General features: G+C 39.5%; 1 protein-coding gene across 1 annotated transcript; it reads right to left on the reverse strand.

The window, feature by feature from the left end:
- Window positions 1-12,937: 12,937 nt before the first annotated feature.
- Window positions 12,938-55,008, reverse strand: LOC126251897 (mitochondrial ornithine transporter 1-like). Its single transcript, XM_049952612.1, has 6 exons — window positions 54,893-55,008; window positions 54,550-54,794; window positions 31,245-31,391; window positions 23,705-23,885; window positions 22,526-22,675; window positions 12,938-13,813 (listed from the first exon to the last, which is right to left on the reverse strand). Exons 1-6 carry the CDS (start codon window positions 54,981-54,983, stop codon window positions 13,695-13,697), a joined length of 933 nt encoding a protein of 310 aa, XP_049808569.1. The 5' UTR covers window positions 54,984-55,008; the 3' UTR covers window positions 12,938-13,694.
- Window positions 55,009-72,089: the final 17,081 nt, after the last annotated feature.

Consider the following 72,089-nt stretch of genomic DNA (forward strand, 5'->3'; position numbering starts at 1 on the left):
GCACAGATGGTCCATCGGTGCTCTTTATGGTCTTCTATTAGGTAGCAAGGAACACAGTGGGCATGCACTTTTGAATAGCCCAAATGTTGGACAGTAGTGTCAAATCACCAACAGAGAAATCTAGCTGAGCAGTGAGGTGTTTGTGATCTACCAATCACCTCAAATGAATGTCTCTCCACATCCAACACTTCAGGAGTCACAGATGTGCAAGGCCAGATGGCATGCAGGAGATAGGAAAGGTTTCTGCCACCTGGTTGCCACGACAGATGCCTCGCCCGAAGATTTACCGTGCTTTTGTCCACTTCCAGGTCTTCATAGACATTCTGCAAGTGCCTATGAATATCTGTGACACTCTGGTTTTTCACCAAATGAAACTCAACAATAGCTCTCTGCTTGGAACGCACCGCTGTCACAGATGCCATTTTGAAGGCTATGTAAAGCACCATCACCAATCAAAACTCCACAAAACTATAGGGACTGAAGTCAGAATATTCAACGATTCCTCATTACAAATTCCACATTTTTTCAACAAAATGTCCGAGAAAAGAAATGTGTTGTATTACTTACTGAACACCTCTTGTACAAGGTGATTATAATTAAACTTTCGCTACTAGAGAGGGCCCCCATGAAAAATGAGTGATCATAGGACAATGAAACTTTGTGGAAATATTTGTAAGGACATGCAGGAGAGAAATGCTGACTAAACCATTAAAGAAGTACATTTTAAGTTTCACATTTGGGGCAACATCTGTTAATTGCACACCATATTACATTTCAGGTTACAAATGTTGCTCAGTTTGATGACCATCTACATCCACGACAGCCTGGAATCACACTAGAGATACCATGTCACAATTGTTTGCAGAACTTTTTGAATGGAGGACCATGGAATGTTCAGCTGTCATGACACAGCTCATGAACATTGTGTCCTGCTTTCTCAGCCATAGCAACATCAACTTCAACAATTTGTTGCACAATTGGCAGTCAGCATCTTCCAAGATGAATTCTCAAATCATCAGTTAATTCAAACTTTGAAATCCTGTTCTTCAACCTCTGTGCAGAAAGAGGATTTCTTTTATGAAGAGCAGCAACACAGCAGATATTTTATCACAATAGCTTTTTTGAGTAAAAGTCCTGCTCACCTTGTCCAGACTCATGTTGACTGTCCGCAGCTGTAATGCAAACTGGATGTGTGTTTTTCAATCCTACATTGCCATACCAGTACCAATGCCTAATGGCAAATCATGGCACTAACACCATTAGCAACACACATCCTGCAACACATTGCTGAACATCATTCCTAAATAGTTGGATACCTATATGGTAAGTAGTTTTCCATCTACACTGGCTCAAATAGCAAAAGTTTAATTAAACCACCCTGTATATTCCTGTAAATATTATTGGTAAGAGATGAATAGCAGCAATTTAATATAACTGAGGAAGTATCAACTTTTGTCATAATAGTGGCTGTCTCGCTAATTAATTAGGATACATTTAAATGACGTCAGAACAAATAATACGAAATAGTGTGGTTAATTTATTGCTAATACAATTTATAGATTGAGTTTCTAAGAATTGTTTCTCTTTGATGATGTGCACCTAGACTCTGCACGATACTAAGGGTTGTTCCTTCTCACTGAAGAGTACCTATATGGTTAATGCATCTACTCACCAAAGCCTAAATTAGATCTGTAAATAAACACAGCCTTGTATGTATACAACCAACTTTATTTATCCATAACATTAATATCTTTATACCACTTTTTACAAAAACAATGTAAGTTGAACATCAAACAGCAATGACTAGAAATTATTTAATAGATTTCCAAGATAAAATAATTAATTATATAGTATCATGCTTTGGTCAGGCATATGGGCATTAAATAAAAACAGATACCTCTTAATTATATTAAATGAATGTGAATTATCTGACAATGGACATAACTACAAGCTCATACATTTCCAAAGACAAACAAAACAACACATACAGCAGAATAAAATCCAAAGAAGTTTCCATTAATCACAAATGGAGGGAAGACTGACACAACCAACAGATTTTGATTTGATTTTAGATGGCCATGTAAGTTTCTTCCAGTCACACACACTAAAAGTTACAGACATAAGTTTTAATTCACATGGAAATGATTAATACTGGATGGAATGCAAATAGCGGTGTGACTGCAGCCACCCACTTACTATAACAAAGTGCGATGCCACAGAATGGCACACAAACGAGAAGCTGCAGACTATAATTCCAACTTTCAGTGATAAGGGATCATATCTGATTATTGGACTACAAGACATTGCTAGTAAATTGATTGAAACAACATATTCCTAGCCTTGAGTTGATTACTGTAATACTATTTCTATTAGGGAATCAGTATAAATAACCTAGGGAAGAACAATCCTATACAAGTTTAAAGGAAACTCTGGGCTACAAAAGAAAATGCATATAGTTTTTAAGTGTTTAGATATACATTATTTCCAATAAGTATGAAGCTTAGAATGTGTCAAGTGAGATGGGTAAAGGGTATCAAAAAGAGGGATGGAGGGTGGGTGGCTATTGGCTTGGAGGGAGGCAGCTGCTTTGCCAGCTATATATGCAGGAAGGAGAGATTACAGGTACACAGGCTAGACATGTTACACACGGTTGTCACAGCCAGTGACGAGTGGTGCACAGTGAAAGTGACACTTGAGACTTGAATTTGGAAGAGGTGACAGAGGAAGGGGAAGGTGCTGGGTGGAGGATGTGGCAACAGAGGGTTACAGGAGATTGAGGCCAGGACAATTATGTGTGCAAAGGATGTGTTGCAAGGATAACTCCCATCTGCATAGTTCAGACAATCTGAGAATTATCCTTGGAACACATCCTTCGGTCTCATAATTGTCCTGGCCTAAGTCTCCAGTAACTGTTTATTCTCAAACCCTCCACTCAACAGTCTCCCCTTCCTCCATCCTGTTACCTCCTCCCAATTCACATCACATTCAGTGTGTGCTGATCCCCACAGACTCCAACAACCATGCATCACATATGTAGCCTGTGTACCTGCCTACATTCCTAGCTGGCAAACCAGCTGCCTCCCTCCAAGCCACTAGCCACCCACTCCCAAAACCTCTCTCCCTGCCTCCAGCCTCTCTCTCCCTCTACTAACCCCGCCCCACCCGACACAACCTCCGCTACATCCTAGTCTGTCTGCCAAAATGCAACACTGACACTGTTCATCTATATAGCACCACGTAGGGGCATAGGTTTGTGTGCATGTTCAGTATATTTTACTCTGGATCAAAAAAGGATTGCTTCAAAACTTAGCAAGTTTTCTTCCTTTTTGTGTGCCTACAGATGACTCAACACTTCTGCTTTTAATATAGTATAATAAATTCTGAGAGCTGCAATGTAGCTACATTGTAAATGTTTGAAAACCAAGGAAAAGCATAATATTTTGAAATCAACTGCTAACAACCGTCTACAGAAATTTTGATTATCAAAGCAAAATAAGAACTACCTCCACAAACCAGAAACCTTGACTCAATGGCATGGTACAGCCAGAGAGCTGTACTGTAGTTCAAAATGCATCTGTGAGAGATCAAACCAACATTTAATTCCTCAGTAGGGGCAGCAATCACTTTGTTCATTGCACAGGCAACAGTATGAATGGCTGACTGCTGGCCTTGTAACATTATCCAACATAACCTTGCTGTATTGGTTTGATGAGGACGGCATCCCTTTAGGCAAAATTTTCCTGAGGTAATATAATTCCCCCACTCATATCTCCAGGTGGGTTTTATTCAGGAAGATGAAGTAAACATCACAAAAAAAGCAAATTGTGCATTCTATGCATCATATTGTGTAATGTTAGATCCCGTAACATGATGGGTAGGATAGAAAATTTGAAAAGAGAAATGGATAGGCTGAAATTAGATATAGTGGGAAATTGTGAAGTGCTGGTGGGATGAGCAGGAATTCAGGTCAGGTAAGTACAAGCTCATCAACATTAAATGAAAATGGGTAATGCAGAAGTAGCCCCCAATAATGAATATGAAAATAAGTGTAATTACTTTGAACAACATAGTAAACACATTATCAGAGCCAAGACCCACTATAGTACAATATGTAAACTAACTCCTTGTATGAAGCCGGAGAGCCGGCCGAAGTGGCCGTGCGGTTAAAGGCGCTGCAGTCTGGAACCGCAAGACCGCTGCGGTCGCAGGTTCGAATCCTGCCTCGGACATGGATGTTTGTGATGTCCTTAGGTTAGTTAGGTTTAACTAGTTCTAAGTTCTAGGGGACTAATGACCTCAGCAGTTGAGTCCCATAGTGCTCAGAGCCATTTGAACCATGAAGCCGGAGCCAAAATCAAAAAACAACTGTGACTGCAAGAAGGTTCAATACACAGAAAGGTGGGAAGATGTTTCTCAGATGCATGAGACCAACAAAATTTGGAAAAGTTCTCTGACATTTTCAGCTATTATTTTGAAAAAGTGTTTCCTCTCAATCATAGGTGGTAAAGGGGATGAGTCCAACAGCAAAGACTTGGATAACAAAAGGCATAAAAATCTCAAGCAACATAAAAAGAGAATCGCTCAAATACAGAAATAGCCACAACATGTCCCCTGTCCATAAGTTATATTACAAAATACATTCAGACAGATAGGAAACTCACATGTCAGGCAAAAATAATGGCTAATGATAAGTTATATCAGAGTCAGAAAATAAAAGTAAAGGAAGAAAATAATAAAATGGAAAATATCACCCTGAACTGTGACAACAGAGAGCTATTAACCCCTGGCAGACTGCAAATATCTTCAGGCATACTATGCAGCCATTACAGAAAAAAATAATAATCAATAATAAGAGAGACAGCCCAAACAGCCAGTAAATTCCTTCCTCCACACAATCCATGTCTATAAAACAATCCAAAATTAAATCATACACACAACAAAAATATTTTAAAAAGTGTCCTAGGGAATTGGCAGTATTCCAGACTTCATCATAAAGGAATGTATTATAAATATTGCAGTTGTTTTACAATTGCCAAAGCGATCCTTATTCATAAAAAAGTGACAAAGCAAATTTAGAAAACTACAGACCAATCTCTTTATTATCAGATTTTGCCAGAATCACTGAAAGAATAATGTATAGCAGATTCATGAAATTTCCAAATTTTTTACAAAACGATCTAGATGCAATGGACAAAAACAAAATGCTGCTGGTGTTTTCTTAGATCTAAGTAAAGCTTTTGACACCTTAGATCACAAAATCCTGTTGGAAAAGCTCTGAAAGTATGTCACTAGAGGCACTGCACTAAAATGGTTCTCCCCATACTTAATAAATCAGAAACAGAAGGCAGCAAAAATATATGAACTAAATGATAGCAAAGTAACATATTTTTCCAGATGCAGGAAAAATAAAAGATGGAGTCCCTCAACAATCCATTTTTAGGCCTACTTTTTCTTCTGTACATAAATGACCTGGATCTATGCATTGAATCACGAATAAATACTTTGTTTGCAGGTGACACTTGCAATCCTTCTTACAAGGAATACACCCACGAAAACTACAACAAAATATGAATGTTTTGAAGGAAATAAGCTAATACACTTATGTCCATAAAAAACAGGACGCTTTGAATGACTAGAGATAGGATGTTCATATTCACAGAACATATACATTAATATGCATTAGTATGTCCTGTAGAAATGATTAGCATTTGAACCATTTTGGCCTGCGGGTTCGAGGTCAACACTGATATCATGGCACAGTACCACCAACTGTAAAATGTGCCTGCAACTCTCATTGTCACTACAAAATGAAGGCAATGGATCAGTGTGACTTAAGCAGATGTGCAGGATACCTCACAGATGTGTGTGTGAACCTTACCATCAAATCAGTGACTTTGAAAGAGGGCGCATTGTTGGCATGAGAAAATGTGATGCATCCGTCTGGGAAATTGCTGCTCATGTGGGACAAAGTGTTTCAGCGGTGCAATGGGTGTGTGCTGAATGGTTCATGGAAGGCCACAGAACACGAGGAGATTGGTCAGGTCCTAGCATCCTAGCATCCAGACGACTCCCCCCTCCCTCCCAAGAAGATTGACACCTCATCCAAATAGCATTTCAGGATAGACCTGCGTCCTCCTTAGTTCTGGAGCAACAGTGGAACAATTTAACACATCATACACTATCAGGGGTGACAGACCATTGCCTTTTATTATGGCATGGGTTACATGTGCATCATCCACTTCTCTGCCTACCTTTGACAAATGTGCAAAAACATGCTAGATAGGGCAATGGTGTATGGAACAACATCACTCAGGACATGAATGGCATCAGATAGTGTTTTTGAATGAATCCACATACTGTTTGTCTGAAAATGATCGCTGCATTTTGGTTCACTGCAGGCAGGAGGAGTGACATCATAGTGACTGCCTTTGAACATCTTACAGTGCTAACTGAAGGTCTTATGGTGTAGGGTGCTATTGGATTAAAATGGCTCTAAGCTCTATGGGACTTAGCATCTGAGGTCATCAGTCCCCTAGACTTAGAACTACTTAAACCTAACCAACCTAAGGACATCACACACATCCATGCCCGAGGCAGGATTCGAACCTGCGACTGCAGCAGCTGCGTGGTTCCGGACTGAAGTGCCTAGAACCGCTGGGCTACCGCGGCCGGCTGCTATTGGGTACAACCACAAAACACAGTTGGTAAATGACAAGGGCACTCTGACCAGTGTGATCTATGTGAATGAAATCCTGCAACCGATAGCCATACACTTTCTGCACAACACCCCAGACGCCACATGTTGCTGCGCGAACATGTACCTTCTTGATGTCACAGGATGACACCTTTTGCCCTGGCCCGCCAGATCACCAAACTTGTCGCCAATCGAAAATGTGTTGATATAGTGAAATGACAGTTGCAGCACGGTGATCCAATGCCAACAACCACAGATGAACTTCGGAACCAGGTGACTGCAACACTGATGGATATACCACAGGATGCCATTTGCGCCTTATACACTTTGATGCTATCATGCATGGAACAAGATATCGGGGCCAATGGCCTACTAGGCAACAGGACATATGCTGAAACGAGGTGACTGAAATGCTAATCATTTATGCAGAACATACTAATGTACATGTCCTGTGAATATGAACAGCGTATCTCTAGTCATTCGAGGCATTCTTTTTCTTCACAACATGAGTGTAAAAAATCCATCAAAAACAACTTTTCCAAACTCTGTTTAAAGGAAGAATCTTCCAACACCTCTGTGACAATAAACTACAGCAGAATTACACCCTCACTGGAAGCAAAAATTTTAGGCATGTCACTTCAACATGATTTTAAATGGTATACACGCATGCCCAACAAAAACAAATGTGACAATGAATAAAGTATGCATACATCTACTGGCACACAAAGCAAGCTTCCACACGGCTCCACTTGCATACTTTGCCCAGTTCTACACCATTCTACAGTTTGGGATTATATTCTGAGCTAGTTCAGTCTTCTTCTTGAACCAAATACAGACCTATAAGAGCAATCCATCATGCATGACAGATTCCTGCAGACTACTCTTTCAAAAGTCTTCAATCCTCCCTCTTCCTTGTATTTTTATTCTATAAAAATGTAAATACGTAAAACAGACAAATAAAGCTTTAGTATATATGAACTTGATACCAGGCAAAAAGACAAACTGCATGTCTAGTCACTAAGGACATCAGGCTTTAAAACCTCCACAATGAATAGTGCCATAAAAATGAACAATGTTGCACCATAAAATAAAAGTTATTACCACATTCTCTCTATTTGATTAATCCTTAAGGGCATTCTTATTAGATCATTGCTTCTTTTCAGTCACACAAGTTTTAAACCATGTGGAGTACAGCAGACTTGAATCAAGATGTGCACAAGCTGCTACTGCTCCCAAAGCAAGAGCTAACAGCATTAATTTATTGCGTTATTACAATATATTTTGATGTTATATGTAACTCACTTTTGTGTGAGTGCGCATGTGAGCTTATCCGCAGATGACATCCCACAATCTGTACAGGTTTTCTGGATCAATAAAGAATTTGAATTAAAAAAAAAAGTATGATGTGAGAAAAGAAATTATTCAGTGTATTAAAGGAGGTGAAAATTTAACTGTGGTGAGAGGACTGGAATTCAGTAGTAGGAAAAGATGAAGAAACAGTAGGGGAACAAGGACTGGGAAAAAGGAATGAATGGGGAACCTGTCTCACAGAATTTTGTGTAGGGCACAATTTAATCATTGTAGACATTTGCTTTTAGAATCATGAAAGAAGGTTGTATACATGGAAGAGATCCAGAGACACTGGATGGTTTCAAATAGACTATATAATGGAAAGACAGAAATTTCAAAGCCAGATTTTAAACTGTGAAACATTTTCTTGAGCAAATGCAGACTTGGGTCATAATTTATTGGTTATGAACTGCAGAAACATAGGAAACTAAGGAGATGGCACCTGGATAAATTAAATGAACCATATATTGTTGAGATACAGCAATGAAAAAATCAATTACTGATAAAATTATTTAATTGGATAGATATAAAATCTACTCACTAAGAGTACTCACTAAGCGGCATCAAAACACACACATAAAAGACTACTGTGACTGGCAAGCTTTCGGAGCCAGTGGCTCCTTCTTCGGGCATAAGGGTTGAAGGGGAAGGAAGAAGGGTGAAGGTCAAGGACTGGAGAGGTCAAGGAAAGGGGGCAGATTTTGGGAAAGTCACCCAGAACCACTGGTCAGGGAAGACTTACCGTATGGAATGAGAAGAAAAGACTGATTGTTGGGGACTGTGTCAGATGAGATTTGAACACCTTAGAGCTTCAAAGTGGAAGACGGCAATATTACCCTGTCTATTTGAAATCTGGGAGCTTACAGGCGGAAGACAGAGTAATATTATCCTGTTGTTGAGAGTTTCAAAGGGAGCATTAAGCAACTAATAACTGGAATGGGGAAAAGAATACAACAGAGGATGGGTGGGCTGCTTTGAGATATGAAATATTTAAGGCAGCAGGAGGAGCACTTAAGTAAAAATACAAGGTGTAATATAAATTGTTGGTAACAAAAGAGATATTGAGTTTAATGGGTGAAAGGAGAAAATGTAATAATGCAGTAAACATAAAAGGGAACACACATCTCAATTATGAGATTGACAGAAAGTACAAAACTGTAAAGTAGGAATGACTAGAAGAGAAATGCAAAGCTGTTTCTAAGCAAGCATGACTAAGGGAAAGATAGGTGTCGCATATGGAAAAATTAATGGAACCTTTGAAGAAAATAAATAGCCACATGAGCTAAGATGGCAAGTCGATACAAAGAAAAGATGGAAGTAACACAGAAGAGCTACACAAAGAAAATGGCCTTGAAGATAATATAATAAAAGGGATAAAGAAGCACATTCAAATGAAATGGGAAATAAAATATTGTGAGAGTAATTTGATGCAGCAACATTCCCTGCAAATTATTAAGAACACTGGGAGAACTAACCATAGTAAAACACCTGTTGTGCGCACTATATCAGTCAGGTGAAACAGACTTCAACAAGAACGTAATAATCCCAACCTGGAAAAAAAAGGCTGATGTCAAAAGGAGTGAATATAACTAATCTGTCAGTTTAAAACATCATCACTTTGAAATACTACCATGAGTTATTTACAAAAGAACACACAGATTACTAGAATCGAACCTTGGGGAAAAATCAGTTTGAATCCTAGAGATGCACATGCAAGGGAATATTAACACTAAGACTTATTTTAGAATGTAGACTGAAAAAAAGCGAACCTACATTTATAGTTTTTGTAGATTTAGTGAAATATTTTGATAATGTTGATTTTAATACACTATGAAATTCTGAAGGTTGCAGGGATAAAATACAGAAGTTGTAAGGTTATCAATAACTTGTGCAGACACTGTTCTGTGGGTATAAATGTCAAAGGATATGAAAAAGAGGCAATAGTAGAGAGAGGAATGAGACTGGGTGGCAGCCTTTCCTTCATGTTATTCAATTTTCATACTGAGTAAACAAAAGAGAAACCACAGATAAATGTGGAATGGCTGGAATACAGAAGACACATTCAAACAAGTGTAGGTTGCAATGACTATGCATAAACAATGAGATGTGCACAGGACAGGCTAGCCTAACGGATAGCTACAACAAACCAGTCTTCAGAGTGAAGACCAAAATAACAACGAATTGGAGGATGTAAGAATAATCTCCAACAACAATACAAACCATTGATATAAAAAAGCTTGTCCCATATCTCACTTGAAAAATGGAACAATGAATCACAGTTCAAGATGCAGCAAACAACTGCAACAAAATACTTGAAGGAAGTGATAAAAGGAATAAACTAATCTAAAATTAAACTTGCAGTGACACAGTACACAATATACATGGAAAACACTGATCTCAGGAAATTGGTAAAAAGGTACATCCTCCAGAAAATGCACATAACACCGAATCGCATTACAGTGATGAAAGAATGTCTACCATGATACACACATTCTAAAGTACTACCTATGAACAAAGAGAAACAAGAATTTTCCGTTACTGAAGAGAAATATATGCCACATTTAGTATCCCAACACCATATCACAGCACCTTGTAGACATGTCATCTGATGGCAATGGTACAGCCTGAGTTACCACTGGTGCACTTACAGTGTTAACAATGAGACTGTTGATGTCTGCCACAAGGACTTTCCTACTATTGTTGCACATGGGCACCAGTCACTTTCGTCTTACCATGCCCCTCATTCCTCTGACAGTGGATATCTCATGGTGTAACCATAGTATTAGTATATGGCAATTTGTTTACTTTGAAATTCATTCCTACACAGTGACAAGTTTCATCCACACTGTGGCACTGGACATGCAGTTTATCTGGGCAATATTCTAACACTCCAACTTAAAACATTATGTACAAGGTCCAACACAAAACAAACAAGACTAATATTAAAATCTGTACACTGCTTGTTTGGCTAGTGGGGGTTGCCGAGAAAATAAGATCTAATGATGCCCAAATATGACAGCATTCTTTCCTTCCATTGCTAAAAGCACTTCTGCATATTATGTTTCATGTTGCACTGTGACATTTTATTGACTTCCGGCACAGTGCAATTACATATCTGTAGTGAACATTCAATCACAACCAGTGTGTTTATTGGTTTTAATTAAACTTGTAACAGAATATAGATCAAGATTGGTCAAGCACTAATACATCATGAAAAATAGTTACTTAATAATGCAAGCATTTTCATGTCTTTTGTGTCTCAGAAACATACCACTGAGGCCTAAGTGTATTGAAGTCCTACATAAATGAAAACACCTAAAGTGATGGGACAACTTTAGTATTTGCTCACAGATGCCACACTCCAAGGCATTTACATCATTATTTTACTCATGATTAGCACTATATAACTGCTGGAAAACATGTTAACACCCTGTGGAACAACTAGAAAATAACTTGAACAAAATGGCTTTGACACTTTATCCATATACAACATTGGTCAGCTTTTCATTCTTTCATTTTCTGATAGAGTATTTTTTGATTCAATGAGAAGGTAAGACTACTTTAAATACTGAAATATGTCACTAAATGCTGTTGGTGTAACAATCCTTATTCATGCAAGAGTTCAACATAAGGAAGACATAAAAGTGGTGAAAAAAAGTATGCCATTGTGCCAGAACACACTCACTAAATAGAATAAATATTATAAATTTCTGTTAATTGTGTATATATATGTGGTGTAGATATCAAACAGTGGCATATGTCTGAATAGTTATGCAGTCAACCAGGCCTCTCAAAAATTGGTACTTAAATTTCAAGCCAGAACTTCTGCTCACAGAAAATTACATTAACAGTCAATATGGATGTGTTGGTGCCACACAGACAACCTATAACAAGAAACAATAGCCAAACAGAAATAACCCTTATAAACATATGCCCACTGAATAGTTATGCAGTTGCAAATAAGTAGACAGAAAAATTTTTGAGTTCACATGCAATGAAAATCAACAATATAGCATAACATTGTAGTATTGTTCACTGTGACAGAAAACAAATCTGCATTGTTCTTTTTTTTCCTCCATTTGCACAGACTCATTCAAGGTTACTTACTATCTAGTTAATATGGTATCACACATACCTCACTCAGCATGCTTATTGTCACAATTGCGTATCAACACTGATAACCTTACAATCTTCATTTGAATCAAGCACTCAATAACAACTGAAATTTTTCATAAAATTTCCATTTTAACATTTATGCACTTTTTAAGCATTTAATTGAAACTATAAATTTACTTGTGAAAAAGAGTTTAATACACGAAAACATCCTTGGAAACTGAAGATTATACCATGATCTAGTATTTCTCTTTCAAACATGTCACGAATAAATGCTCTTTATAAACCTCATCTACTTTCCTGCACGTACATATCTTAAAAATTAATGCCCATATATTTATGAAGATGCAGGTGACACTAATCACTAATAGTTACATTTGGGTAACATGTTTCACACACACACACAGTTTTCCCAGATACAAGTGTTGTATACAGGCATTGTGTACTTGTCCATCAGTGACAGATACATATTATTTTTAAAATACATATGATGATGTGCAAACTTATGGTAAGAAAACAAAACAAACAAAAAATGGAACACAACTGCTAAATCATCATTTTTGTTCTTCACTATATAACAACTCCTGACATAAAGCTGCTTACAAACTAAAAGCGGAAAGATATGCACCTGAAATTAAAGAGTGGGACAATAAATACAGAAACTTATAATTAATTAGGCAATCCAATAAATGATAGCTTAGATAAACATGCTTCATGTTTTGACAATATATTTTCAGTAAATGATTGGCAATTTAAATGATAACAGACTACTTATGATTATATCTAGTTTCTTTTTGATTTGTAATTAATACTTAATAAACATACACAAAGGATGGAAAAATACCTTGTATTAGCATATTGTTACAAGATTTATTTCTGTCAAGTACTGAGTAAAGTATTGGTCCAGTCATATGACCAAACTGTATCAATAACCCCTGTGTTACAATATTTACCCTTATCTCCACATAAACAGTGAAAATTTACCAGTCTTCCAGTGTTCACATGAATACTTATATGCATGCTTAATTTTATTGCATTTATAAACAAAATTTTTAAGTTTTGTACTTGAATTAAGTCTCTTGTAATTAGCAATATTATGAAAAGGACTGACTGCTACTCACCATGTAGACAGGATGTTGAGTCACAGACAGGCACAACAAAAACTGTTAAACATGTGAGCTTTCAGCCAAAAGGCCTTCTTCTTTTGGCTAAAAGCTCACACGTTTAGCAGCCTTTTTGTTGTGCCTGTCTACAACTCAGCATCTCCTCTGTACAGTAAGTAGCAGTCTATCCTCTTCATAATACTGTCATTATTCCATGTTGGATTTTCTCTTGTGGTTTACATTTTAAAAACCTGTTATGTTTGCACTGTCAGTATCAAAAGATTAAGAGCTCCACTGCAACCAATATTCAGTATTACTGCTCCAAACTATCCTCTAAGCAGTTTTCCATTGGCAACTTATATAATTATGAGGACAAAATCTGTGGCAGTGATTTTGCCATTATGCGATAAAAACATTCAAATATACCGTACTGTTCATTCTAAAAGTTTAAGCAACATCTTTTTACTATTTTCATACACTAGAAATAAAGTAGCACAGGCTGGTATTGTTCTCACAAGAGATGGTTGCAAGCCGTTGTACAAGGCAGAAATTCCTGAAAAATAGCAAAAGACACATGGAACATACCTTAAATTTATATAAATACCAGTAGGTTCATTTTGGTCTATTTTACTAGTAATAAGTACTTCAATATACAATGCCATACAAATTAGCAAAAATGAGACTAAACTCAAGAATTTAGTGACTCACAAATTTATTTTACATAACATGAAGATAGAAATCTACTACCACATCTATACACTCAAATAAGGCTTGGCAGAGGGTCTTTCGCATTGTACAGTATCTTATGTTTCCTTCCTGTTCTGTTCACAAGTGGTACACAAGAAGAATGACTACTTAAATGTCTCTATGTGCATAATAATTAATCTACTCTTGTCTTTGCAGTGCCTAGGGAGCAGTACACAGAGGAAAGTAGTATATTCCTAGATTCCTCTTGCAATACTGGTTCATTAAATTTTGTAAGTAGGCTTTTGTGAATTAGATGAGTGATATAAAAGACAAATATAAGAGACAAAAAGAAGCAACACCAATAGTTGCTCTCTGCTCTTCTGGTACTGCTAAAATTTCTATCTTGTAGACTTAGTTGAAGAAAACAGTTATTTATACTTTTGAGGTCATGGGCAGAAAATAAACATATTGCTGGAAAGTCTATATCTGATCACTAGAACCTGTATGGCAGTTCAAGAAAGTGCAATAGTTAGGATGCTCAACTCATACTCAGAGATTGTCTTCTTAGAGTGGTGAAGAAGTTTGCGAGATTTGTTATGACTCTGGAGCTCTGCAGGACCATCCACGTCTGCCAGGCCAATGGACATTAACTAGAAAAAGAACAGTCCATATGAAAGGCCAGGAGGAGCAGAGGTAGAAGGAACTCATTAGGTATTGTGAAACCACTTCCTCTAAAAGAATGAATTTTGAAATGAAACAGAGATAGAGATGTTTGTCAGCCATGCCAAAGATAGCTCCTGTAGGTATAAAAAGCCCTGAAATGAAATCCTCAGTCCTCCTGGTTGGGGGTTTTGTCGCAGGTGGGTATTAAACTACACTTGTCTTGACCTTCCAGTTTCATTACACCCACTTCGGATGTTGCAGTTTATTTGTCAGCTGTTCTTGAGGCTCAGTCTTGTAAAGAATGTAACCACCTTATACTGACTGCTATTATTCAAGTCTTTCTCTAAGTCTGCAAATGCTAAGAGAGTATCCTTGCTCATCTTCAAACTACCCTCCATTAACAAATGCATTGTGAGAATTGTTGCTCTGGTACCTTTTCATTCCTTGGAGCCAAAAAGTCTTTTGCAGCACAGCTTTAATTTTTTTCCTTCATATTATCCTGGTTACCAATTTACGAGTATGACTTGTCAGACTAATCATCCCACAGTTTTCACATTAATCCACATGTGCCTGTTTTGGTAATGTGATGATAAGACTTCACAGGAAATTCAATGGTAAGTCACTTATTCCATAGATTACCGACATTAACTCAAATAATAATCTAATGTCTACACATCCCACACAATTCAATAACGCCGAAGGTATATCATCGATTCCTGATGACTTGTGTGCTTGTTCATCACCATCTTGAAATACAAATTCGTACATGAATTGAAGATGAACAGATAGAGAAAGTGTATGAGGATATTGAAAGGGTAATGCAGTATGTAAAGGGGGACGAAAATCTAATAGTCATGGGCGACTGGAATGCAGTTGTAGGGGAAGGAGTAGAAGAAAAGGTTACAGGAGAATATGGGCTTGGGACAAGGAATGAAAGAGGAGAAAGACTAACTGAGTTCTGTAACAAGTTTCAGCTAGTAACAGCGAATACCCTGTCCAAGAATCACAAGAGGAGGAGGTATACTTGGAAAAGGCCGGGAGATACGGGAAGATTTCAATTAGATTACATCATGGTCAGACAAGAGATTCCAAAATCAGATACTGGATTGTAAGGCATGCCCAGGAGCAGATATAGACTCAGATCACAATATAGTAGTGATGAAGAGTAGGCTGAAGTTCAAGACATTAGTCAGGAAGAATCAATACGCAAAGAAGTGGGATACGGAAGTACTAAGGAATGACGAGATACATTTGAAGTTCTCTAACGCTATAGATACAGCAACAAGGAATAGCGCAGTAGGCAGTACAGTTGAAGAGGAATGGACATCTCTAAAAAGGGCCATCACAGAAGTTGGGAAGGAAAACATAGGTACAAAGAATGTAGCTGCGAAGAAACCATGGGTAACAGAAGAAATACTTCAGTTGATTGATGAAAGGAGGAAGTACAAACATGTTCCGGGAAAATCAGGAATACAGAAATACAAGTCACTGAGGAATGAAATAAATAGGAAGTGCAGGGAAGCTAAGACGAAATGGCTGCAGGAAAAATGTGAAGACATTGAAAAAGATATGATTGTCGGAAGGACAGACTCAGCATACAGGAAAGTCAAAACACCCTTTGGTGACATTAAAAGCAACGGTGGTAACATTAAGAGTGCAACGGGAATTCCACTGTTAAATGCAGAGGAGAGAGCAGATAGGTGGAAAGAATACATTGAAAGCCTCTATGAGGGTGAAGAATTGTCTGATGTGATAGAAGGAGAAACAGGAGTCGATTTAGAAGAGATAGGGGATCCAGTATTAGAATCGGAATTTAAAAGAGCTTTGGAGGACTTACGGTCAAATAAGGCAGAAGGGATAGATAACATTCCATCAGAATTTCTAAAATCACTGGGGGAAGTGTCAACAAAACAACTATTCACGTTGGTGTGTAGAATATATGAGTCTGACAACATACCATCTGACTTTCGGAAAAGCATCATCCACACAATTCCGAAGACGACAAGAGCTGACAAGTGTGAGAATTATCGCACAATCAGCTTAACAGCTCATGCATCAAAGCTGCTTACAAGAATAATATACAGAAGAATGGAAAAGAAAACTGAGAATGTGCTAGGTGACGATCAGTTTGGCTTTAGGAAAAGTAAAGGGACGGGAGAGGCAATTCTGACATTACGGCTAATAATGGAAGCAAGGCTAAAGAAAAATCAAGACACTTTCATAGGATTTGTCGACCTGGAAAAAGCGTTCGACAATATAAAATGGTGCAAGCTGTTTGAGATTCTGAAAAAAGTAGGGGTAAGCTATAGGGAGAGACGGGTCATATACAATATGTACAACAACCAAGAGGGAATAATAAGAGTGGACGATCAAGAACGAAGTGCTCGTATTAAGAAGGGGGTAAGACAAGGCTGTAGCCTTTTGCCCTACTCTTCAATTTGTACATCGAGGAAGCAATGATCGAAATAAAAGAAAGGTTCAGGAGTGGAATTAAAATACAAGGTGAAAGGATATCAATGATACGATTCGCTGATGACATTGCTATCCTGAGTGAAAGTGAAGAAGAATTAAATGATCTGCTGAACGGAATGAACAGTCTAATGAGTACACAGTATGGTTTGAGAGTAAATCGGAGAAAAACGAAGGTAATGAGAAGTAGTAGAAATGAGAACAGCGAGAAACTTAACATCAGGATTGATGGTCACGAAGTCAATGAAGTTAAGGAATTCTGCTACCTAGGCAGTAAAATAACCAATGACGGACGGAGCAAGGAGGACATCAAAAGCAGACTCGCTATGGCAAAAAAGGCATTTCTGGCCAAGAGAAGTCTACTAATATCAAATACCGGCCTTAATTTGAGGAAGAAATTTCTGAGGATGTACGTCTGGAGTACAGCATTGTATGGTAGTGAAACATGGACTGTGGGAAAACCAGAACAGAAGAGAATCGAAGCATTTGAGGTGTGGTGCTATAGACGAATGTTGAAAATTAGGTGGACTGATAAGGTAAGGTATGAGGAGGTTCTGCGCAGAATCGGAGAGGAAAGGAATATGTGGAAAACACTGATAAGGAGAAGGGACAGGATGATAGGACATCTGCTAAGACATGAGGGAATGACTTCCATGGTACTAGAGGGAGCTGTAGAGGGCAAAAACTGTAGAGGAAGACAGAGATTGGAATACGTCAAGCAAATAATTGAGGACGTAGGTTGCAAGTGCTACTCTGAGATGAAGAGGTTAGCACAGGAAAGGAATTCGTGGCGGGCCGCATCAAACCAGTCAGTAGACTGATGACCAAAAAAACATGACACACTGATTCTAAGGCTAGAAAATGGGTCAAAGGATTCTGTCCTGATACTGCACAGTCCTCAAGTTACCATCTGTGATACCAGCACAAAACAAGACTCCTAAATCCATGGTGCTGCATACACCTGAGACACGTGTAGGTACATGCCCTTCTCCACAACCTTCAATACTCTTTAGCCACAAGGCAAATCCTGGACTCTGTGAGGAGAGCCCAATGCCACTGATTCAGATTCCATTCCAGATGTTCCTCTGGTCATCATCTTAATGTACCATAGTGAATGAGGGTTTAAACTGTTGAGCATAATGGTAGTCTTGAGAGCAAACTGATGGTATAGAGATGAAGGATTATTGATTGGGTGAACACTACCCTTCTAATTGGTGCAAAACTATTTTTGTGCAATTTATGTCAATGTCTCCAGATCCATTCAGCAAAGGCAGTTCAGTTATCTTCACTCACTGTTGTGTAACTTAGAGGAATCTGATCTATGGTGTAATCTTCACATGTGCTAGTTTTCCCAAACAGATGTTTGGTGTCTATATCACATTCTAAGTAAATAAGCCATATACATGGACAAGCAGGCAACATCAATTTATCAGTGCCAAATAACCTAAGTCCTTCTTAGGGAACATAAATTGTTATAGTCATTCCAGTTTTGCACCACCTTCATGACTTGAGTGATTTCCCAATACTGTTTCAACTACACGAAATTGCTACATACAGTCAGCTGTTTAATAATGGAACTAAAAGTAAAACTGCACTCTCAGCACAGTTCAGTATGTCTTCAATCATTAACAGGACAGTTTGGCTTGAATACACTGGTCAATCTGGCAACTTGCCTTGAAGAGTCACACTGGTGTGCACTGTCACTTTATGGCAAGAAGAGTTTTGTGCATGTGAAGTTGCCCATTAAATTGGTGAACACCACAGTGATGTCATTCAGAAATTCTGTCACTACTGTGAGACACCAAAACTTCAAAGATCTGCCTCATCATGGTCACCTGTGGTCAACACCAGCTGATGATTTCTAACTCGAAATTAAGGCTCATAGGAACCTCAAAGATAATGCTACTGAACTGCATGTTGCCTGGGAGAGCTGTGTCAATGCAGACCATATGGAACTGTCTCAACACAATCAGTTTGACCTCTAGGTGCCCCTTACGAACAACGTTACAAACATCCCAGCACCATGTTGCGTGATGGCGGAAGGTGGACAAGGGAACACATGGAATGGAAGTGGGATCAATGGCATCAGTTTCTCTTCAGCAACAAGTGCAGGATCTGTCTGATGCCTAATTATCATCACAGAAGTGTGTGGAGGCAGTCACAGACTAGTGCATGTCTGGAGGGTCAGTCCCACAAGTTCTGTAAGGAAATGAGTTGGTCACATTTTAGAACAGTATCGTGTACGGATGTTGGATGCCTCTCATTGCTGTTGAGGCTCATTTGAAGGCTGCGCTGTACTGAAACAGGGTTCCCAAGCCTCCTTTTTAACCCTGCAGTCAACATTTTGAATATGTTCATTTTCTAGACAATGTGTGAGTACCCCATGCCCACCTTGTGAACACTTTCCTCCAGGAGGCAGGAATCAATCAATTCAATGGTATCTGCTGACATGAACTCAATTGAGCCTGCTTGAACCAGAAGAAACTTGCAGCATATCATTGCAGGAACCCTCTTCACACACGGGATGATCTCTGGATGGCTGCCACTGAGGAGTGGGGCAGGCTTGAGCATCAACATCTTCATCAGCTTGTGAACAACATGCGATGGAGGATCCGGCTTGCTACAATGTATACAGCAGAGTGACACAGTATCAAATGCTACCCAGCAGCACATTTTTATTTCATACATGTGTCACAACTTTCTTTCTGATTTTCTTGATTAAATTTAGCTGGCAAAGGATTAATAGCACAATGCAGTATAATGATAGTCAACTGTTAGAATGGTATACAGGTTAAAGATTCTACAATTTCCATATCTTTCATTAATGTATGCCTTGGCTCATTCCACAGCTCTTGATGGGATCCTAGGAACATGAAAAATGATGCAATCAGTCAGTAAAGCAATCAGTCAATGAAAATGAAGGAATGAATGCACTTTTGAACAGGTTTCCTTTATTTTGATTAATGATTTGTTTTTATTTCACAATAACATTACTTTTTTAAGCTTCCTTTAATCTAAGTCCACACATTTTTGGAGACTTTTTGCAGACATGAAAGCAGTGCAAAACTTTTTTGAGCAGTTTACATGCTCAACATATGCCCAGTTCGGTAGATGGTGCTTCTCAGTATGAAGTCAAAGGAGTTTTATGACAATGAAATCTCAATGCCTCCAAACACCTATAGATTAAACCAAGATGAAGCAGATCTCATGTACTGAAGGACAGGAACTATCGAGCATTTAATATTGACCAAGAAAAATTAATACCGGACAGAAAGAGATACATACACACATCTTTGTGATCTGTGGTTTCACTTGTAATGTAATGGAAACTGCTGGTCATTTTTGGACATGCTGCAATATACACAATAAAATTTCACGATACTTTCAATGATGGGCATTATATCGCAGCATCTGAATCTACAAGATTCACTTCAAATTAATCACCGACACCCAAACAATGAAGCTTTGTCGTGATTCCCCATGGACCTTGGCTCTCTATTCAAGCAGTCTATGAAATTTGTGATTAAAGATATATCACTTTTTCAAACCAACAGCTCAGTTCATGGAATCACAAGAATTTAAAGTCACTTACTCTTGTACAAAAAGGTGTACATTATTCAGAAACACACATTTTCAGCCATAAAAAGCATAAAACCAATTAAATTCCATTTAGGAGAAGCCTAAAGGATTTATTGGTGGCCAACTCCTTCTACTCCATTGATGAATTTCTTAGTAGAACCAACTGATATCTTATCTCTTTTTTTCCTTTCTCTCTCTCTCTCTCTCTCTCTCTCTCTCTCTCTCTCTCTCTGTGTGTGTGTGTGTGTGTGTGTGTGTGTGTGTGTGTGTAAGTACAATCTAACTTCTGCATCATTTCAGTGCAGTAATGTGTTCATTGTAAATAAGTACTGTAGTACTTCTATTATATGTTTATTGCCTAATAAATAAAAAAGAAATTTAATTTTAAATTCAGTACATTAATGCGATCTTAGTAAATGAGTGTTGTAAAATGATCCTTTCATGTGGTGTTAAAAAGGAAAAAAAAAGATGGTCATTCCACTTGGGACCTGTGGAAGGTACATTCGCTTATTTGTTTTAGTTGTAAATATTTGTCATGTATTATTGTTTTTCTGACATGGTCTACATCCTGGAGGATCTCCTCATTACGGATCAATTGGAATGAAAGTAAATCTAGTCTAATCTCAAGTCTATCACATAGTATCATCTTGCTCCACACAGAAGAGTACTGTGTGGTCGATTAAAAGTTGTGTTTCCTACACTACAGCCATCGATAGAAGGCTGACATGAAGAACCTAGCCCCACAACATGAGTATTAACCACTATATTAGCACTGAACAGACGATTCATATTTGTGGGAGGAGTGCAAAATATCAGGCACAACTGCACACTTCTGCCACCTGGCTTATGCCGGACATATTGAGAGATAGGGTCCATACTGGCTTTGAGAGCTTAATCTTTAAGTGCATGTTGGCGGTGGTGATAGATCCAATATCCAAACACCCCAACTTATGGGTATGCCATTCACCTGAACTGTAGCCACTTTCTGGGCACTAACATTCTCTTGACCATTGGAATCCAACCAAAAACCATTATGTGAGAAAACAGCCTTCAGTTCTCATCACAGATATTGATGCAGCACTAAGATCAAAGCTGTTTACAACATCTAATGATGACACATTCAAGCAGATGACTAAGATTTTCAAGCAATATATGCGGTAGACCACAGGAGAGATATACACTGAGGCTAGGCTGACCCTCCTTGTGTACTCTCAACAGCCACAGTCTCACTGGCCACCTACATGTCAGGAAACCTCTCTCTCTCTCTCTCTCTCTCTCTCTCATACACACACACACACACACACACACACAGAGCCATACATGTTGTATCCAACATCAGCTGCAACCATCTCCCTGCAGATACATGAAAGGAATTCTAGTCTGCACAACTTTGAACGGTGTCTGGGTTGACTTAAGTTATAGTGCTGAAGGCAACCACATTTTCACTGTTTCATTTAAGGCATCAAAAGACTCCAAAAACATACTTCAATAATTATAAATGCCCCACTTCTCCACAGTGGTTCTTGCATTCCATAAAATGATTTCTCCTAACAAGTGGACATCTGTTCACATCGTGTTCCCCACTTTTCCAAGTCTACATGAATTACTTCATTCTCAAAATGTGCATAAAGCAATGACACCTATTTTCAGAGCCTCCAACTGTAATGCATTAAATAATTGTTGATTCTGATATGATGCCTTTCTCATTTTTTTTAACATTTAACTAAACTTCAGTACTTTACTCACTGCATTTTCATCCATTTTTAAACTTCACACAACAATTTGTTCACTTCAAATACCTTTTGAACTGTCAATGAACATATGTAATTTGTACTGCATACTAAAATAATAAAACTTCAAAACAAACCTTCTTGACGGGCCACCCTTAAGGCAACAGATATCATGGGTTCTTTCAGACCGCCAACCTGTATTCTTGATTTTACAGCATCCACAGGAAACACAACAAGCCAAAAAACAAAACCACCTGTAGCACCAGCAACCATTGTACGTACAGCTCCTGTAACACAAATTTCACATTAATAAGTTCTATCATGTGTGACATAAAATACACATAATGCATGTAGATGTACAAGGTCTGTTCAAAAAATTCCAGAAAATTCATAATTCCGCGCCAATGGTGTGTTGGAGCAAAATGCGACTGGCATCCCTGCACATGCTTGTGTTTAATGTGTAACTGCTGGAAGTTTCACTGTGGTATGTTTGTTAGTTATTGTTCAGTGCTGTGTTGAGTAGAACATTATGTCACACAGCTGGTGAAATTCGAGATGGCAGAGTTCGAGGAGCAGCATTTTACATGAAACTCAAGAAAACCTTTACAGACACAAACCTACAGGAAGCCTATTGTTATGATTGCTTAAGCTGTACTTGGTGTTACGAATGGTTCACACGGTTTAAAAATGACCAGATGGAGGTTAAAGATGACCCTTTCCAGGACGCCCTCCGGTGTCTATCAAGGACACTCATGTCAGGAACGTCAAGAAAATTGGGTGTGCCAATCAAAGACTGACTCTCCGAGAGATTGCAGAAGAGTGTAACATTTCAGTAGGATCATATCATGCAATCTTGACACAGCATCTTGGAATGCATCATACTGCTGCCAAGTTCATCCCATTGCTCACGAGTAAAGACCAGAAAGACCTTTGCCTCATAATCAGTGAAGAGCACAAAAAATTAAACCACTGTGCTGCCTCATCTTCTGTACTCCTCAGACTTGGCCTCTGCGGACTTTTTTTCTTTTTCTCTTTAAGTTGAAAACCCCATTGAAAGGACGAAGATTTGCAACAATACACTTGATAAAAAAAATTTGCAGACAGTGCTTTGCTTGATCCAGCAAGAGGGATACCAAGATTGTTTCAGGAAGTGGAAATGGCATTGGGAGCCGTGTATCAATTGTGGAGGAGAGCATTTCAAAGGAGACCATGCACAGTAAGTAAAAGGTAAGCATAGAAAAACTTTGTGGACGAAGTTCAGGAATGTTCTGAACAAACCTCATATATTTGAAAGAAAATTATTTCAAACATCTTACCAATTTCATCCTTTGACTTCCCTGGAGGTGTGAGCAACTGACGAGCACCTTCATATCCTCCAAAAAAGAAGCAGTTGCCAAACATTTCTCGAGCCATAGTTGAAGTCAGACCTCTAAACAGACCCATTGCTCCTTCATTTTTTATTATGTATTTCGTCATTTTTATGGGCCCATAGTTTTGCTTCAATGCAGACAGTAAATAATTAATTGGGTGGCACTAATTTAGAGCTCAATATTTTTACATGTACATCAATACAATATTTGTGTCAGAAATTTTTAATTTTTTTTTTTTCATAATGGTTCATAATGGTAAAAAGAAAGATCAATGTAGATAGAGAATCAATACAGATACTGGCAACAACTCTTTCCAACTACAAATATAAACAAATAGGTCTTGTTTCGCACTGACTCCCCATACTCTCCTCATATCTAGTTCATATATGTGTATGAAGTGTCATAGCTTTTATAATGATTCTCTCAAATTTTTTTCCCCCAAACATTAGAGCAACTTTCACAACTGCCCTCCACGTTATGGATACTGCTAGAAGTTCCTTTATTTCTTGGAAGTTTAATAAGTCAGTGGCCTTTATACAAGCTCATGCCTTAATCACATTTCATTTTGCCTCAGATACGGGGCATATTTGCATACACCCAAAGAAATTCAGTTGGATCTGTACATAAAAATTTCTTAGTGAACATCAGAAAGCAAATCAACTGAATCTGATATAGCAGTCAACGAAATTGCACCAAACTTATAAAGTAGGATGGAAGGAATATTAGGGTTTAGCACCCCATAACCATCAAGGTCAAATGAGATGGATCACATGCTCACAATACTGCAAGAACGGGGAAGGAAATTGACCATGCCCTTCTAAAGGAACCATCCTGGCATTTGCCTGGAGCAATTTAGTGAAATCATGGAAAATCTAAACCTGGATGGCTGGACATGGATTTGAACCATCATCCTCCTGAGTCGGAGCCCGTGTGCTAATCACTGCGTCATCTTGCTCAGTAAAAGCCTTTAAGTATTGTGGGGCTCTGCACTGCCACACAGCAGAGACAACAAATTACATTTTGAATTATGTTATGTTCATGCTTTTTTTAATGATGCCAAAAAGCATCTGGAACTTCCTGTGGAGGACACATCTAAAGATGGGATCAATGAAAGTTGCAATTCTGTGTTACAACCAGAAAGTGAAGACCAATGTGAGAGAATGTCTCTGCAACTGGATAAATGTGATAACCTCAGTGCTATATACATTATATTTTCTTTAACAGATGATGCTGTTACTTACAGAAAGGTTATCACCCATGAGAATTGTACTTGTGAGGTTATATTACATGACAGCACTTTGTAGAGCAACTAGTAACTGACAATAAGCATGTACAAAGTAAAACACACAAGTAGAGAAGTTCCCTACAATGTATCGGTATAGTATCAACTACATATCACTAAGGTCAGTGACATTGCTAGCATTTTCTGATTACTGTAAAAGGGAAAGCCATGGTTCTTGTACTGTGGGAATGGCAAACACCAGACTACAATTTTCTGAGATACTTCTGAGTAGATGCAGCATCTCTAAAAGGCCATTTGCATGATCCACTTTCAAGTACTGTTTACCTGTCTGGGCCATATGATTGAAGGGTCCACAAGAACTGAAACAAGAGCTATGTAATTTGCAGAATGTTTGTTTGGCCACTTTGAGTGTTATATAAAAATGCTTGAGTAATTACAATGTCATACTCTATTTGAAATAGCAGGTCAGCAACTGGAAGCAGTCAATTCTATAAATTATCTGGGAGTACGCATTAGGAGTGATTTAAAATGGAATGATCATATAAAGTTGATCGTCGGTAAAGCAGATGCCAGACTGAGATTCATTGGAAGAATCCTAAGGAAATGCAATCCGAAAACAAAGGAAGTAGGTTACAGTACGCTTGTTCGCCCACTGCTTGAATACTGCTCAGCAGTGTGGGATCCGTACCAGATAGGGTTGATAGAAGAGATAGAGAAGATCCAACGGAGAGCAGCGCGCTTCGTTACAGGGTCATTTAGTAATCGCGAAAGTGTTACGGAGATGATAGATAAACTCCAGTGGACGACTCTGCAGGAGAGACGCTCAGTAGCTCGGTATGGACTTTTGTTAAAGTTTCGAGAACATACCTTCACCGAAGAGTCAAGCAGTATATTGCTCCCTCCTACGTATATGTCGCGAAGAGACCATGAGGATAAAATCAGAGAGATCAGAGCCCACACAGAAGCATACCGACAATCCTTCTTTCCACGAACAATACGAGACTGGAATAGAAGGGAGAACCAATAGAGGTACTCAGGGTACCCTCCACCACACACCGTCAGGTGGCTTCCAGAGTATGGATGTAGATGTAGATGTAGAAAGGTGTTTATAGTCTGTCGGTAAACTTATGAAGGAGTAGCCACATGAGAGAGCAGCCAGATCCCAACTCTGCCTACTCAGTTACATCACAAGGTACTTCTAAAAGCTGTTTCACAACTCTGTACTGCCCCTTCCAAGGCATATGCTTTAAATCAGGGACAATAGAGTGAGCAGATATGTCTGAGCAGTGTTTATCTTTTGCTATATGAGCAAACACTATATGGAATACAAAAGATGATTGCCTTCATCTGAAACATGATATAGCACAGATTTCATTAACATAGGAATGAAAGTCATAAATCAGGGTTCATACATATACTACAAATACAGAACAGAATCCATGTTCATCTGCACGCATGTTTGTCTACGATCTCCTCCTAAACCGATGCACATGTTCCAACATGATTTTCAACGCAACATGGTTCAATTATTCTGTAAAATTGAAGTATTATTCCTTCATTGTGGTTCTACAGAAGTGACAGTTTTCTTTGACGGGCTGCACTGAAATACAATTCTTATGAGGAGTGCTCAAAAAGTAGCAGGGAAATGGTAACTTTGCATGCTGTATTAGTAAAATTCATGCAACTTTTTCGTCATTATGTTGGTAAACACATCTGAAAAGTATCTGTACAATGATAGGCATATTGAGTATTTAGTCTATTGTCAGCTGTCAACAAGGTAACATGTATTTTGGTGGTAATGGTGATTATTTACTTTGTATAAAAATGGATCAGAGAATTTGCGTTAAATTTCGCTATTAGAATGAAATAAAGTGCATCACAGTTTCAGAAATGTTAAATATTATTATGGTGACATTGCTGTGAGTAAAACAAGGGTTTATGAGTGGTACAAGCATTTCAAAGGAAGTTGTGAAGACATTGAGGATGACAAGTGCCCTGGACGCCCCAGCATATCAACCAGTCATATACTGTGGAAAAAGTGAAAGAGACAACTATGACTGATCGCCCAAACATTATCAGAGTAATCATTGATGATGCTGGCTTGTCAACAAAAACGGTGGTGAATTCATCATGTTCAGGAGTCACCAGGTGAAATCAACATCAATGCAGACCTACTGAAACAGGTCGTAGCAGGTGATGAAATATGTGTTTACTAATATAACATTGAAAATAACACTCAGTCGTCCCAGGTGGAAGCATTCTGGATTGCCAAGGCCAAAAGAAGTCGACAAATACAGTCAAATATGAAGGTTATGCTCACAGTGTTCTTCGATTTGAACAGTGCAGTGTACCATAAGTTCTTGCCACAAGGTAAAATGATCCACCCAAGTTTCAGCAATACAAAAGAACTTTCTGCCTCGCTCTTTTAATTTCCTTACTTGTATCAACTATTTGCATTGCTAGTCAATTACATCAGTTGTGTCTACCAGAATCTTTTCTTCACTTACAGATCTCTTCCAGATAAATCCCATTTCACAGTGTCTTGTGTAAACATCTATCTGCCCAGAAAAACGGCGTTTTTATTTTACAGCAATAAATAATTTGCGAAGTGTCAGCACTATTTTTTGATTTATGTAGAAGTACTGATTTTGTAAAACTGTCATTTAATGGTGTTTCATGGTAATTCCAGTAAACACTGCGATTAATTTCCACATTCTTTTCTAATGTGTCCTATTGTGCCAGTCCTAACTTCTGCATTCATTGTAGTCCTTTGACTGGGACTGGTAGTATTAGCCAACAGTTCTTTTTGTGACAACTCTTTAATACAAGATGTAATTACATTAGAGGTGACCAAACACACTTTACTCAAACAGCTCTTCTTTGCATTGCGCATTATTTTCTTGCATTGTAGTATCTTTCTCCACCAGTTCTGAATAAATAAAAATATCACTAAAAAAAATCTACTCACCAAGTGGCAGCAGGAGAGCACACACATATAAAGATTAAGAAAATTTGCTAGCTTTTGGAGCCAGTAGCTTTTCCTCCTGGCAGAAGTCTTGACGGGGAAGGAACACGGATGAAGAAAAAGTACTGGGGAGATTTAGGAAATGGAGAGGGTTTGGAAAAGTCACCCAGAACTCTAGGTCAGGGGTGTATCGTATTATATTTAACTGGGGGCCTAGAAATAACGGAGGCTCTGTCCCCACCGCAGCCGCAGTGGTCCACAACCCCACAACGACTAGCACAGTCCACTTCACCGCTCCGCTGCCCCACACCGAACCACTCTGTCCGGGTTACTGTGCAGTTCGGTCTCCAGTGGACACTCCCCCCCTCCCCCCCCCCCTCCCCCCCTCCCCCCCTGGGAACGTCTCACACACCAGACGAGTGTAACGCCCATGTTTGCATGGTAGCACCGGACCTCGACACAAGTCCGAAGGATGGAGTCATGCCGCGGACCAGGCGCTCCTTCCCAATCTGGAAAGCCATGCATTAGACTGCACAGCTAACCGGGCGGGCCCAGGTCAGCAGCCACTGGATGGAATGAAAAGGAAAGACTGATTGATGGGGACTGCATCAGATGAGATTTGAAAACCTGTGAGCTTACAGATGGAAGGCAGGGCAATAAACAAGACAGAGATTACTGGAAAACTTCCTGTAAGAGTTGATATGACTAGAACTCTTACACAATGGTTTGTCAGTAATTTCTGTCTTGCTTATTACCCTGTCTTCAGGATTTCAAATTTCATCAGGTGCAGTCCCCAAGAATCAGTCTTTCCTTCTCATCCCATGCAGTAAGCTTCCCCTGACCCATGCTTCTGGGTGGCTTTTCTGAACTCTCCCCATTTCCTAAACCTCAGCAGTCCTCTTCTTCATCCCTCTTCCTTTCCCTTCAGCACTTCTGCCAGACAAAGGAGCTACTGGCTCCAAAAGCTTGCAAACTTCCTTAACCTTTATACATGTGCATTCTCCCATTGCCACTTTATGAATAGGTTTTTTATCTATACAGTTACATTACATTTTCAAAAATTGAAAACTGATTAATTTTTTAAGTATATCACCAAATATACAAACTGATCTGTGTGATGCTGTAACTAAAATCACATGAATAGTATCGACGTAAATCACCTAATGTTGCACTGCACCGCTACACAGGAAACAGACAACTGTTTTTGGTGCCCCCTATAGTGCAGTTGCAGGGTTCTTCCAGGAGAGGCCCATCTGCCCCACAAAGAACACTGCTCGTTCACGTGTTTACCAACAGACTATACCTACAAATACTGAACACCTAATTTACATGAATATTCTATGAAATAATTCATCTGCCCCTTTAATATGCCTCACACTGTGACCTTAGTGACCTTATAGCATGAACACAAGCACACTGAAAATTATTATTATCACAAGTTTTTGAATGTAATGAGATACAGGGAAAATGGTTTTTGCACAAAGAACCATCTCCTATGCACCACATAGTGTGTTTTGAGATGCAACAAAGACTTTCAATATCTCAAGTACACTGATATTTAATATATGTATTTGGATGTAAGGAAGTTGTTGGCAAGATTGGTGTGACAACTCCTCATAATCATGCAGCTATTTTGTAGCAGTGTCTGGAAATGCTAATGTAAACCACATCAACTTCACAGATGGTTTGTCATTACTGATAAAAATGTAGCTACATCACTTTCAATCTGGAGAAATTAACAATCAAAACATTGTATGTCTCATATTTAAGTTCTCCAAAGAAGCTGAAAATCTTTCTTTTATATGGAAATAAAATAGTGGCAGATATTTGTGATTTAAATGGCGTGATATTCAGGGACTACACACGAGAAATAACATACTGTTCACAAGTGTATATTGTGCCTCATAGGTTATGCAAAAGAGTAACCTCATTTGATAAAGAAAAATATTCCCTTTCACTTGGACAGTGCACCTGGTCATGTGTCTGCAACTGCTTTAGGGCAAAATTGTTGAAATGTGCTATGAATTATATCTTGTTCACTGTGCCAAAAATTTGTCTCCTTGTGATTATTTTCTCTCCACAAACCTGGAGAAATAGCCCCTGGGTAAAAAGCTTCATGCTGAATGAAGAGATGATGATTAAAACAAACTAGCTTTATATGGATCTTAGCAACAATACTTTTCCCAAAGATTTTATAAGTCAGATAATGCTTCAAAAAGGTTGTATTGTTCCAACAGAAGACTCTTCTGAGAAATAAACTAGACTTTAGTGAGACAATAATAGGGGCATCTGTTTTATCATGGCAAGTCACTTATTCTCTATTTTCAGTATGTGTAGAAACTTTCCTAGAGTGTTTCAAATAGCAGTTATATTGTTGAAGTGAATCACACAACAATGACATATCCTCTGGACTGAAGTGAAAGGTGCCTTTCTAATTTTGCAGGCAGACACCAACCTTCATCATAAAATTTCAGTCTATGGTAAAGGTATTATGATTACAGATAATGCAATTGACTTATTGTATGAACCTTCTTGACAGATTAAAACTGTGTGGTGCACAGGGACTGTAGCCTGTTCATTTGTCTTTCATTGTCAGCCTTCTACCAACTATAGCTAGCACAAAATCATGTCTCAGCACCTCTCAACTCAATGCTTTATTCTGGAGTAGGGAAGGAGTTATTTAAGATGGAACACGATGCATTGTTAGTTGGCTCAACCAGTATAGTCCCACCCACAAAATGCATCAGTTTCCCTTAATAACAGCAAGAATATTTATGGAAAATAGCTTGTGGAAGAAAAGTAGCATCTTAGGAATTGGGGATTTGTGGTAAGTCCTATGGGACCAAACTGCTGAGGTCATCGGTCCCTAAGCTTACACACTACTTAATCTAACTTAAACTAACTTACACTAAAGACAACACACACACACACACACCCATGCCCGAGGGAGGACTCGAACCTCCAACGGGAGCAGCCGCGCAAACCGTGACAAAGTGCCCTAGACTGCACGGCTACCCCGGGCGGCAATTGCATCTTAAACAAGCTTTGTAATGAAACCTTTTTACAGGTTGAAATTACATAATGCACTCTAAGATAGTAGCTGATTCACTAAGAACAACTTTGAAACAACATGTTAAAGCTACACAGAAGCTGCTTGTTTTCCCACTCTGATTAAAACACTTTTAAGGTGCAGTTTTGATATGTTCAAAGAACTAAACATTCAGTACCGCTATATTCACAAAAAGATAAATGCATTAATACAGAGCACACCTCCTTACAGTAGCTGTTTTAGACTGTGAACTTGTCTCTCGCAGAGCCTGCAGTTTGCATTTCACCAACTCTGTTGGACAAAGCGTAAGGGATGAGAAAATTGCAGAAAGTGAACCAGCTGCTGCATTGGAGAATGTTCCCAGTTCCTCCACTCTCTGTAATAAAGAGAAAAATAGGCACAACCTTACAGCATAAAAAATATTCACTAATCCATAAACACCAAATGAAAACATAATGCATAAATCACCAAATTCTAGTTAAGCCCTTGATGTATTTTTGAAAGCACACTCTGAATAGGCAAAAGTAGAATAATTCCAATGTTTTTCTCTTCCTAGCAATGTTTCAAGAACTACTGTCTATCTATACAAAGGTGGTTCAAATGGAAACTTTAAAAGTGCAATAAAGCTCATAAAATTTTTACTATTGATTTGGCAATTGGAAGGAGTTATACTTGTGTTTCCATAAATGACCAACTGATGATAGCCTCTAGTCGCATCATGGAAAAGGAAGCTGTGTCAGTGCAAAGATGGCCATCCTATTTGATCCACGCAAGAGTCTTTATCGATAACTGCCCCTGTGGCAGCACTCTGTAACGATAAAGGCTCATGCATGAACTATGGAAGGTACATTGGTTGAGCATCCGCTGCAGTACTGCAACTTGTGGGAGGCATTTTGCCAATGGCTCCATGTAACGGCCAAGGAACTGGCTTCAGGCTTCAGCAGTTGGGTACGCCTGGACTACTGATTCAGACATGTTGGCCATTAACGGGGTGGTCACACTGTTGGAAGTGTCTGTCTGCTTCCTGGCAGGAAGTCCCAAGTCCCTGAATACACAGCCTTGCCTGTTGGAACAATGTGGAAACTACGGTGAATGTCTGCTTTACAGCCATCACATTCTGGGAAGAGGAATTTTGGAAAATCCCTGTGTTCTGCTGTAAGGCTCCACCATCCTGGTTATCAAGACACATCATGCCGTAATACTGTGTGGTCCCAACGTCTGGGCGCGTTGTTTATCTCTATTCTCGTAATAAGCAAGTATGTTACAAATGTGTCGTTACTTGTTAAATTTTTATGAAGTTCAGCCTCACATTTGGTGGAGGGTTGCCTTGTCAGTCTATATGCAGTTAAGTGGCAGGTGGTCATTGTCTGTATGTAATCTGTTTTACTTGTGTTCACATTGTGTATAAAACTGTGTGAGATCAGTGGCAGCACTGGCAGAAGTGCTGCTAATGTATATTATTACTTGGCTTTCAACTTGTTCTGTGCCACTTTGGCACTTTATATCTTGATTCTTGTGGTCTCTCACGCTGTTGGTCACTTGATGACTGTGCTTTGATTTTAAATTCAAGTTTAATTCAATGTACTTGTTCAAGTGGTATTTAAAAGCTTTAAGACTTTTGATGTGTTTTGGGCAGCCACTTACTGTCTATGGTCCTTGAATTGTAAGGCATGTAAAATCTTAAAAGATAGCCAAGTGGAGGATCTTTTGTTTCCTACAGGTTTCTTTTCAATAGTTGCTTTCTAAGTTTTGGTAACTCATTTAAAATGATGTTGGCCATTTGAGGTGGATAGTTAAATTTTGATGTTCTTTGTTTTGATAATTTTATCTGACTGCTGTCACATCTAACAGCTAAATGTTATTTTTTTAATTATACTAATCTTGGTTGCCAACTGAAGTGAACTAATAATTGTAACTATTTTAAAATTATATTTAAACACACTGGCTGCCTTGAAGGCACTTCATTCTTTCGCCTTTTAAGGCATCTAATAGTTGCAACTGTTTTTCATATTTTATTATTTGTGACCTCATTATTCTGAGTGTTTACCAGAGCAGAAAAGTTAAAAAGATTGCAAACTGCTTTTCTAAAGTGTCAGCCTGGAAGATCAAGAAAGCTGAAACTTTGGTTGCTTTTGATGTTATTGTTAAATACACTAATTGAAAATGTATCAAATTATTTGACCCAGGACCTTACCACTTACCAACATACCTACTACCACTTCACCACTGTCGAGCAGTGATCTGTAATACATTTCTTGAGTACTGAACCTGTTAAACATGTGCAAATACATTGCAGGATGAAACCACAGTGCAGCAATTCATGTGTGCCCCTGCAGCAACTGTATGAGTGGTGCAGCAACTTTAAAACTGGTGTAACTTCCAGGGAAGATACTCCATGCCTGAGCCAGGCATACCATGTAGTGAGGAATAAAACATTGCCACGGTGGAAAAGCTTATAAATTACTGTAAGCAATATAGCCACTACTTTGGATATTAGAGTTGGTTCAGCACACAATATTGTTCATGGCGTGCTGTGATTCAGTGAAGTATCTACAATATGGATATCACATCAGTTGATTGCTGAACTGAGAGATCATCACATGATACCTATGAGGAACTTTTGTATCGCTTCCAGATTGAAGGTAATAGATTTCTGAACAGAATTGTTACAAGAAATGAAACTGGGTACACCATCACGAACCTGAAATGAAAAGATCATACAAGGAATGGCACCATAACTCTGCCAAAACAAAACAAAAAAATCCACAATGAACCACCAGCAGCAAAGGTCATGCTCACTCTCTTTTGGGATACAAAAGGAATAATTTTGGAGCATTACAATCTTGAACACCTAACTTACTCATCAGATCTCATCTTGAGTGATTTTCATGTGTTCTGAAGTCTCGAAGCAGTTCTAGCCACTAGGAGGCAAGCATTTCACAAGAGATGAACAGGCAATAGCCACAGTGCATTCAAAACCACAAGCATTTTTCTCATGAGGTATCCATGCACTTCAGAAGCAAAGGAATGCTGCATTACAGGACGCAGGGTTAACATATTGCATCATTTGCATAATAATAACTAATTAAGGTTTTTGTTCTTGTGATACTTCAGACGTACAAAACAGACTTGTAGTTATTTGTTGCATCAGAATATTGTTTTGTACAAATAAATAATTACTGTTCTATGCCAAGTTTCTGCACGTATTGTGGTTAAGTTTGCAATCTTCTTTGTTAATGATGTATTAGCAAAAATAGTTACACATCCCGATAAATTCTAAAGCATCAAATAAAATACAAAGCAAATGTTGTCAAAATATGAAACATGTGGAGTTGGATGACCTATCAGCATGTTTTTGACAGTAAAAATGTTCACATTAATTGCTATTCCTAGTTTAACAAGACGTCATCTTTGTATGAAAAATAGCAAAAACTCTGTTTTAGGATTAAGCGCAGGCATTAATCAGACTACTGAAATGTCATGCACATATAGATATAAAACAGCTCCTCATCTGTAGGCAGCTAATGAGATCATAACACCCTCTCTCTCTCTCTCTCTCTCTCTCTCTCTCTCTCCCTCTCCCTCTCTCTCAAACACACACACACACACACACACACACACACTGAACAGTTATGAAGAACTTTCATCCCCTTAGCAAATTGCACATATTATCTTTCATCTTCTATTTCCTGTGTCATTTTGACTCTGTATCCCAACACAGACCCGCAACATTACAAGATAAATCACATTAGTGACTTTCAGCTAATTCTCACACAGAGAATATGGCTGTCTCTTCTCACAAAGCTCCAGCAACGTGTGCAGACTCCCCTCATTTGAAAGCTATATGAAGCAAAAATTCCCCACAGATTTACGGAACTGCCAAGAAACTGGGAAAAGATTATAAAATCTCTACATGAAACCAAACCAACAGACTGTCTATGTTGACTTCAGATTGTAGGCCATTTTACTTGAACATGGGGTTAATAACACCACACAGAAACAGACATATCACAATTTGTTGCATGTGGATTCCTGTTGAGTTCACACTGAACACACAACAGGGAAGACTTATCTTTTAATTACAGGGAAGACTTATGTTCCAATTACATAAATAGCAAGCATCTAATATAATCAGATGGAATATCAAGGCACTACAGTTTTTAAGAAAGAGCAAAATACTTACTCCATTTATCTATACCAATTTTTGGATTGCCTGACAATGTCCTCAAACGATAAGAACTATTTAACAATATACATATGGTTATAATAGAGGGAAACATTCCACGTAGGAAAAATATATCTAAAAACAAAGATGTTGTGACTTACCAAATGAAAGTGCTGGCACGTCGACAGACACATAAACAAACACAAACATACACACAAAATTCAAGCTTTCGCAATAAACTGTTGCCTCATCAGGAAAGAGGGAAGGAGAGGGAAAGACGAAAGGATGTGGGTTTTAAGGGAGAGGGTAAGGAGTCATTCCAATCCCGGGAGCGGAAAGACTTACCTTAGGGGGGAAAAAGGATGGGTATACACTCGCACACACACACATATCCATCCACAGATATACAGACACAAGCAGACATATTTAAAGACCAAATATATGTCTGCTTGTGTCTGTATATGTGTGGATGGATATGTGTGTGTGTGCGAGTGTATACCCGTCCTTTTTTCCCCCTAAGGTAAGTCTTTCCGCTCCCAGGATTGGAATGACTCCTTACCCTCTCCCTTAAAACCCACATCCTTTCGTCTTTCCCTCTCCTTCCCTCTTTCCTGATGAGGCAACAGTTTGTTGCGAAAGCTTGAATTTTGTGTGTATGTTTGTGTTTGTTTGTGTGTCTGTCGACCTGCCAGCACTTTCATTTGGTAAGTCACATCATCTTTGTTTTTAGATATAACAATATACATATGTACATAAGACCATCCATAGTTTAATTACCTTTTTTAAATATCAAACTGTTCTTCCCAAGAGCAACTGAATACTGTGACTTCTGCTGGAGCACCAATATACAAACTGTTAACGAACTTTTTTATTAATAATCATGTGACACGCAAATTAAAATTTTCTATTAACTGAGTAAGATTGTGTTCAGTAGATACAGCTGTCATGGAACTGTAAAGTAGCATTCCAAAGGTAAATGTGTGACTGGGCCTCATACAACAGAGTATTTACGGTCCATCATTTTTTGCTGAAGCAACAATTACATCATCGTCATACCTACGCATGCTTGAGCAACTCTTACAATACCACTATTTTCTGACAACATTCTGGATTCAATGGTGTTTCAACAGAATGGGACACACCACAATGTTTGCACACTGTGTGTAATTACCTCAGCAAGACGTTTCCAGGATGCAGGATTGGACAAGGCACACCACAGTTCTCGGCAGCACCTTCGCCTTATCTAACAACTTTCGACCTCTTCACAAGGTGTCATTTTCAACAGTCAGGAATGCTACGTGAAGTTTAGGGTGTGCAGCTATGCATGAACGCATTTTGGAAGTGGTGCGTACAATTACATGTTCAGGTGTGCACCAAGGACAGGGGGCAACTTGCTTGACTGTGGTGGGCAGTCATGGAGAATGGATTGATTTCATTGAATTAAAGTGTCTTCTTCCATTTTATATTCCTCTTCTTTCACACTATAAACACTTCATTTAAATTAAAGTACTCCTTCTTAGAAATGATTAACAACTTCTCAAGCACCTTGTATTGATTAGCTTTCCACCTGCCTGGCATAGACTCAAGGAGATTACTTTCAAGTTTCCACGGGACAGTTTCCCACTCCTCAAGACCACAAATTTCAAGCTCTGCTACATTCAGGGAGATGTTCTCCTAGCTGTAATGTATCACTCAAGCAAGTTCCAAGCATTCTGCACTTATAATTCCAGTAACAGCTTTGTCTTGTCATTTATTGTCCGTCAATTGAGTTTTGTGATGAAAAAAAAAAGTCATTCATAAAAAGGAAATGATTTGCACTGGAATCAACACGACACAGGAAAAAGTTAGTGTATCCTCGCCAGTGCTTTCGGGCACCCATTCAGGTGGGGTGAAGTTTTGTGTGTCTACTAGTGCTCATTCTTGCCCACCCAGTCACCCATCACCATGACAATGGAAAGTTCCAATGAAAAATACCGAGTTGCTTCCATATCATTTTCATTTTTCAACTGCGAACTTGTTAGTTATCATACTCATAAGTACATTTAAATCATGAGAAAACAACAGATCATTTTTGTGGAATCCCTAACTATAAAGTCCCTTATCCAAATTTATGCAAGGATCACTGTTCCACACTATTAATGTGTCATACATTACCTCATGTAGAGTGCAACTGTGAACAGTTTAGACTGATATGCTGTGTCATGGCCTGTGAAGATCAATTCAGTCTCTTGATTGTCAAACACAGTAAAAACAATAATGTAGGAAAAGACATGTTGCCACTTACCACAAAGAAGACACATCGATTTGCAGAGAGGCAGAAATGAAAGACACTTACAAAAAGTTTTTGGCCACAGCCTTAATCAGTAAGAAACAGACACACACCATTCACACACACAAGCAAGCACACTTCATGCACAAACAACTGCCAACTCCAGCCCGATATGGCGGAGTTGGTGGTCATGTGTGAATGAGGTATGTTTGCATGTGTGTGTGAACAGTATGTGTCTCTCTTTTACTGATTAAGGCTGTCACCGAAAGATTTATTTAAATGTCTTTTAACTGTGCCGGTCTGCAACTTGACTTTCTTCATTATGGTAAGTAGCAATGTGTCTTTTCCTAAATTGTTGATATTCCTACATGGAGTTTCAACTGTTTGAAACATTGTAAAAATGCATCTTGAGACACCCTAATGGCTTTATTATCTGGAAATGTTAAAGTCCACCTTCTATCCTACCAATGTCTCCTCATATCATTGTTATCCCCCCCCCCCCCTCAATGAACCATGGACCTTGCCGTTGGTGGGGAGGCTTGCGTGCCTCAGCGATACAGGTAGCCGTACGGTAGGTGCAACCACAATCGAGGGGTATCTGTTGAGACACCAAACAAACGTGTGGTTCCTGAAGAGGGGAAGCAGCCTTTTCAGTAGTTGCAGGGGCAACAGTCTGGATGATTGACTGATCTGGCCTTGTAACACTAACCAAAATGGCCTTTCTGTGCTGGTACTGCAAACGACTGAAAGCCAGGGGAAACTACAGCTGTCATTTTCCCAGAGGGCATGCAGCTTTACTGTATGCTTAAATAATGATGGCATCCTCTTAGGTAAAATATTCCAGAGGTAAAATAGTTCCCCATTTGGATCTATGGGCGCGGACTACCCAGGAGGACATTTTTATCAGAAGAAAGAAAACTGGCGTTCTACGGATCGGAGTGTGGAATGTCAGATCCCTTAATCTACATCTACATCTACATTTATACTCCGCAAGCCACCCAACGGTGTGTGGCTGAGGGCACTTTACGTGCCACTGTCATTACCTCCCTTTCCTGTTCCAGTCGCGTATGGTTCGCGGGAAGGTAGGTTAGAAAATTTAAAAAGGGAAATGGATAGTTTAAAGTTAGATATAGTGGGAATTAGTGAAGTTCGGCGGCAGGAGGAACGAGACTTCTGGTCAGGTGAATACAGGGTTATAAATACCAAATCAAATAGGGGTAATGCAGGAGTAGGTATAATAATGAATAAAAAATAGGAGTGCGGGTAAGCTACTACAAACAACATAGTGAACGCATTATTGTGGCCAAGATAGAGATGAAGCCCACACCTATCATAGTAGTACAAGTTTATATGCCAACTAGCTCCGCAGAGGAAGAAGAGATTGATGAAAGGTATGATGAGATAAAAGAAATTATTCAGATAGTGAAGAGAGATGAAGATTTAATAGTCATGTGTGGCTGGAATTCGATAGAAGGAAAAGGAAGAGAAGGAAAGATAGTAGGTGAATATGGATGGGAGTAAGAAATGAAAGAGGAAGCCGCCTGGTAGAATTTTGCATCGAGCACAACTTAATCATAGCTAACACTTGAATCAAGAATCATAAAAGAAGGTTGTATATATGGAAGAGGCCTGGAGATACTCGAAAGTTTCAGACAGATTATATAATGGTAAGACAGAGATTTAGGAACCAGGTTTTAAATTGTAAGACATTTCCATGGGCAGATGTGGACTCTGACCACAATCTATTGGTTATGAACTGTAGATTAAAACTGAAGAAACTGAAAAAAGGTGGGAATTTAAGGAGATGGGAACTGGATAAACTGACAGAACCAGAGGTTTTAGAGAGTTTCAGGGAGAGCATTAGGGAACGATTGGCAGGAATGGGGGAAAGAAATACAGTAGAAGAAGAATGGGTAGGTTTGAGGGATGAAATAGTGAAGGCAGCACAGGATCAAGTAGGTAAAAAGACAAGGGCTAGTAGAAATCCTTGGGTAACAAAAGATATATTGAATTTAATTGATGAAAGGAGAAAATATAAAAATGCAGTAAATGAAGCAGGTAAAAAGGAGTACAAACATCTCAAAAATGAGATCGACAGGAAGTGCAAAATGGCTAAGCAAGGATGGCTAGAGGACAAATGTAAGGATGTAGAGGCATATCTCAACTAGGGGTAAGACAGATACTGCCTACAGGAAAATTAAAGAGACTTTTGGAGAAAAGAGAACGACTTGTATGAATATCAAGAGCTCAGATGGAAACCCAGTTCTAAGCAAAGAAGAGAAAGCAGAAAGGTGGAAGGAGTATATAGAGGGTCTGTACAAGGGTGATGTACTTGAGGATAATATTATGGAAATGGAAGAGGATGTAGAGAAAGATGAAATGGGAGATTTGATACAGCGTGAAGAGTTTGACAGAGCACTGAAAGACCTAAGCCGAAACAAGGCCCCAGGAGTAGACAACATTCCATTAGAACTACTGATAGCCTTGGAAGAGCCAGCCCTGATAAAACTCTACCATCTGGTGAGCAAGATGTATGAGACAGACGAAATACCCTCAGACTATAATAATTCCAATGCCAAAGAAAGCAGATGTTGACAGATGCGGAAATTACTGAACTATCAGTTTAATAAGCCACGGCTGCAAAATACTAACACAAATTCTTTAAAGACGAATGGAAAAACTGGTAGAAGCCGACCTCGGGGAAGATCAGTTTCGATTCCATAGAAATGTTGGAACACGTGAGGCAATACTAACCCTACGACTTATCTTAGAAGAAAGATTAAGGAAAGGCAAACCTACGTTTCTAGCATTTGTAGACTTAGAGAAAGCTTTTGACGATGTTGACTGGAACACTCTCTTTCAAATTCTAAAGTTGGCAGGGGTAAAATACAGGGAGCGAAAGGCTATTTACAATTTGTACAGAAACTAGAGGGCAGTTATAAGAGTCGAGGGGCATGAAAGGGAAGCAGTGGTTGGGAACGGAGTGAGACAGGGTTGTAGCCTCTCCCCGATGTTATTCAATCTGTATATTGAGCAAACAGTAAAGGAAACAAAAGAAAAATTTGGAGTAGGAATTAAAATCCATGGAGAAGAAATAAAAACGTTGAGGTTCGCCGATGACATTGTAATTCTGTCAGAGACATCAAAGACCCTGGAAGAGCAGCTGAACAGAATGGACAGTGTCTCTAAAAGAGAATATAAGATGAACATCAATGAAAGCAACACAAGGATAATGGAATGTAGTCGAATTAAACCAGGTGATGCTGAGGGTATTAGATTAGGAAATGAGATGCTTAAAGTAGTAAATGAGTTTTGCTATTTGGGGAGCAAAATAACTGATGGTGGTTGAAGTAGAGAGGATATAAAATGTAGACTGGCAATGGCAAAGAAAGAGTTTCTGAAGAAGAGCAATTTGTTAACATTGAGTATAGATTTAAGCATCAGGAAGTCATTTCTGAAAGTATTTGTATGGAGTGTGGCAATGTATGGAAATGAAACGTGGACGATAAATAGTTTGGACAAGAAGAGAATAGAAGCTTTCGAAATGTGGTGCTACACAAGAATGCTGATGATTAGACGGGTAGATCACATAACTAATAAGGAGATATTGAACAGAACTGGGGAGAAGAGAAATTTGTGGCACAACTTGATTAGAAGAAGGGATCGCTTGGTAGGACATACACTCCTGGAAATTGAAATAAGAACACCGTGAATTCATTGTCCCAGGAAGGGGAAACTTTATTGACACATTCCTGGGGTCAGATACATCACATGATCACACTGACAGAACCACAGGCAACAGAGCATGCACAATGTCGGCACTAGTACAGTGTATATCCACCTTTCGCAGCAATGCAGGCTGCTATTCTCCCATGGAGACGATCGTAGAGATGCTGGATGTAGTCCTGTGGAACGGCTTGCCATGCCATTTCCACCTGGCGCCTCGGTTGGACCAGCGTTCGTGCTGGACGTGCAGACCGCGTGAGACGACGCTTCATCCAGTCCCAAATATGCTCAATGGGGGACAGATCCGGAGATCTTGCTGGCCAGGGTAGTTGACTTACACCTTCTAGAGCACGTTGGGTGGCATGGGATACATGCGGACGTGCATTGTCCTGTTGGAACAGCAAGTTCCCTTGCCGGTCTAGGAATGGTAGAACGATGGGTTTGATGACGGTTTGGATGTACCGTGCACTATTCAGTGTCCCCTCGACGATCACCAGTGGTGTACGGCCAGTGTAGGAGATCGCTCCCCACACCATGATGCCGGGTGTTGGCCCTGTGTGCCTCGGTCGTATGCAGTCCTGATTGTGGCGCTCACCTGCACGGCGCCAAACACGCATACGACCATCATTGGCACCAAGGCAGAAGCGACTCTCATCGCTGAAGACGACACGTCTCCATTCGTCCCTCCATTCACGCCTGTCGCGACACCACTGGAGGCGGGCTGCACGATGTTGGGGCGTGAGCGGAAGACGGCCTAACGGTGTGCGGGACCGTAGCCCAGCTTCATGGAGACGGTTGCGAATGGTCCTCGCTGATACCCCAGGAGCAACAGTGTCCCTAATTTGCTGGGAAGTGGCGGTGCGGTCCCCTACGGCACTGCGTAGGATCCTACGGTCTTGGCGTGCATCCGTGCGTCGCTGCGGTCCGGTCCCAGGTCGACGGGCACGTGCACCTTCCGCCGACCACTGGCGACAACATCGATGTACTGTGGAGACCTCACGCCCCAAGTGTTGAGCAATTCGGCGGTATGTCCACCCGGCCTCCCGCATGCCCACTATACGCCCTCGCTCAAAGTCCGTCAACTGCACATACGGTTCACGTCCACGCTGTCGCGGCATGCTACCAGTGTTAAAGACTGCGATGGAGCTCCGTATGCCACGGCAAACTGGCTGACACTGACGGCGGCGGTGCACAAATGCTGCGCAGCTAGCGCCATTCGACGGCCAACACCGCGGTTCCTGGTGTGTCCGCTGTGCCGTGCGTGTGATCATTGCTTGTACAGCCCTCTCGCAGTGTCCGGAGCAAGTATGGTGGGTCTGACACACCGGTGTCAATGTGTTCTTTTTTCCATTTCCAGGAGTGTATTCTGAGGCATCAAGGGATCACCAATTTAGTATTGGAGGGCAGTGTGGATGGTAAAAATCGTAGAGGGAGACCAAGAGCTGAATATACTAAGCAGATTCAGAAGGATGTAGGACACACTGTCAAGAGGCTTCATCACATCTCCACACATGAAAATGGATGCTAGCACTAGACAAAAATGATTAATGGTACCCCAACACTTGAGGAATGACTCATATATCTGTCTTGTATCATGGTGAAGTGTCTTGAACAGCAAAATTGATTTTCTCATTTTTGTGATATTACTTAGAGGTAGCACTCCAAAATATCTCATTCTATTTATTGTTCATGCAACAAATGTCATATCAGATAAATGATCATTCAGTTCAAAAATAAAATTAAAATACAATCTTACACACAACAGTGGGTCACATAGATTAAACACCTACGCATGATGATAAGCAACACTGTAAAATAGGTAAAGTAATATTGAAAAATTCTTAAGATCATATTCAGATCTATATCTTTACTCTGCAAACCAAACTGCTGTGAAGTGCATGGCAGATTGCACTTCCCAATGTACTAGTTACTCCTGCTTCTTCCCATTATATTCACATATGGACTGCAGGAAGAATGATGGTTTAGTCCAGTTTTGTACAGTCCCACACTCTTGAGTAACATTTTAGGTTGGGACACATGAGTGACTGGTAAACAACCTCCTTCAAAACCTATTTTGCAGAACATGTAAATCCTTCTACTAGTTTTAATTACTCTTTCTACTTTGGTAATAATTGTTGCAGCAACTGCCTCATGGTCGCTTGTACCAGTTCCTATGTGGACATTCTCAACGAGGTCAGTTCTATCTGTTGGCCTTAATTCTAACATATTTCCACTGTGAGTCAGATTCCAAACAAACTGTTCTAGGAGTAGTACTCAAATAATACATTTAGTAATGTTTTACAGGATGTCTTGTCAGGTCTATCACTTACAAACTGTAATTTTTCCGATTGATCATTGGATGATTAAAGCCTCTTCCAATGACAACAATGTAACTGGGAAACATACGTACTGGTGAAGTTAAGTTTTCTCTAAAGTTCTTGTTAATTCTGAATGTGCACTTGGTGTTTGATAGAAGGCTCCTATTGTAATTTTATGTACACCTTTGATAGTGAGTATTGCCCAGGCAACCACAACGCAGTTTCAGTTTCAATCTCATTCGGTTTGAGTTTCTTGTCTACTGTGATAAACATACCACCTCCATTTACCATTAGCTTATCCTTCCTATATCTGCTTAAATCTTCTCCAAATATCTCACTGCTGTCAATTTTGGATTTTAATCAACTTTCTATACCTAAAATAATGCGAGTTCCACAGTTTTTCAGGAGCACTTGAAACTCTGGTACATTGTTGTGAATGCTTTAGCACTTAATCACTAGGATATTAATACTCCCACTTGTGGGGGGGGGGGGGGGGGGGGCACTTCTGTGGGTGTTATGACACTTCAGAGTTTGCTAGTAAAGAAGTGCTTATCAGGACTGGATGGCCAGTCGCCTAATCTAAAAAAAAAAAAAAAAAAAATCTTGTGTGCACCCCATATGTAGTCAGCTACATGGATAGCAGACTCTTATGTGTAGTGCACACCCAACCCCATTTAGAGTGACCCTATAGCCCAAGTCCATAAAATCGCAGCCTAGCTTGTCACTGCATCTTCAAAGTCTCTGTTCAATCTTTCCACTTGGCTCATAACCAGAGGGCCATGATCAGCTCTGGAGAAAATGCTGCAAAGTGTGAGCTTTGTTAAAACTCTGTGCTACTGGTAGAATGATACAAGTATGACCTTGGAGGCCAGATGACAGGCATCATTTGTTCTAACAGAAGCCACTACCTGCACTTGGTTGCATCCTGTTCCCTCAATGGCTGCCAGAATAGCATCTTCAGCATAATGAACAAGGCCCCCAGAAATGCACTGTGAGTGCACTTGTTGTTCCTTTCCTTTCCTTGCTGCTATTTCCGTAAGTGGTACCATGATTTGGTGTACTTTTAAACTGCTAACGATTAATACATGCTTATCCTTTTGCATTTGTCTTGAAATTACTGAAACAGTTCAATGAACAAACATACAAGCAAATTTCAGTCACTCCAAGCTCAGTTACAGAAATTAAGAATGAAATTAACCCCCTCAAAACCAAAAACTCTCACAGAATTGATAATACACCAAGAACTAAAATCCTGTTCCTCACACATAAAAATAAAAAAAATTAAAAATATGAAGTGTTTCCAGTCAAATATTAAACACACCACTGTCACAGGGGATTTACAGACATACTGAATCACGCTATTGTTAAACCCCTTAACAAGAAAGTTAGCTCAACAGATATTATAACTATGCACCAGTCTCATTATTTACCTCCTCCAAAATACTGTAAAAAATGATGTACACAAGAACTGTAACCCATCTCTTTCAAAATAAGGTACTCAAGTGAGTTTCATTTTGGATTTCAAACGGGGTCTCTCCACATGACATATTATTTTCAATTCAAAGTCAGATAACACAAAATTTGAATGGCAGAATATTGCCAATTGATATTTTCTGTAACTTGTCAACAGCATCTGAATGTGCACTTCACAGGATTCTCCAACCAAAGTTCAAATATTATGCTATCAGAGATCTTGCTGGTTACTGGTTTTTATCCTGAAACTTCCTGGCAGGTTAAAACTGTGTGCTCGACCAAGATGCGAACTTGGGACCTTTGCCTTTCACAGGCAAGTGCTCTACTGACTGAGCTACTCAAGCACAACTCACAAACCATCCTCACAGCTTTACTTCGGCAAGTACCTCATCTTCTACCTTTGAAACTTCACACAAATTCTCCTGTGAACCTTGCAAGACTAGCACTCCTGGAAGAAATGATATTGCAGAGACATGGTTTAGCCACAGTCTGGGGGATGTTTCCAGAATTAAACTTTCACTCTGCAGTGGAGTGTGCACTGCTGTGAAACTTCCTGGCAGATTAAAACTGTGTGCTGTACCAAACCTCAAACTCGGAACCTTTGCCTTTTGTGGGCTAGTACTGATGGAAGTAAAGCTGTAAGGATAGGTCATGAATTGTGCTTGGGCAGCTCAGTCGGTAGACCATTTGCATGTGAAAGGCAAAGGTCCCCAAGTCCAGGACTTGGTCCAGCAAACAGTTTTAATCTACCAAGAAGTTTCAAATCAAGGCACACTCCACTGCAGAGTGAAAGTTTCATTCCAATTTTCATCCTATCTCACGAAAAGGATACAGTGGGTAACATTAATGAACTTCAAGATGCTGATATAAATATTTATCTTTGCTGATGACACAAGTATTATAATTAAGCACAACTGAATAACTTGAATACACAAAAACATAAATAATATTTTCTTGAAAATTAATAATTGGTTCTCTGCAAATGTACATAAAAGACAATACTCACAATTCTATACTTCATGTGGCCTGAGCACTCCATTAGAAATAAAGCAAGAGGGTAAGTCAATAAATGTAACAAAATGTTCAAAATACTTCTACGAGTTTATATTGAACACAGCTGGAAGTCGAAAGTTATAGATATTCTTAAATGTCTAAGCCCTGCAACTTTTGTGTTAGAGATAATATCAAATTTTGGAGAAGTAAATGTCAAAAATTTTATTTACTTTTCATTCAGTAATGTCTTATGAGATCATATTCTGGGGTAACTCGTCATCAAGCAAAAAAGCATTGTTGCACAGAAGCATATGATAAGGAAAATGTATGGTGTCCACTCTAGAACCTCTTGTAGACAGCTCTAAATAGTTGGGCACACTGATGACAGCTTCACAGTATATTTACTCCCTTACGAAGTTCGTTGTCAATTATCAATCATAGTTCCAAAACAGCAGTAACATTCATAAATGTAATAATAGAAGGAAAAATGGTTTGCACTATGTCACTCAGCCTTAGTGTGCCACAGAAAGGAGGGAAGTAGTCATCCATAAAAATCTTTCGCCATCTACCCAGTAATGCAAAGAAATTTTTTAATATAGTTAAGTACAAACCACTTACATGTGTACACATGTAAAAAGAAACAACTTAAAAAATTATGTAAATGGTCAGCATGTTGCCATATTTTCCAATAAGCAGATGTACTATAATTGTAAAACTGACATGTTCCATATCACAGCAAGAGGTCATGATTATTATCCGTGGAACATGTAAATGAGTAACTAATGAATAAACTAGCAAGACTGTTTCGTCAATTCAAATGTATTACACAATTATTACTTCTGTGCTCAGGAAATATTGTTGCTATTACATGTTGTGAAGGAGAAAAATACATACAAAATGAGATCAAATTGAGCAGCTATACAAACAAGAGGTCAGCTTCACTTTACAGCCAAAAATTCTGCTGTCCGAATTGCTTTTTCATTTTCTTCAAGTAAACTGTTTATAATAAATGATCCATGAAACTTCCTGCAGAAGGGCGGTTGTCTCTCCTGCACTTTCCCCATATACACGTAGAGCCTCTTCAGTTATGTCTCCCACTAGTCTTAGGTTCCCCAGCAAACTTTGTCATTCCAGATGTCAGTTTGTTCAGTGTCTTCCTTGTCATATATGGCATGTCATGACCAACAGCAAGTCTCTCTCCAAAATCTTGAGATTGACGTTCAGGTGGTCCAATTAACCAGAGCACTATCTGAAAGGACCAAGGAAATGGTGGAGTATGCTCCCCTTTCCTTGGGAAGAGTTTTCGGTAAGTGACCCTAACAATCATGTTTCTTAGTCATATAATGGTGTTATTTTCTCGCTTCTTCTCTACTGTTTCACTGTTTTTTGTGTGCCACCTGGGAGTGGAGTAGGGGAGAAGGGGGACTTTTCTCATATGGGAATACACTATACTGAATAACCACACGTATTTTGTTACAGTGCAGATCAATCTGTGTCATGAGTATTTGCACTCTAGGTCAGATTAGATGTACTTTTCGTTCCACAGGTCCATAGTCAGGAGATCTTTGAGTATGTGGAACATATCAGAAAACAAGAATAAGCAATAGATATTTTTAAAGAAAAAAAGATGTACTAATGTGGTTCCTCAGATTCCAAGTGAATGGTCCTCAAGGATGTGGAATATGTCAAAAAATTTAAAGATAAGTTCATTTGAAAGGTAATAAACAGCTGTCACAAAACATGTATACACTGTGGTGTTTATAATCATTCTTAGGCTATTGTACCCACTCACCATCAAAGAGAAAAATCTCCAACACCTACTTACATTGCTCACATTACTGTACTGCAGATGTGCAGTGCAGATGTACAGAAGTCGGACTATATGTTATAATCATGCGATTTGATATTATTAGTAATATACACACAACAGTCAGTTCTACTATGAAATTTGTCAATGGAGTACAAGGACTTGGTCATCAATAAATCCTTTGGCTCCTCTTAAACTGAATGCTACTGTTAGTTAAACTTTTTATGTCTACTGTCAAGTTAATGAAAATGTGTTTTCCCAAATAATGTACAATTTCTGAACTAAAGTCAGCAATACTTCATCTGAGTTTAATTTTTTCTTATTTTCCCATGAAGGTCATTCGTCAGCCATATTTGAGAGGAAGTAACAAGTTTCTCAACTCTACTTGGAACATATACAAAGAATTTTAACTGTGGACTTTTCTGTGGTGTGCTAACTGAACAAACTCATAATGAAATACACATCTCTTTTTTAATTGTGTTTGGTTTTCTTCCTTCCTCATTAATAATCTGACTGGTTTGGGGCTGCCCACCATAACGTCCTCCCTTGCACAACTGATTAATCCCAGAGAAGCTCTTATACCCAACGACATCTATTATTTCTTTAATTTATTCAAATCTCTGTCTCTGCCTACAGACACTGCCCTCTACAGCTTCCTCTAATACTATGGAAGTTATTTCCTAATTTATTAACAAGTGTTTAGTCATGCTGTTCAATATTTTAGTCAGTGTTTTCCGTATATTCCTTTCTTCACCTATTCTGCAGAAAATATCCTCATTTCTTATTTTAAGAGTCCATCTAATTTTCAAGATTCTTCTGTAGCACATATGAAACATGTCATTCTCCTCTTTTCCAGTTTTCACAAAGTCCATGATACATTCTCATACAGTACTGTGCTCCAAACATACATTCTCAGAAATTTCTTCCTCAAATTAAAGCCTATAGCCTATGTTACATACCAGTAGATGTCTTTCAGGGAGGAATGCCTTCTTTTCCTGTGCTAATCTGCTTCTTATATCCTCCTTGCTTTGTAAGTGATGCATTTCTCTGCTTTAGAGGCAGCAGAATTCCACCACTTTCTCTGTTATGTAGTACCCAACTTTGATGTTAAACTGGTCACTAACCTCATTTGTGCTATTCCTCACTTTTTTCGACTTTCTTTCTTTTACACTCAATCCACATTCTGTGCTCATTGAATCAACATATCCTGTAACTGTTTCTCATGTTCAATGAGGTTAGCAGTACCACCAGAAAATCTGATTGTAGATAACCTTTCACCCCGAATTTTAATTCAACTCCTGAACCTATCCTGTGGGGGGCTACTACTTCTACTTATACAATACTTCTACAATACACAGAATGAAGAGCAGGGGAAAAAGACTGCATCCCTGATTTACATCCGTTTTAAATTTTAGTGTTTCTCTCTTGGCCTTCCATTCTTACAGTTCCCATACATACACAATGTGATCAAAAGTAACCGGACACCCCAAAAACATAAGTTTATCATATTACATGCATTGTGCTGTCATCTACTGCCAGGTACTCCACATCAATGACCTCAGTAGTCATTAGACATCGTAAGAGAGCAGAATGGGGCACTCCGCAAAACTCACGGACTTCAAATGTGGTCAGGTGATTGGGTGTCGCTTGTGTCATATGTCTGTACACAAGATTTCCACATTCCTAAACATCCCTAAGTCCACTGTTTCCAATGTGATTGTAAGGTGGAAACATGAAGGGACACGTACAGCACAAATTGTACAGACTGACCTCGTCTGTTAACTGACAGAGACTCCGCCGACAGTTGAAGAGGGTCAGAATGTGTAATAGGCAGACACCTATCCAGACCATCACACAGGAATTCCAAACTGCAGCAGGATCTACTACAAGTACTATGACAGTTAAGCAGGAGGTGAGAAAACTTGGATTTCATGGTTGAGCGGCTGCTCATAAGCCACACATCACTCCAGTAAATGCCAAATGACGCCTTGCTTGGTGTAAGGAGCGTAAACATTGAACGGTTGAACAGTGGAAAAACATTGTGTGGAGTGACAAATCACAGTACACAAAACGTCATCTGCCAGCATGTGCAATGCCAACAGTAAAATTCGGAGGCAGTGGTGTTATGGTGTGGTCATATTTTTCATGTAGAGGACTTTCACCCCTTGCTATTTTGCATGGCGCTATCACAGCACAGGCCTCCACTGATGTTTTAAGTACCTTCTTGCTTCCCACTGTTGAAGAGCAATTCAGGGATGACGATTGCATCTTTCAACACGATCAAGCACCTGTTCGTAACGCACGGCCTGTGGCGGAATTGTTACATGACAATAACATCCCTGTAATGGACTGGCCTGCACAGAGTCCTGACCTGAATCCTATAGAACACTTTTGGGATGTTTTGGAATGCCAACTTCATGCCAGGCCTCACTGGCCAACATCGATACCTCTCCTCAGTGCAGCACTTCATGAAGAATGGGCTGCCATTCCTTAAGAAATCTTCCAGCACCTGATTGAACGTATGCCTGCGAGAATGGAAGCTACCGTCAAGGCTAAGGGTGGGCCAACACCATATTGAATTCCAGCATTACCAATGGAGGGTGCCACGAACTTGTAAGTCATTTTCAGCCAGGCGTCCGGATACTTTTGATCACATAGTGTATATTACCCATCTTTCCCTTAGATTTTATCCATTTTCCTAGTCATTTCAAACATATTGTACAATTTCACATTGTCAAATGCTTTTTCTAGATCCAAAAATCCTATGGGCTAAAGTGCAATTCATTGAAATTTGTCGTAAACTATTGGACGATAACATACAGTAGCCAGTGATAATTACTGAATCTAACAATTTCTTTGGCAGATGATATCAATTGATAACATTTGTTTTCAATATGGAGACCACCAGAATAATTTTCACTGCTTTGTTATTATGAATTTTATGGCTGCTTACTGTTTTTCATAATTCTTTGGTGATTGAAAAAACTACTTATGCTACTAGACTGACATCTAGCAAAGTCTGAGGCCTACATTAGGTTGGAATGCAATAGTCTTGTGGTGTTGGTGAAACAAATTAATATGAATGGAAGAAAACTGAATTTGCTAACAGACTGACCTGTAGCATATGCCGAGGCCTAGGTTAGGTTGTAATGTGATAATTTTCTTGAGAGTTGATGAAGCTAATAATCCTCAAAACAAAAGTACAACTGGCATAACAGACAGACATGTAGCATAGCCAAAGATATACATTTGTCACTGCAATAATCTACTTTCATTTTTATTTCTCATTCTGCCAAAAATTCCAACAATATGGTTAAATTCGCAAATGCAAGCTAACTTTATTTATGAACCACAGGAAATTACAAATAAGAATCTCATTTGCTACCTCCATCTGATTTGTGATTTGTTGTGTCTACTTCCTGTGACTGATTGTAATCGTTACCAACAGCAGTAGCTCCCGGAAAAGCAACATCATAAGTGCACTTTCACCAATCCGATGAATTGTGTTGATCCTCATGTACAAGATGCCTTTACTTACCTTTCCTACAGCCAATCTGGTCATTATTTAACAGATCTTAAATTTTATTTTCCCTTCATTTGCATATCATTCTTTTCATCACCTTTGATGCATCACCTGTGAAATTGAGTGTGCAAAAATTATTGTGTGTATTTCCTTGGTATTCTAGCAATGAATAGCAACATGGTACCTGCTTTCTGACAACTACTTTTCTTTTTATGATCCAATTTAGGTCAGGCAGTATGGATACTTCTTGATACTTCACACCTGTTACTGTTTCCAGTGATATGTCAGCAATAGTGCAGTTCAATAACATGTTTCTTCTACCATTTACGCACAATATGTCAGATTAATTTATATTCAGTGTAATTGAATTGTATCTTTTTCCTTTAACTTACACACAAAATGTGTATTTCATTATGTTGTGCGTCTGCTACCAGCCCTTCACCAAGAAGCCACACTTACCAGGTGTTCCTGCATGTCGCTAGTATTTTCTGCATGTGAATTTTTTTTTAATGTACAACAGCATTCTCTGTGAACAGCCTCAAAGATCTTCTGATGTTATACATCAGATCATATAAATATATTTTGAATACTAATTACCCCATAACACTCCCTTAGGATACTTCCTAAACTACTAGCCCTGTTATATTTGATACTGGCACATTAAGAATGAAATGTTGAGTTCTATCTACTAACAAATCCTGAATGCATTCGAAAGCTGGACCGGTATTCCATAAGACTGTATTCTGTTTACAACCCAATAGTGCAGATCTGCAAAAATGTCTTCCAGAAGTCAAGGAATGGGGATCAACATGGTCATTGCATTCTACAGGAAGAGTTATGTATTCAACCCCTAGCATATTATGTAGGTGACGTTTGGCATACCCTACATAATACACATCGAAATACTCATTAAATGTTTTTTAATGTGTAATACAGCCTCTCCGGATTTAGTTCATTGTTTTAGTCATTTATAATGCAAGTTACATTACATATGGAGTGAACACAGTCTTCAAGCTACACTTCCAAATCAGTCTGTTACAACCAAGTTTATTTCATAATCACGTTAATTGCCTTCACCAAGCCAAAATGAAATTTTGCCTTTCAATGTAATTACCTCGAGCAATACTACAGATCAGTCTGTCACCACAAACAATATTTCTACTGCCATCAGTTCTCAAAATTTAAGTGAAAGTAAATATATGACAAAAATATTGATAATAATTATAAGAAAGAGCATAATAATAAAACATTGAACTTGAGTAAGCAGGGACACAAAGTAACTTCAAATTATTTGCAAGTTGTGAAACAAACAGAACAGCGTAATGGTGAAGAATTATTTGTCTTCCTGAGTTTTATAAATTTTGATAAAGCTTTGAAATGTTTCAATAAAACCAGTCCTAGCACCCATTTCTTGGAAGGGAGGATGCAGCATGTTACTTGGTTGTAGTGACATCAATATGCGTAACAACTTCTGGAATATCCCAGGCAAGTGTCGTGGGACCCACGCTGTTCACATCATATATTATTAACCTGGCTGACAATATTAATAGAAATCTGAGACTTTTTTGCAGATGACACAATCACCTATAATGAAGTACTGTCCAAAGAAATGTACAAGTATTCAGTCTGGTCTTGACAAGATTTCAAATAGATGCAAAAACTGTCAACTTGCATACAAATGTTCAAAAATGTAAAATCATGCACTTCAAAATATGAGGAACAAAAAGTATTTATGATGACCATAACAATCAGCCACAAACGGAATTAAATCAGTTTATACAAATACCTGTTTAACAATTTGTAGGAAAATGAAATGGAATTATCAGACCGGCTGTTATAGGTAAACCCAGGTGGCAAATTTCAATTCATTGGTAGAATACTGGGAAAATGCATTCCATCTGCAATGGAGATTACTTGCTGTGCAGCCCACCCTAGAATGCTGCTCAATTGTGTGGGATCCACACCAATTATTACTGTCAGGTATACTGAGTGTATACAAAGGCAGCTCAAATGCATCATCTTTTGCTCAACTGAAGAGCAGCACGGAAACACAGAAAAACCTGAACTGTCAAAAACACTGGGAGACAGACCTCAACTATTATGAAAAAACCAACTTAGAAATGCACGCTTTCGTGGCCAGCATTTGATTTCTGTTTTATGGGCTTTCTGTCATGATCCAAGGAATATTTCTCTACCTAATGCTTCATCTGCCAGCCAGTGCTGCAGACATCATCAGAGGCTACAATGACTCAGAAAGCAATTTCAAACTAAAAAATCTCAGCAAGCTGGAATGGTTACCCATACAAAAAGTGCAGCTTGCCGATCTTTTATGTTTAAAACTGATTTCTGAGTCTTTATGGCCTTTGATTGTCTCTCCAGTACTGGGAGACAATATGGCAAATATGCCCTAGACCATGGCCTAATGGGCATAAAACAAAAATCATTAAGGACCCTACTACGTTTTCAGAAGCACCATTAAGAGAGAAATAGAAACTTACTACAACCACCATCACCGAGCCATTATCATTTTGATGTTAACACTGTATTGTTTACCTCCGGTGCAGATGAAATTCACATGAAGTGAAAATTTAATTGAGCAAATTTTAAAGTAAGCCCAAAAATCAACTATAATAAGACAAATTTCCAAAGCGACCAAAATGAAAATTTTAAATTTGTGTTAGTGTACATGTTTTGACGTATGGCAAATTAAACATGGGTTTCTTCATTACGAAAGCTGTTCAACATGAGAAAATGCAGATGAACCAGGAAACACACTTAAGAGGACGATGCAATTATGACATACAAAAATGAGATGGGGTTGGCCACAAGAAGTTCCCAGAGGAACAGGTAGTAGATTAACGAAGTGTGTTGTCTCTTAGATTGCAAGGAGAGCCAGAGACAGTGATCTACTCAAGGGTGGATATATGAAATTATAAAATGTGAAGCAGCATGTGTGTATATGTGCTTTGTTGAAGACTGTAATGTATGTGAAAGACTTGAGAAGTCCTTCATCCTGCAGCTTTATGGCTGATGTGATTGGAAAGCTTTTTTCCTACTCCATTGTAGCGTGAAGACAACACAAGGAATTTCCACATAAAGCATATCTACTTCAAGTTAAAAGAACACGAAACTGGAAACATTGGTCTACTGCTCTGAACATTTCATTCATTCAATTTGATCTTTTAACGCCGCTTTTTCTTCTGTGAATGATAATAGGGCAACGAGCTTTTATGAGAGTACTAAAACTGTTATTGACTGACCTGTATGCCCGTCAGCTTCATAATCAGTTTTTGGCACGAACCATAAGCAACAAAGAGAACTGATTTCTCAGCAACATTTGCAATTATTGCGGGCACTGCACCGGCATACAAGCCACGACGTAAACCTTCTTTCATCCATGTCTGTCGCAAACAGTCCATCATACCCCGGTACAGATTTGGAAATGTCTGCATTTTGACTTTGACAGTATCCAGCGGCTGACCCGCATAAACCATACTGATTCCACCTATTGGTAAACAATGTTTTTTCCGCTATTAGAACCACAATTCACCAAGTAAAAGTATGAAACAGGTTGTAAGAAGATTCTTTTTTTTTTTTAATTACCCAGTGAACCAGCTATAAAATCCACAGCGGCGTGCATGACGTTACCCCTGCTCTTAGCACGAATTATTCTATCCGCCGGCAGCGACTCCATCCTTCCTACTACGCGCCACTTGACTACAGATTGTTTCAATTAGCGATTTATTGAGGCTTGCGTAACGCCTTCCCCCTCCCATCAACCCATAATAACAAGTGCCTGACAGTAAGAATGCAGTATAAGGAATTATAGGCATAATTTTTCTTCCATTATTGACAGTGGGACTGCATTTATACGTCATGTTCATCACGTCTCCAAATTCGCATTCAACGCGATGAACACGTGCAGTCAACGATAAGTGGTGCGTGTATGAAACAGAAGCAACAGGTGACCAGAGATTACAGATACATGCCTTGTAAGGGAGAATAAAGTCTCTGGGGACACTGTAGTGCAGACGATTCGAACGAGAGTGGATGGATGCAGTTTAGATCGGAATAATCCACATGCATCGTACTGTGTACCGCCGCTCATCTCTTATTTTGATACAGCTGTTACAATAAATGTGAAATTATGGAATAATTTCAATATGAAATGAAGCTGTTCTTCATCTGAATGTTACTCTCAGTATGGAGGTTGGGTAGGACCCAGAAAGAATTATCCTGTTTGAGATCAGATCCTGTTTTCCTCCGAACTGCGAAATGATTTGTTCAGCAGCCGCAGGGGAAGCTTCAGTTGAGCATGTATTCAAACGATTGCACAATTTGGCAATTTTCGCATTCGTTAAGTATTTCCACAGGCATAAAAAGAGATAAGAGACCGAAAATATCCAACAAACAAACCCCAAATCTTGCATTTGACGTGTTATTAAAATCTGTACTTTTTTACTATATTTTATCGTACAAAATGTTCAACCGCAATACAGACAAAGAGTTTTGAAACATGTTCTGACAAATAAAGCTACATTCAAATTAGTAACAGTCTGTAATAACACGTTAAATAAATTTATTCAATAAACCATTCCAGAAAATAAAAACCAATAACGAACGAAGGTAAAACTGTCCAGCGTTTCAACTCAGATTATTTACGTGCATTTATTTACCTCAAGAGTAGGCCTACAGTGTTCATACTTCTGGTTCCAGAATTTGTGCTGTGGTTCGATTTCCAGTAAACTTTTGTCCTATTCATTTTTAACTTCTAACAAAAATTTTATCCGTAATTTTCTTCTTGTCATTCCTCTATAGAACACCACTTTCATACTCAATTTACACTTCTCGATGCTATCCAATATAATTTTATGGGTGGCATAGTTTACTTAGTTACTGCATAGGCACATAATAACTTTATTTTTCAGTCGCTCAAAATAAATCATACACGAAGAAATCAATTCTGATGTAGTAAAGTTACTCTTGTCATGACTTCTGAAGGAGGTTACCAAATTCAGTATTTAAATATTTATAGCACTATGCACTTCAAAGTATCTCATCAAAAAAATCATTGTTCTCATTCATTTCTATTGAACGCAATCTATTATTTGTTTATACAATAACAGTAACCACCTTATAGAAGGTGGACTTAAATTTATTGTTAATATTTTCTAATTAGTGCCATATTTTACATTTTCCCACCTTTGATAACATCCTTCACTCTCATTTTATTATTTGCCTTTCTTCTCTGGATGTAACATGAGTGACTGACTGTTATACTTCTATAAATTTATGTATAGTTTCAGTTTAGCTTAATTAGTCCTGGCAGGTTTCAAATTGAATTTTATGGAACTAGTAAAAATTCGCTGCTATAATACTTTCTGGACATTTAATAAAATCATAGTCTTCTGTCAGATTGGCTTTAGTTACAACCTCTTCCCCCACCTCATGTGATCAATGTAATATCTGACACTGTGAATAATTGTCCGAGTCAGAACAGTTCACAAACTGATTTGGAGACTACAAACTGTTAACAAAGGTATGATTGTATGGAATAGGTTCCCAGATGTATGGGTACCTTGATCACTTTTTAGTAATAGTCAGTACAATGTCATCAAAAGTGATTGTTCATCAGAGACAAAGGTGTCTTTAGGAGTGTCCCAAGGAAGTGTGTTAGAACCACTTTTTTTTCTCTATATACATAAATAACCTGACAGACAGGGTGAGTAGCACTCTGCAGCTGTTTTTTATGATTCTGTGGTGTACAGGAAGGTATCATCGCTGATGACTCTTGGAGGCTACAAGATGACTTAGACAAAACCTCTAGTTGGTTTGATGAGTGGTAGCTTACTCTAAATGCAGAATTATGTAAGTTAATGCAGATGAGTAGGAAAAAATAATCCTGTGATGTTCAAATACAGCATTATTGGTATGCTGCTTGGCACAGTCATGTCACTTAAGAATCTAGGCATAATGTTGCAAAGCGATATGAAGTGGAATGAACATGTACTAATGATAGGCAAATTCTTGAGTTCGGTTTATTGGGAGAACGTTACGAAAGCTTGTCTATAAAGGAGACAGCATATAAAACAATAGTGTGGTCCATTATTGAGTTCTGCTCGAGTGATTGGGATCCCTAACAGGTAATATTAAAGGAAGACAGCAAAGGAATTGAAAGACATCCTGCTAGATTTGTTACTAGTAGTTCAATCAGCATGCAAGTATTACAGATATCCTTCATGAAATCAAATGGGAATCCCTGGAGGGAGGACAGCATTCTTTCAGTGAGGCACTATTGAGAAAATTTAGAGATACAGCATTGGAGGCCAAGTGCAGATCGATTCCACTACCACCAATGTACATTTCATGCAGGGTCCGTGGCGGTAAGATCAGAGAAATTAGGAATCATACAGAGACATATAGATAGTCGTTTTTCCCTTGCTCCACATGTGAGAGGAACAGGAAAGGAAATCGCTAGTAATAGTAGTGGTACAAGGTATTCTCCGCCATGTACTGTACAGTGACTTACGGAATATGTATGTAGATGCAGATGTATATGCTGTTAGTAGTCCTCGAATGTGTACATACAAGAACTAATCTTCATAGAACATATTTGAAAGAAGAATATTAGCCGGCTGCGGTGGCCGAGCGGTTCTAGGCACTTGAGTCTGGAACAGCGCGACTGCTAGGGTCGCAGGTTCGAATCCTGCCTCGGGCATAGATGTGTGTTATGTCCTTAGGTTAGTTAGGTTTAAGTAGTTCTACGTTCTAGGGGACTGATGACCTCAAGTGTTAATTTCAACCATTTTAGAACAATGTTCATGATTAGCTGCACTTTCTGTGTTACATTTTCATCTCTATTGATGTAGAATTCACGGAGAGTGGCCTTCAATATCCGCCCAGAAAAGATGTTATGTCTTAGATTATTTATGATTTTACTAAATTGAACAAGATAAGTACTGGTTTGATTCCCTTCAAAAATGCGTAGTCGATGTCCTTCCCAGCCCTTACTTAGTTTGCAGACTGATTAGATATCCAGAAGTAGACTGGATGTACTTTCTATTCCATAGATCCTTAGTCAGGAGATCCTCAGAGATGTAGAACATATCAGAAAACGAGAATACACACTACATGTCTACAAAGAACAAAAGTTCGAAAGTGAAATGGATGTTGGATAGCTCAAGAATGTTTAAATGTCGTAGATTCCTCTTAAAGTGAACTTTATTACCAGTTCAACCTTTTATAATTGCTGGAAAACTGAAATCTTTATGTAGATTACTCTTATCTCTAGTACTCATTCTATGAAATGAGCTGTTTCGAAGAAGGGATATATTACTTATGACAAATGTCATTAAGGAATAAATATATTGAGGATCAGTATTTAGTATCCCAGTTCCTTGAACACGGCTTTGCAGGAAATTTTTGAGTTCACACCACAAAAAAATTGTATAAAACATTTTTAGATTTGGAGAGCTTTAGCATGGATTGATGAGTAACTGCAAAAAATGATCCCTTATGATAGTTTGGAACGGAAGTAAGTGTAGTATTGTAGCTTTCTTTATTTTTATATCGTTACCTGATAACATGCAAATTGTAAATAAAGATTTGGTCAGGCACTTACGCAGTCCTGTGGTATGCTCCTTCTAGTTGAATTTATTATCAAGCTGTAATCCCTACAATTTAATGTTGTCAATTTCTTCTATCTGCGTGTCATCGTATTTTAGGTGTATAATGAAGGGAAATCTCTTAGAAGTTCAGAACAGCTTACAGTGTTTACAGTGTTTTTTTTTTTTTTTAAGCTTAGTGACGAAGAACTGGCCAGGAACCATTTATTAATATCAATGAAAATTTCATTAGCCAATGTTTCTAAGACTATACTTGATTTGTTATTTATTGCAGGATTTATGTCATCTGAAAATAAAAATCTTGGCATCTGGTAAAGTTATTGATAAAAGGTCATTGATATACACAATAAAAAGTAAGGTTCCTAAAATGAAACCTCGTTGGACACTACATGTAATTAACTCCTAGTTGAATAATGCCTAATAGCTTAATACAGGACCCTTTCCTGTTGACATATTCTGTTTCTTACCAGAAGGTACGATTTTAACTTCCCTCTTACACTATAATAGTCTAATTTACTCTAAGTATATTGTGATTTATGTAGTTAAATGTCTTTAACAGATCATAAAATGTACCAGTAGCCTGTAATTTATTGTTTAATTGATTAAGGACATTCACATTGTATGTGTGAGTAGCCTTGTCAGTATCAGCTCTCTTTAGAAATGTGAACTGTGGTTTGGTCACTATGTGATTTGTAGTCAGATGGTTACAAACCTGATAGTAAATTAGTTACTCTAAAATTTTTGGGATGTCTGGCAAAAGTCAAAACAGACAGATGTTTGATGGTTTTTTTTATCTTATGCAAAGTCATAACTTCAATATTTCAATCACTTAGGAAATGGTTTACTCATAAATGGCAGGTTACATAAATAACTTAATTGGTTACTTAATTCAGAAGAACACTCTTTAGTTAACTTCTGCACCTACATGACTACTCTGCAATTCACACTTAAGTGCCCGGCAGAGGGTTCATCGAATCATTTTCACAGCATTTCCCTACAGTTTCATTCTCTAACAGCACATGGAAGAAACGAACACTTATATGTGAGGTATGATTTTTACAATTATCATTTCTCCCAATGTAGGTGGATGTCAAAAAAATATTTTTGCATTTGGAGGAGATTTTTCGAGTTTGAAATGTCGTGAAAAGATCTCGCAGCAACAAAAAACGCCTTTGTTTTAATGATTACCATCCCAGTTCACATATCATGTCTGTTTAGCTCTCTACTTATTTCGTGGTATTACAAAACGAGATGCCCATCTTTGAACTTTCATGATGTCATCTGTTAACTCAGTCTGGTAAGGGTCCCACATTGCACAACAGTACTCTGGCAGAGGGCGGACAACCATATTGTAGGCAGTCTCTTTAGTCTTTAGTATGCCTGTTGCATCTTCTAAGAGTTCTGCCAAGAAAATGCAGATTTTGGTTTGCCTTTCTCACAACATTATCAATGTGATTGTTCCAATTCAAGTTGTTCAGAATTGTAATACCTAGGTACTCAGTTGAACTGACAGGCTTTAGATTTGCGTCATTTATCATGTAAGCGAAATTTGGCGGGTTCCTGCAACTGCTCAAGTGGATGACCTGACATTTTTCTTACTTAATGTCAATTGCTATATTTTGCACCATACCGATACTTTGGCCAAACCATTTTGCAGTTGATTTTGATCATCTGGTGACTGTATAAGATAGTAAATGACAGCATTATCTGCCAGCAATCTAAGAGGGCTGTTTAGACTGTCTTCGAAATCGTTTATATAGGATAGGAACAGAAGAGGGGGATATAGCACTTCTTTTGGGAACGCCAGATTTCATTTATGTTTTATTTTCCGTTCTTTACTACCGTTCTGACAGTACATCACAAATCCTGTTGCAGCCGGCCGGAGTTGCCGTGCGGTTCTGGGCGCTACAGTCTGGAACCGAGCGACCGCTACGTTCGCAGATTCGAATCCTGCCTCGGGCATGGATGTGCATGATGTCCTTAGGTGACTTGGGTTTAATTAGTTCTAAGTTCTAGGCGACTGATGACCTCAGAAGTTAAGTCGCATAGTGCTGAGAGCCATTTTAACCATTTGAATCCTGTTGCACAACAGATAGCGAATTCCATAGGCACACAATCAGACTACAAGACATTTATGAGGAACGGTGTCAAAAGCCTTTTGGAAATCTAGAAATTTGGAACCAATTTGAGATCTCCTGTCGGTCACATTCATAACTTTGTGAGAACAAGGAGCTAGTGATGTTTCGCAAGAACGACATTTTCTAAATCTGTGTTGACTGTGTGTCAACATATAATTTTCCTCGAGGTAAGCCGTAATATTCGAACACATTATATATTGAAAAATCCTACTGAAAATCGACGTCAGTGAAATGGGTCTGTAATTCATCAGATTACTACTACTTCCCTTCTTGAGCGTTGATATGACCTGTGAAACTTCCCAGTCTTTAAGGACAGATCTTTCGTCGAGCGAGCTGTTGTATACGATTATTAAGCATGGAGCTATTATACCAGCATCCTCTGAAAGTAATGTAATTGGTATTCTACCGGAACTGGAGAACTTGACTTTACTACGTGTTTTAAGCTGCTTTCTTACACAGAGAATATGTACACTACTGGCCATTATAATTGCTACACCACGAAGATGACGTCATACAGACGCGAAATTTAACAGACAGGAAGAAGATGCTGTGATACGCAAATGCTTAGCTTTTCAGAACATTCACACAAGATTGGCGCCGGTGGCGACACCTACAACGTGCTGACATGAGGAAAGTTTCCAACCGATTTCTCGTACACAAACAGCAGTTGACTGGTGTTGCCTGGTGAAACGTTGTTGTGATGCCTCGTGTAAGGAAGAAAAATGCGTACCATCACGTTTCCGACTTTGATAAAGGTCGGATTGTAGCCTATCGCGATTGCGGTTTATCGTATCGCGACATTGCTGCTTGCGTTGGTCGAGATCCAATGACTGTTAGCAGAATATGGAATCGGTGGGTTCAGGAGGGTAATACGGAACGCCGTGCTGGATCCCAACGGCCTCGTATCACTAGCACTCGAAATGACAGGCATCTTTTCCGCATGGCTGTAACGGATCGTGCAGCCACGTTTCGATCCCTGAGTCAACAGATGGGGACGTTTGCAAGACAACAACCATCTGCACGAACAGTTGGAAGACATTTGCAGAAGCACGGACTATCAGCTCGGAGACCATGGCTGCGGTTACCCTTGACGCTGCATTACAGACAGGAGCGCCTGCGATGGTGTACTCAACGACGAACCTGGGTGCACGAATGGCAAAACGTCATGTTTTCGGATGAATCCAGGTTCTGTTTACAGCATCATGAAGGTCGCATCCATGTTTGGCGACATAGCGGTGAACGCACATGGAAGCGTGTATTCGTCATCGCCATACTGGCATATCACCCGGCGTAATGGTATGGGGTGCCATTGGTTACATGCCCCGGTCACGTCTTGTTCGTATTGACGGCACTTTGAACAGTGGACGTTACGTTTCAGATGTGTTACGACCCGTGGTTCTACCCTTCATTCGATCCCTGTGAAAACCCTACATTTCAGCAGGATAATGCACGACCGCATGTTGCAAGTCCTGTACAGGCCTTTCTGGATACAGAAAATGTTCGGCTGCTGCCCTGGCCAGCACATTCTCCAGACCTCTCACCAACTGAAAACGTCTGATCAATGGTGGCCGAGCAACTGTCTCGTCACAATACGCCAGTCACTACTCTTGATGAACTGTGGTATCGTGTTGAAGCTGCATGGGCAGCTGTACCTGTACACGCCATCCAAGCTCTGTTTGACTCAATGCCCAGGCGTATCAAGGCCGTTATTACGGCCAGAGGTGGTTGTTCTGGGTACTGATTTCTCAGGATCTATGCACCCAAATTGCGTGAAAATGTAATCACATGTCAGCTCTAGTATAATATATGTGTCCAATGAATACCCGTTTATCATCTGCATTTCTTCTTAGTGTAGCAATTTTAATGGCCAGTAGTGTAGTTCTAAGTTATTCATGTTGGCAGCAGTTCTTGATTCAAATTAAGGAATATGTAATTCGTTTTTTTTTGGGGGGGGGGATTTCGGAAAATTGTGTTTATATAACTCCTCTTTAGGGGTAGAGTCACAGGTAACATTACCTTCTTTCTTTCGGAGTGAAGGAATTGATTGTGTCTTACCGCTAGTGTGCTTCACATACTACCAGGATCTTTTTGGATTTTCTACCAGGTTTCGAGACAGAGTTCGTTGTGCTGAATGGTCTCTACATGAGGCTCTTCGTCTTTTTAACGTTTAACTTAACGTACCCATCTCTGGCACCTATATTCGGGCACAATAGGTAAACTACATAAAAAAAAGACTGAGCAGCTGAGTGTGTGTATAGTGGCCACAATATATATTACCTTTATTTCACCTCACATTTCACTATGATTTTTGGTAATTATCAGAGCCTCACACGTATATTCAATACACCTATGTGCAGTACGTCAGTATATATATCCTTTCATCCTCTCACCTTATGAATGAAAAGCATGAATGAGAGTGCACAAAGTAAATTTCAGCATCTATATCTGTGGAAGTAAAAGTAGTCTGTTACTGTGGAAGAAAAGCCAACACTGTAAAGCATGTACCAGGTAGCAAAGAGGTTTCATTTCACCTCGGACGAAGCTCTTGTACAGGTTGGCATCCACAACAGGGAGCTCTCTGGACACTTCCGGAGCAATGGGACACATAGGCTTCAAAAGAGTTTGCTTGGCCGGGCGACGGCCGACAGGCGACGGGTGACCAAGTGTGAGTGTGCCTATTGATAGTTAACACATTATCTTATTTTTGTAGATTTCAGCTCCAGCAAAATTAATGTCTTGCTTTCATCGCTCATTGCTCGTAGAGTGGTATATGGAATTTTTTCTGGTTAATTTCGGAACAGCCGCCCGTGGTGGCCGAGCGGTTCTACGCGCTGCAGTCCGGAACCACGGGACTGCTACCGTCGCAGATTCGATTCCTGCCTCGGGCATGGATGTGTGTGATTTCCTTAGTTTGGTTAGGTTTAAGTAGGTCTAAGTTCTAGAGGACTGATGACCTAAGATGTTAACCGAGCGAGGTGGCGCAGTGGTTAGCACACTGGACTCGCATTCGGGAGGACGACGGTTCAATCCCGTCTCCGGCCATCCTGATTTAGGTTTTCCGTGATTTCCCTAAATCGCTCCAGGCAAATGCCGGGATGGTTCCTTTGAAAGGGCACGGCCGATTTCCTTCCCCATCCTTCCCTCACCCGAGCTTGCGCTCCGTCTCTAATGACCTCGTTGTCGACGGGACGTTAAACACTAATTTCCTCCTCCTCCTCCTCCACCTAAGATGTTAAGTCCCATAGTGCTCAGGGCCATTTGAACCAATTTGGAATATTAAAACCAGCTGCACTTGGTCACGTATGCAAGCTATTGTTCTGCTCTACCTCTGTTCAAACATGTGGACTTGTGATGTATCTTCTGATCTGTCTGGTATAGTTCGTTGGCGATCTCACGTGTATAGTATAATTGAATAGATTTCTGGCACATCGCTAATGTCGATTTCAATTCGGAATCTAGTTTCCACAAGTCTTTGTTGCCTTAGCACGTGTAAAGTTCGGATCTGATAGCCTTAAGTTTGCTTATCGTGACTCACAGTAATGTATCCTGTCCAATTTGCTGAGCTGTTCTGAATTTTACCACTAATTTCATGTAGAATGTTTGTGACGTCCATGTGCTCGCTAATTTTGAGCATCGTTACAGGTCACAGTTATTGATTCTCGAGGCAAAACTTCCAAATTAGTTCCAGAATTTCTTCTATGGTACAACTATTAACAGTTTATTTCTATCGGTGAATTCTTGTTCACTTGCTTCGTGCACTCACGCGAAGTGAAGGACCGTTTGCCAACCAAGTGCATAATGGTGAAGTTTTTCTGTTATATGTGTATATGTACGTGAATGTCGTCATTGAAAAGATTCCTCTGATCCTTCCATAATTAATATTTAATGATAAATCGTGTTGGCCTCCCCAAGACGAAGTTGTAAAAGTAATTATGTGCCGGCTGCGGTGGCCAAGCGGTTCTAGACACTTCAGTTCGGAACCGCGCGACTGCTACGGTCGCAGGTTCGAATCCTGCCTCAGGCATGGATGTGTGTGATGTCCTTAGGTTAGTTAGGTTTAAGTCCCATAGTTCTCAGAGCCATTTTTTTGTAATTTTGTAACTTAAAAATGGCTCTGAGCACTATGGGACTCAACTGCTGAGGTTATTAGTCCCCTAGAACTTAGAACTAGTTAAACCTAACTAACCTAAGGACATCACAAACATCCATGCCCGAGGCAGGATTCGAACCTGCGACCGTAGCGGTCTTGCGGTTCCAGACTGCAGCGCCTTTAACCGCACGGCCACTTCGGCCGGCTTTTGTAACTTAGCTGAGAATGTTATGAAGAACAGTAACGAACACCTTTTTATTAGCTGTTTATTTTATTAGTTTGTTCAGTTGTGTCTTCAATAAACGTGATACTTTTACCAGAACACATGCTTATGTACTCCTCAGAAACTTCTATTTTATGTCTTTCTGCTATGTGTTGTGTAACAAATAAATATGGCCAAGTTATTTAATTAATATTTATTCAACTATCATAAATGTGCAGATCCAGCAACTCAGTTCATTTAAACACCAAAAGTTTTTTCTTTCATGTATGTCCAGATACCGTCCTCCCACCTTCTGTGTTAATAGATACCGCATTTTTATGAACACCTTCATCACGAGCACCGATCCCCAACCTGATTCTTCACCGACAGATACCCTTCATAAGGCGACCCTGACCATTGACTACGCTCTTCCTAGGAATTTTCTGTGAAAAAGTTTTATTCCTTAGGATGTATAAATGTACTAACCAAAAGTTTTTTTTTTCCATTTAGCACTTGAACAACTTTTCCGCTGTTTCAAGTATCCAGAAGCGTGAAAACAGCATTGTGTTGTGTACCGCGTTGTCTCTTTTGTACTAGTTCTGAACTCATGTGTTTATATTTTAAATTTTTCATTGTGTTTTGCATGCTGAAGATTGTATTAGTTTTAGATCGTTTCAATCTACGTGTGACGGGTGGTAATTTTCGTGTTAGGCGCGTCTCCAAATATTAGTCAGACGCCAGCTATAAGAATGGAAACGCGTAGACGTCCTAAGAGCAGTTCGAGACGCAACGAAATTGAAGATACCGTGCCATCAGCAGAAGGTTCGCTTCACGAGTCAGAAAACATGGAGAATAATGTAAACAATATACACATCCCACAGGGTGTTAGAGACACAAGCGCATCGTTCTGCATATCTGATTTCAGTGGTGCTGCTGAAATATTACAATCGCAAAGTGCACAACCGCAACCACCAGTCAGCTCTGAGAAATAATGTGCAACACAGAGTTCCTGAAATGCGGACAACACACTTGCTGCACCCGCAAATGGCGTGGTCACGAACCAAGTGCCGTGTGTACCAGATTGAGCGCAGTTCATGATGCGATTTGAGGAGCTAAAATTGAAAATTTAGGAGCGCAAATGATCGCCAATAATGAACAATTAGCGGCGCACATGACCGCCAAAAACGAACACTTACAAGTGAGGATCACCACCAACGACGAACAACTAAGGGAACATATGGCAAATGTTGAAAGCGAATTATGTGAGGTAGCAACAAACATTAAAGAAACTATTGTCGCCGAATTCGGCCCAAGGTTTGAGTGCATCGAACAGCGACTCAACACAATGGAAGCAACGCAGGTATGCGCGACAGGCGACCGAAAAATTCAGCAGCAGAATGTAGCGGGATTTCCAGGCTCTCAGAGAATATCGCCAATACGAACGTGAGATAATCCTAGTGTTAGTAGTAAGCTCGAGGGCAGAGGACAATAGGTCCACATTTACCAAAGCAGGAGAGAATACTATGGCCATTTCTGCAGTCGAAGAACTTTTCCAGCAACTTAAACCAAACTGCGAGGAGGAAAATTCTAAAGTTAAGCACGCCCTACTAAAGCTGCTTTCACACTGGCGATTTCGTCGCCGCGATTCAGCCACGCGATCCAATCGCTGCAATGCGCGACTATTGCGCAGCTAAACCGTGCGACTGAATCGCCAGGCATGCGGCTCAACCGCGCGGCAGCAGCTCTGTGGCAGGAGCTGTCTGAGTGCTTGTGCCAGGCAGTTCTGAAATGGATTCTGATGAGGAAGTGCTGCTTTTCGCTCTGTTGTTCAAAAGGAAATACAGGCGCCGCCGACGTCAAAGAAAATGCTGGATTCATCCTCTACTGAAAACTCGAGAGAAATGCGGACATTTTTAAAATTAATTACGAATTAAGAGAACACCCTGCAAAATTCATGAAGTATTTCAGAATGTCTGTGACATCTTTTGACGAATTATATGCTATGCTGCCTCCCCCCATGAACCATGGACCTTGCCGTTGGTGGGGAGGCTTGCATGCCTCAGCGATAAAGATAGCCATACCGTAGGTGCAACCACAATGGAGGGGTATCTGTTGAGAGGCCAGACAAACCTGCGGTTCCTGAAGAGGAGCAGCAGCCTTTTCAGTAGTTGCAAGGGCAACAGTCTGGATGATTGACTGATCTGGACTTGTAACAATAACCAAAACGGCCTTGCTGTGCTGGTACTGTGAACAGCTGAAAGCAAGGGGAAACTACGGCTGTAATTTTTCCCGAGGGCATGCAGCTTTACTGTATGATTAAATGATGATGGCGTCCTCTTGGGTAAAATATTCCGGAGGTAAAATAGTCCCCCATTTGGATCTCCGGGCGGGGACTACTCAAGAGGATGTCGTTATCAGGAGACAGAAAACTGGCATTCTACGGATTGGAGCGTGGAATGTCAGATCCCTTAATCGGGCAGCTAGGTTAGAAAATTTAAAAAGGGAAATGGATAGTTTAAAGTTAGATATAGTGGGAATTAGTGAAGTTCGGTGGCAGTAGGAACAAGACTTTTGATCAGGTGACTACATGGTTATAAACACAAAATCAAATAGGGGTAAAGCAGGAGTAGGTTTAATAATGAATAGGAAAATAGGAATGCGGGTAACCTACTACAAACAGTATAGTGAACGCATTATTGTGGCCAAGATAGATACGAAGCCCACACCTACTACAGTAGTACAAGTTTCTATGCCAACTAGCTCTGCAGATGACGAAGAAATTGAAGAAATGTATGATGAAATAAAAGAAATTATTCAGATAGTGAAGGGAGACGAAAATTTAATAGTCATGGGTGACTGGAATTCGGTAGTAGGAAAAGGGAGAGAAGGAAATGTAGTAGGTGAATATGGATTGGGGCTAAGAAATGAAAGAGGAAGCCGCCTTGTAGAATTTTGCACAGAGCACAACTTAATCATAGCTAACACTTGGTTTAAGAATCATGAAAGAAGATTGTATACATGGAAGAACCCTGGAGATACTAAAAGGTATCAGATAGATTAGATAATGATAAGACAGAGATTTAGGAACCAGGTTTTAAATTGTAAGACATTTCCATGGGCAGATGTGGACTCTGACCACAATCTATTGGTTATGAACTGTAGATTAAAACTGAAGAAACTGCAAAAAGGTGGGAATTTAAGGAGATGGGAGCTGGATAAACTGAAAGAACCAGAGGTTGTACAGACTTTCAGGGAGAGCATAAGGAAACAATTGGCAGGAATGGGGGAAAGAAATACAGTAGAAGAAGAATGGATAGCTTTGAGGGATGAAGTAGTGAAGGCAGCAGAGGATCCAGTAGGTAGAAAGACGAGGGCTAGTAGAAATCCTTGGGTAACAGAAGAACTATTGAATTTAATTGATGAAAGGAGAAAATATAAAAATGCAGTAAATGAAGCAGGCAAAAAGGAATACAAACGTCTCAAAAATGAGATCGACAGGAAGTGCAAAATGGCTAATCACGGATGGCTAGAGGACAAATGTAAGGATGTAGAGGCTTATCTCACTAGGGGTAAGATAGATACTGCCTACAGGAAAATTAAAGAGACCTTTGGAGAAAAGAGAAACACTTGCATGAATATCACAAGCTCAGATGGAAACCCAATTCTGAGCAAAGAAGGGAAAGCAGAAAGGTGGAAGGAGTATATAGAGGGTCTATACAAGGGCGATGTACTTGAGGACAGTATTATGGAAATGGAAGAGGATGTAGATGAAGATGAAATGGGAGATACGATACTGCGTGAAGAGTTTGACAGAACACTAAAAGACCTGAGTCGAAACAATGCCCCTGGAGTAGACAACATTCCATTGGAACTAAAGACGGGCTTGGGAGAGCCAGTCCTGACAAAACTCTAGTATCTGGTGAGCAAGACGTATGAAACAAGCGAAATACCCACAGACTTCAAGAAGAATATAATAATTCCGATCCCAAAGAAAGCAGGTGTTGACAGATGTGAAAATTAACGAACAATCAGTTTAATAAACCACAGCTGCAAAATACTAACACGAATTCGTTACAGACGAATGGAAAAACTAGTAGAAGCCGACCTCGGGGAAGATCAGTTTGGATTCCGTAGAAATGTTGGAACACGTGAGGCAATACTGACCTTACGACTTATCTTAGAAGAAAGATTAAGGAAAGGCAAACCTACGTTCCTAGAATTTGTAGACTTAGAGAAAGCTTTTGACAATGTTGACTGGAATACTCTCTTTCAAATTCTAAAGGTGGCAGGGGTAAAATACAGGGAGCGAAAGGCTATTTACAATTTGTACAGAAACCAGATGGCAGTTATAAGAGTCGAGGGACATGAAAGGGAAGCAGTGGTTGGGAAGGGAGTAACACAGGGTTGTAGCCTCTCCCCGACGTTATTCAGTCTGTATATTGAGCAAGCAGTAAAGGAAACAAAAGAAAAATTCGGAGTAGGTATTAAAATCCATGAAGAAGAAATAAAAACGTTGAGGTTCGCCGATGACATTGTAATTCTGTCAGAGACAGCAAAGGACTTGGAAGAGCAGTTGGATGGAATGGACAGTGTCTTGAAAGGAGGATATAAGGTGAACATCAACAAAAGCAAAACGAGGATAATGGAATGTAGTCAAATTAAGTCGGGTGATGCTGAGGGAATTAGATTAGGAAATGAGACGCTTAAAGTAGTAAAGGAGTTTTGCTATTTGGGGAGCAAAATAACTGATGATGGTCAAAGTAGAGAGGATATAAAATGTAGACTGGCAGTGGCAAGTAAAGCGTTTCTGAAGAAGAGAAAATTGTTAACATCGAGTAGAGATTTAAGTGTCAGGAAGTCATTTCTGAAAGTATTTGTATGGAGTGTAGCCATGTATGGAAGTGAAACATGGACGATAAATAGTTTGGACAAGAAGAGAATAGAAGCTTTTGGAATGTGGTGCTACAGAAGAATGCTGAAGATTAGATGGGTAGATCACATAACTAATGAGGAAGTATTGGTTCAAATGGCTCTGAGCACTATGGGACTCAACTGCTGAGGTCATAAGTCCCCTAGAACTTAGAACTAGTTAAACCTAACTAACCTAAGGACATCACACACATCCATGCCCGAGGCAGGATTCGAACCTGCGACCGTAGCGGTCTCGCGGTTCCAGACTGCAGCGCCAGAACCGCGCTGCCACTTCGGCCGGCGAGGAAGTATTATTTAGGATTGGGGAGAAGAGAAGTTTGTGGCACAACTTGACCAGAAGAAGGGATCGGTTGGTAGGACATGTTCTGAGGCATCAAGGGATCACCAATTTAGTATTGGAGGGCAGCATGGAGGGTAAAAATCGTAGAGAGAGACCAAGAGATGGATACACTAAGCAGATTCAGAAGGATGTAGATTGCAGTAGGTACTGGGAGATGAAGAAGCTTGCACAGGATAGAGTAGCATGGAGAGCTGCATCAAACCAGTCTCAGGACTGAAGATCACAACAACAACATGCTATGCTGAGGTCAAATCTCACAAAGCAAAATACCCATATGAGGAACAGTATTTCACCAGAGGAAAGACTAATGATTACTTTAAGGTAAATAAAATGCTTATTTTAGATATATCTTTATTTTTAAAGGTAGGTTTAACAGTAATTTTCTCCAGAGTCTAATTTTGAAATACAGTGAGCCAAAACTGAGATATTTTGCTACCCAGAGAATAAATCAGTGACCACTGATGAATCAGATGATACAGGTGAAAGTGTGGCATCACGATTTGATGTACATGGGCTTGGATTAGATGCAGGTACTGTTAAGGGTGAATTTGAGTATACAGGCATTGGTAAGAGGGTAATTCCAAAAGTAAGGTCTCCTATTTTCTTTATAAGTGCATAGACCTGTTTATTTCTACTATGATTTGCATCGGTTAACAACTTGAACATTTAGCTATTTTCGACATAATCACCACTACTGGCGATGCATTTTTGTAGACGCTGTGGCAGTTTATGGATGCCCATGTCATACCAGCTCGCCGCCATGCTGCAAAGAAGGATGCCGCCACTGGCGTGATTGTTGCTTGGTCTCAGGTGTAAAGCGGTATGCCCAGGTTTCGTCACCCATGACAATTGAGTCCAGAAAGCTGTCCTGTTCGGCTGCAAGGCGGTGAAGAAATGCGCGGGAAGCATCAAATCGTTGTCACATGTGGTCCTCAGTCAGCATGCATGGCACTCACCTTGCGCACACGTTCTGTTAGTTCAATGTTTCCGTTAAAATTCTGTGAGCGGTGCTTCGGGAAACCTCAGGAACCAACGTGCAGAGATCATCCAGGGTGATCCGCCGATCTTCACACATGCTTTGCTCAACCCTCAACACTGTCTCCTCAGAAATTGACCGTCTCTCGCTCCTTTGATCGTCGTGAATTTCGGTCCGACCAGCTGCAAACTCATTACAACACTTACGAACATTTTTGACATCCATGCAGGACTCACCATACACTTCCGTCAATTGTCACTGGATTTTAATTGGCGCAGTGCCCTTTGCGTTCAAAAACCGAATAACTGCGCGCAATTCGCACTTGGCGGTAACATTCAACGGGAGCTCCGGTCTCAACGGCTGCCAAGCCAAGACTGCGCACCTCAGCGCGGCGTGCGCATGTTTACGCACAGCGCGTGAAGCACTCTTCATAATAGTGTGACCAACTGCCACACAAACAGAGTTCTGTAATTATTAAAAAAAAAAAATAAGAGACC

This window comes from Schistocerca nitens, chromosome 4 (genome assembly GCF_023898315.1).
Source record: "Schistocerca nitens isolate TAMUIC-IGC-003100 chromosome 4, iqSchNite1.1, whole genome shotgun sequence".
In the NCBI taxonomy this organism is placed as follows: Eukaryota; Metazoa; Arthropoda; class Insecta; order Orthoptera; family Acrididae; genus Schistocerca; species Schistocerca nitens.

Coding starts and splice junctions, on each gene's coding strand:
- LOC126251897 (XM_049952612.1), bottom strand. CDS start 54,983: ATGGAGTCGCTGCCGGCGGATAGAATAATTCGTGCTAAGAGCAGGGGT. Junction 23,886..31,244: donor CACAGTCTAAAACAGCTACT/GTAAGGAGGTGT, acceptor TCTGCATTGAAG/CAAAACTATGGGCCCATAAA. Junction 22,676..23,704: donor GAAGTCAAAGGATGAAATTG/GTAAGATGTTTG, acceptor TTTGTGTTACAG/GAGCTGTACGTACAATGGTT.